This window comes from Leiobunum rupestre, chromosome 10 (assembly GCF_980474605.1).
Source record: "Leiobunum rupestre chromosome 10, qqLeiRupe1.1.hap1, whole genome shotgun sequence".
Taxonomy (NCBI): Eukaryota; Metazoa; Arthropoda; class Arachnida; order Opiliones; family Sclerosomatidae; genus Leiobunum; species Leiobunum rupestre.
In genome coordinates, this window is record NC_143393.1 from 41,478,707 (window position 1) to 41,539,654 (window position 60,948).

At 43.5% G+C, this 60,948-nt stretch overlaps 4 protein-coding genes across 8 annotated transcripts; 1 reads left to right on the forward strand and 3 right to left on the reverse strand.

Moving 5' to 3' along the window:
- Nucleotides 1-38,823: 38,823 nt before the first annotated feature.
- On the reverse strand, nucleotides 38,824-41,861 carry LOC149925895 (glycosyltransferase 8 domain-containing protein 1-like). Of its 2 annotated transcripts, none has more exons than XM_090159953.1 (7): nucleotides 41,440-41,861; nucleotides 41,252-41,359; nucleotides 40,924-41,192; nucleotides 40,677-40,865; nucleotides 40,445-40,611; nucleotides 40,284-40,384; nucleotides 38,824-39,695 (listed from the first exon to the last, which is right to left on the reverse strand). In XM_090159953.1, exons 1-7 carry the CDS (start codon nucleotides 41,483-41,485, stop codon nucleotides 39,508-39,510), a joined length of 1,068 nt encoding a protein of 355 aa, XP_090016079.1. In that variant the 5' UTR covers nucleotides 41,486-41,861; the 3' UTR covers nucleotides 38,824-39,507. The 2 variants fall into 2 exon arrangements, with proteins under 2 accessions (XP_090016079.1, XP_090016080.1); XM_090159954.1 differs by having other exon boundaries at nucleotides 41,252-41,319; nucleotides 41,396-41,861.
- A 3,434-nt stretch (nucleotides 41,862-45,295) lies between these two features.
- Nucleotides 45,296-47,520, forward strand: LOC149925896 (xyloside xylosyltransferase 1-like). The gene is made up of 2 exons (XM_090161034.1): nucleotides 45,296-46,040; nucleotides 46,109-47,520. The coding sequence occupies exons 1-2, from the start codon at nucleotides 45,591-45,593 to the stop codon at nucleotides 46,790-46,792; spliced, it is 1,134 nt and encodes a 377-aa protein (XP_090017160.1). The 5' UTR covers nucleotides 45,296-45,590; the 3' UTR covers nucleotides 46,793-47,520.
- A 5,486-nt stretch (nucleotides 47,521-53,006) lies between these two features.
- LOC149925897 (uncharacterized) lies at nucleotides 53,007-55,080 on the reverse strand. Of its 2 annotated transcripts, none has more exons than XM_090161970.1 (4): nucleotides 54,924-55,080; nucleotides 54,309-54,446; nucleotides 54,022-54,237; nucleotides 53,007-53,955 (listed from the first exon to the last, which is right to left on the reverse strand). In XM_090161970.1, the coding sequence occupies exons 1-4, from the start codon at nucleotides 54,966-54,968 to the stop codon at nucleotides 53,566-53,568; spliced, it is 789 nt and encodes a 262-aa protein (XP_090018096.1). In that variant the 5' UTR covers nucleotides 54,969-55,080; the 3' UTR covers nucleotides 53,007-53,565. The 2 variants fall into 2 exon arrangements, with proteins under 2 accessions (XP_090018096.1, XP_090018095.1); XM_090161969.1 differs by having other exon boundaries at nucleotides 53,007-53,958; nucleotides 54,924-55,079.
- A 600-nt stretch (nucleotides 55,081-55,680) lies between these two features.
- Nucleotides 55,681-60,532, reverse strand: LOC149925898 (solute carrier family 12 member 9). Of its 3 annotated transcripts, none has more exons than XM_090161968.1 (13): nucleotides 60,440-60,532; nucleotides 59,181-59,532; nucleotides 58,973-59,107; nucleotides 58,776-58,910; nucleotides 58,214-58,507; nucleotides 58,040-58,147; nucleotides 57,861-57,972; nucleotides 57,555-57,795; nucleotides 57,370-57,494; nucleotides 57,116-57,308; nucleotides 56,651-57,058; nucleotides 56,398-56,586; nucleotides 55,681-56,327 (listed from the first exon to the last, which is right to left on the reverse strand). In XM_090161968.1, exons 2-13 carry the CDS (start codon nucleotides 59,521-59,523, stop codon nucleotides 55,806-55,808), a joined length of 2,805 nt encoding a protein of 934 aa, XP_090018094.1. In that variant the 5' UTR covers nucleotides 59,524-59,532; nucleotides 60,440-60,532; the 3' UTR covers nucleotides 55,681-55,805. The 3 variants fall into 3 exon arrangements, with proteins under 3 accessions (XP_090018094.1, XP_090018092.1, XP_090018093.1); XM_090161966.1 differs by lacking the exon at nucleotides 60,440-60,532 and adding an exon at nucleotides 60,107-60,215; XM_090161967.1 differs by lacking the exon at nucleotides 60,440-60,532 and adding an exon at nucleotides 59,819-60,048.
- Between the last annotated feature and the right edge of the window lie 416 nt (nucleotides 60,533-60,948).

Genomic DNA, 60,948 nt, shown 5'->3' on the forward strand with positions numbered 1-60,948 from the left:
AAAATGGATTAAAAATTAAAAGAATAAAATGGATTAAAAATTATCAGAATAAAATGGATTAAAAATTATCAGAATAAAATGGATTAAAAATTATCAGAATAAAATGGATTAAAAATTATCAGAATAAAATGGATTAAAAATTATCAGAATAAAGTGGAATAAAAATTATCAGAATAAAATTGATTAAAAATTATCAGAATAGAATATGGTGGATTAAAAATTAAAAGAATAAAATGGATTAAAAATTAAAAGAATAAAATGGATTAAAAATTATCAGAATAAAATGGATTAAAAATTATCAGAATAAAATGGATTAAAAATTATCAGAATAAAATGGATTAAAAATTAAAAGAATAAAATGGATTAAAAATTATCAGAATAAAATGGATTAAAAATTATCAGAATAAAATGGATTAAAAATTATCAGAATAAAATGGATTAAAAATTATCAGAATAAAATGGATTAAAAATTATCAGAATAAAGTGGAATAAAAATTATCAGAATAAAATTGATTAAAAATTATCAGAATAGAATATGGTGGATTAAAAATTAAAAGAATAAAATGGATTAAAAATTAAAAGAATAAAATGGATTAAAAATTATCAGAATAAAATGGATTAAAAATTATCAGAATAAAATGGATTAAAAATTATCAGAATAAAATGGATTGAAAATTATCAGAATAAAATGGATTAAAAATTATCAGAATAAAGTGGAATAAAAATTATCAGGATAAAATTGATTAAAAATTATCAGAATAGAATATGGTGGATTAAAAATTAAAAGAATAAAATGGATTAAAAATTAAAAGAATAAAATGGATTAAAAATTATCAGAATAAAATGGATTAAAAATTATCAGAATAAAATGGATTAAAAATTATCAGAATAAAATGGATTAAAAATTATCAGAATAAAATGGATTAAAAATTATCAGAATAAAATGGATTAAAAATTATCAGAATAAAATGGATTAAAAATTATCAGAATAAAATGGATTAAAAATTATCAGAATAAAATGGATTAAAAATTATCAGAATAATATGGATTAAAAATTATCAGAATAAAATGGATTAAAAATTATCAAGCACTTCGAAACTAGTAGGACGAATCATTGTAAATAATATTGGTTTTAATTAAATATGCAAATTTAACGATTTTCTTTTTATATTTCATAACCATTAGTTGGATTATTGGGTATTATATGAATTTCCAAAAACAAGCAAATTATGTATTATTTATCAAATTTTCTATTACTGGACTTGCGCAATGAATTTAAGTAGAAATTTAAGGAATTTAAAAGGTATCCCCCATACGTTGTAAATAATTTAATTTTTTTGGGTACCCTTGGTAGGATTTAGGGTCCTTCCTTTTCAAATTTCAATGGGGTGACGCTGTGGTCAGCACTGTCGCTAGCTGATTATATATTTTTTTATATTACTTGAACCCGCGAAGGTCAGTGGTGAATTACCAACAAACAGGACCCATAAGCTTGAACTTTGTTAGGGTCCCGCTGCCTTCGCTCTAACCTCATCCCGGATCAATTGCCATTTGGAAAATGTTAGGGGCCCTTCTGCCTTCGCTCTTACCTCATCCCGGACCCCTTACCGTTTGGAAAATGTTAGGGGCCCCTCTGCCTTCGCTCTAACCTCATCCCGGACCCCTTACCGTTTGGAAAATGTTAGGGGGCCCTCTGCCTTCGCTCTAACCTCATCCCGGACCCCTTACCGTTTGGAAAATGTTAGGGGCCCTTCTTCCTTCGCTCTTACCTCATCCCGAACCCCTTACCGTTTGGAAAATGTTAGGGGCCCCTCTGCCTTCGCTCTAACCTCATCCCGGACCCCTTACCGTTTGGAAAATGTTAGGGGCCCCTCTGCCTTCGCTCTAACCTCATCCCGGACCCCTTACCGTTTGGAAAATGTTAGGGGCCCTTCTGCCTTCGCTCTTACCTCATCCCGAACCCCTTACCGTTTGGAAAATGTTAGGGGCCCCTCTGCCTTCGCTCTAACCTCATCCCGGACCCCTTACCGTTTGGAAAATGTTAGGGGCCCCTCTGCCTTCGCTCTAACCTCATCCCGGACCCCTTACCGTTTGGAAAATGTTAGGGGTCCCTCTGCCTTCGCTCTAACCTCATCCCGGACCCCTTACCGTTTGGAAAATGTTAGGGGCCCCTCTGCCTTCGCTCTAACCTCATCCCGGACCAATTACCATTTGGAAAATGTTAGGGGCCCCTCTACCTTCGCTCTAACCTCATCCCGGACCCCTTACCGTTTGGAAAATGTTAGGGGCCCCTCTGCCTTCGCTCTAACCTCATCCCGGACCCCTTACCGTTTGGAAAATGTTAGGGGTCCCTCTGCCTTCGCTCTAACCTCATCCCGGACCCCTTACCGTTTGGAAAATGTTAGGGGCCCCTCTGCCTTCGCTCTAACCTCATCCCGGACCAATTACCATTTGGAAAATGTTAGGGGCCCCTCTACCTTCGCTCTAACCTCATCCCGGACCCCTTACCGTTTGGAAAATGTTAGGGGCCCCTCTGCCTTCGCTCTAACCTCATCCCGGACCCCTTACCGTTTGGAAAATGTTAGGGGCCCCTCTGCCTTCGCTCTAACCTCATCCCGGACCCCTTACCGTTTGGAAAATGTTAGGGGTCCCTCTGCCTTCGCTCTAACCTCATCCCGGACCCCTTACCGTTTGGAAAATGTTAGGGATCCCTCTGCCTTCGCTCTAACCTCATCCCGGACCCCTTACCGTTTGGAAAATGTTAGGGGCCCCTCTGCCTTCGCTCTAACCTCATCCCGGACCAATTACCATTTGGAAAATGTTAGGGGCCCCTCTACCTTCGCTCTAACCTCATCCCGGACCCCTTACCGTTTGGAAAATGTTAGGGTCCCGCTGCCTTCGCTCTAACCTCATCCCGGATCAATTGCCATTTGGAAAATGTTAGGGGCCCTTCTGCCTTCGATCTCACCTCATCCCGGACCCCTTACCGTTTGGAAAATGTTAGGGGCCCCTCTGCCTTCGCTCTAACCTCATCCCGGACCCCTTACCGTTTGGAAAATGTTAGGGGCCCCTCTGCCTTCGCTCTAACCTCATCCCGGACCCCTTACCGTTTGGAAAATGTTAGGGGTCCCTCTGCCTTCGCTCTAACCTCATCCCGGACCCCTTACCGTTTGGAAAATGTTAGGGGTCCCTCTGCCTTCGCTCTAACCTCATCCCGGACCCCTTACCGTTTGGAAAATGTTAGGGGCCCCTCTGCCTTCGCTCTAACCTCATCCCGGACCAATTACCATTTGGAAAATGTTAGGGGCCCCTCTACCTTCGCTCTAACCTCATCCCGGACCCCTTACCGTTTGGAAAATGTTAGGGTCCCGCTGCCTTCGCTCTAACCTCATCCCGGATCAATTGCCATTTGGAAAATGTTAGGGGCCCTTCTGCCTTCGCTCTCACCTCATCCCGGACCCCTTACCGTTTGGAAAATGTTAGGGGCCCCTCTGCCTTCGCTCTAACCTCATCCCGGACCCCTTACCGTTTGGAAAATGTTAGGGGCCCCTCTGCCTTCGCTCTAACTTCATCCCGGACCCCTTACCGTTTGGAAAATGTTAGGGGCCCTTCTGCCTTCGCTCTAACCTCATCCCGGACCCCTTACCGTTTGGAAAATGTTAGGGGTCCCTCTGCCTTCGCTCTTACCTCATCCCGGACCCCTTACCGTTTGGAAAATGTTAGGGGCCCCTCTGCCTTCGCTCTAACCTCATCCCGGACCCCTTACCGTTTGGAAAATGTTAGGGGCCCCTCTGCCTTCGCTCTAACCTCATCCCGGACCCCTTACCGTTTGGAAAATGTTAGGGTCCCGCTGCCTTCGCTCTAACCTCATCCCGGATCAATTGCCATTTGGAAAATGTTAGGGGCCCTTCTGCCTTCGCTCTTACCTCATCCCGGACCCCTTACCGTTTGGAAAATGTTAGGGGCCCCTCTGCCTTCGCTTTAACCTCATCCCGGACCCCTTACCGTTTGGAAAATGTTAGGGGGCCCTCTGCCTTCGCTCTAACCTCATCCCGGACCCCTTACCGTTTGGAAAATGTTAGGGGCCCTTCTGCCTTCGCTCTTACCTCATCCCGAACCCCTTACCGTTTGGAAAATGTTAGGGGCCCCTCTGCCTTCGCTCTAACCTCATCCCGGACCCCTTACCGTTTGGAAAATGTTAGGGGCCCCTCTGCCTTCGCTCTAACCTCATCCCGGACCCCTTACCGTTTGGAAAATGTTAGGGGCCCCTCTGCCTTCGCTCTAACCTCATCCCGGACCAATTACCATTTGGAAAATGTTAGGGGCCCCTCTACCTTCGCTCTAACCTCATCCCGGACCCCTTACCGTTTGGAAAATGTTAGGGGCCCCTCTGCCTTCGCTCTAACCTCATCCCGGACCCCTTACCGTTTGGAAAATGTTAGGGGCCCCTCTGCCTTCGCTCTAACCTCATCCCGGACCCCTTACCGTTTGGAAAATGTTAGGGGTCCCTCTGCCTTCGCTCTAACCTCATCCCGGACCCCTTACCGTTTGGAAAATGTTAGGGGTCCCTCTGCCTTCGCTCTAACCTCATCCCGGACCCCTTACCGTTTGGAAAATGTTAGGGGCCCCTCTGCCTTCGCTCTAACCTCATCCCGGACCAATTACCATTTGGAAAATGTTAGGGGCCCCTCTACCTTCGCTCTAACCTCATCCCGGACCCCTTACCGTTTGGAAAATGTTAGGGTCCCGCTGCCTTCGCTCTAACCTCATCCCGGATCAATTGCCATTTGGAAAATGTTAGGGGCCCTTCTGCCTTCGATCTCACCTCATCCCGGACCCCTTACCGTTTGGAAAATGTTAGGGGCCCCTCTGCCTTCGCTCTAACCTCATCCCGGACCCCTTACCGTTTGGAAAATGTTAGGGGCCCCTCTGCCTTCGCTCTAACCTCATCCCGGACCCCTTACCGTTTGGAAAATGTTAGGGGTCCCTCTGCCTTCGCTCTAACCTCATCCCGGACCCCTTACCGTTTGGAAAATGTTAGGGGTCCCTCTGCCTTCGCTCTAACCTCATCCCGGACCCCTTACCGTTTGGAAAATGTTAGGGGCCCCTCTGCCTTCGCTCTAACCTCATCCCGGACCAATTACCATTTGGAAAATGTTAGGGGCCCCTCTACCTTCGCTCTAACCTCATCCCGGACCCCTTACCGTTTGGAAAATGTTAGGGTCCCGCTGCCTTCGCTCTAACCTCATCCCGGATCAATTGCCATTTGGAAAATGTTAGGGGCCCTTCTGCCTTCGCTCTCACCTCATCCCGGACCCCTTACCGTTTGGAAAATGTTAGGGGCCCCTCTGCCTTCGCTCTAACCTCATCCCGGACCCCTTACCGTTTGGAAAATGTTAGGGGCCCCTCTGCCTTCGCTCTAACTTCATCCCGGACCCCTTACCGTTTGGAAAATGTTAGGGGCCCTTCTGCCTTCGCTCTAACCTCATCCCGGACCCCTTACCGTTTGGAAAATGTTAGGGGTCCCTCTGCCTTCGCTCTTACCTCATCCCGGACCCCTTACCGTTTGGAAAATGTTAGGGGCCCCTCTGCCTTCGCTCTAACCTCATCCCGGACCCCTTACCGTTTGGAAAATGTTAGGGGCCCCTCTGCCTTCGCTCTAACCTCATCCCGGACCCCTTACCGTTTGGAAAATGTTAGGGGCCCCTCTGCCTTCGCTCTAACCTCATCCCGGACCCCTTACCGTTTGGAAAATGTAAGGGGTCACTCTGCCTTCGCTCTAACCTCATCCCGGATCCCTTACCGTTTGGAAAATGTTAGGGGCCCCTCTGCCTTCGCTCTAACCTCATCCCGGACCAATTACCATTTGGAAAATGTTAGGGGCCCCTCTACCTTCGCTCTAATCTCATCCCGGACCCCTTACCGTTTGGAAAATGTTAGGGGCCCCTCTGCCTTCGCTCTAACCTCATCCCGGACCCCTTACCGTTTGGAAAATGTTAGGGGCCCCTCTGCCTTCGCTCTAACCTCATCCCGGACCCCTTACCGTTTGGAAAATGTTAGGGGTCCCTCTGCCTTCGCTCTAACCTCATCCCGGACCCCTTACCGTTTGGAAAATGTTAGGGGTCCCTCTGCCTTCGCTCTAACCTCATCCCGGACCCCTTACCGTTTGGAAAATGTTAGGGGCCCCTCTGCCTTCGCTCTAACCTCATCCCGGACCAATTACCATTTGGAAAATGTTAGGGGCCCCTCTACCTTCGCTCTAACCTCATCCCGGACCCCTTACCGTTTGGAAAATGTTAGGGGCCCCTCTGCCTTCGCTCTAACCTCATCCCGGACCCCTTACCGTTTGGAAAATGTTAGGGGCCCCTCTGCCTTCGCTCTAACCTCATCCCGGACCCCTTACCGTTTGGAAAATGTTAGGGGTCCCTCTGCCTTCGCTCTAACCTCATCCCGGACCCCTTACCGTTTGGAAAATGTTAGGGGTCCCTCTGCCTTCGCTCTAACCTCATCCCGGACCCCTTACCGTTTGGAAAATGTTAGGGGCCCCTCTGCCTTCGCTCTAACCTCATCCCGGACCCCTTACCGTTTGGAAAATGTTAGGGGCCCCTCTGCCTTCGCTCTAACCTCATCCCGGACCAATTACCATTTGGAAAATGTTAGGGGCCCCTCTACCTTCGCTCTAACCTCATCCCGGACCCCTTACCGTTTGGAAAATGTTAGGGGCCCCTCTGCCTTCGCTCTAACCTCATCCCGGACCCCTTACCGTTTGGAAAAAGTTAGGGGCCCCTCTGCCTTCGCTCTAACCTCATCCCGGACCCCTTACCGTTTGGAAAATGTTAGGGTCCCGCTGCCTTCGCTCTAACCTCATCCCGGATCAATTGCCATTTGGAAAATGTTAGGGGCCCTTCTGCCTTCGCTCTTACCTCATCCCGGACCCCTTACCGTTTGGAAAATGTTAGGGGCCCCTCTGCCTTCGCTCTAACCTCATCCCGGACCCCTTACCGTTTGGAAAATGTTAGGGGTCCCTCTGCCTTCGCTCTAACCTCATCCCGGACCCCTTACCGTTTGGAAAATGTTAGGGGTCCCTCTGCCTTCGCTCTAACCTCATCCCGGACCCCTTACCGTTTGGAAAATGTTAGGGGCCCCTCTGCCTTCGCTCTAACCTCATCCCGGACCCCTTACCGTTTGGAAAATGTTAGGGGCCCCTCTGCCTTCGCTCTAACCTCATCCCGGACCAATTACCATTTGGAAAATGTTAGGGGCCCCTCTACCTTCGCTCTAACCTCATCCCGGACCCCTTACCGTTTGGAAAATGTTAGGGGCCCCTCTGCCTTCGCTCTAACCTCATCCCGGACCCCTTACCGTTTGGAAAAAGTTAGGGGCCCCTCTGCCTTCGCTCTAACCTCATCCCGGACCCCTTACCGTTTGGAAAATGTTAGGGTCCCGCTGCCTTCGCTCTAACCTCATCCCGGATCAATTGCCATTTGGAAAATGTTAGGGGCCCTTCTGCCTTCGCTCTTACCTCATCCCGGACCCCTTACCGTTTGGAAAATGTTAGGGGCCCCTCTGCCTTCGCTCTAACCTCATCCCGGACCCCTTACCGTTTGGAAAATGTTAGGGGGCCCTCTGCCTTCGCTCTAACCTCATCCCGGACCCCTTACCGTTTGGAAAATGTTAGGGGCCCTTCTGCCTTCGCTCTTACCTCATCCCGAACCCCTTACCGTTTGGAAAATGTTAGGGGCCCCTCTGCCTTCGCTCTAACCTCATCCCGGACCCCTTACCGTTTGGAAAATGTTAGGGGCCCCTCTGCCTTCGCTCTAACCTCATCCCGGACCCCTTACCGTTTGGAAAATGTTAGGGGCCCTTCTGCCTTCGCTCTTACCTCATCCCGAACCCCTTACCGTTTGGAAAATGTTAGGGGCCCCTCTGCCTTCGCTCTAACCTCATCCCGGACCCCTTACCGTTTGGAAAATGTTAGGGGGCCCTCTGCCTTCGCTCTAACCTCATCCCGGACCCCTTACCGTTTGGAAAATGTTAGGGGCCCTTCTGCCTTCGCTCTTACCTCATCCCGAACCCCTTACCGTTTGGAAAATGTTAGGGGCCCCTCTGCCTTCGCTCTAACCTCATCCCGGACCCCTTACCGTTTGGAAAATGTTAGGGGCCCCTCTGCCTTCGCTCTAACCTCATCCCGGACCCCTTACCGTTTGGAAAATGTTAGGGTCCCGCTGCCTTCGCTCTAACCTCATCCCGGATCAATTGCCATTTGGAAAATGTTAGGGGCCCTTCTGCCTTCGCTCTTACCTCATCCCGGACCCCTTACCGTTTGGAAAATGTTAGGGGCCCCTCTGCCTTCGCTCTAACCTCATCCCGGACCCCTTACCGTTTGGAAAATGTTAGGGGGCCCTCTGCCTTCGCTCTAACCTCATCCCGGACCCCTTACCGTTTGGAAAATGTTAGGGGCCCTTCTGCCTTCGCTCTTACCTCATCCCGAACCCCTTACCGTTTGGAAAATGTTAGGGGCCCCTCTGCCTTCGCTCTAACCTCATCCCGGACCCCTTACCGTTTGGGAAATGTTAGGGGCCCCTCTGCCTTCGCTCTAACCTCATCCCGGACCCCTTACCGTTTGGAAAATGTTAGGGTCCCGCTGCCTTCGCTCTAACCTCATCCCGGATCAATTGCCATTTGGAAAATGTTAGGGGCCCCTCTGCCTTCGCTCTAACCTCATCCCGGACCCCTTACCGTTTGGAAAATGTTAGGGGCCCCTCTGCCTTCGCTCTAACCTCATCCCGGACCCCTTACCGTTTGGAAAATGTTAGGGGTCCCTCTGCCTTCGCTCTAACCTCATCCCGGACCCCTTACCGTTTGGAAAATGTTAGGGGTCCCTCTGCCTTCGCTCTAACCTCATCCCGGACCCCTTACCGTTTGGAAAATGTTAGGGGCCCCTCTGCCTTCGCTCTAACCTCATCCCGGACCAATTACCATTTGGAAAATGTTAGGGGCCCCTCTACCTTCGCTCTAACCTCATCCCGGACCCCTTACCGTTTGGAAAATGTTAGGGGCCCCTCTGCCTTCGCTCTAACCTCATCCCGGACCCCTTACCGTTTGGAAAAAGTTAGGGGCCCCTCTGCCTTCGCTCTAACCTCATCCCGGACCCCTTACCGTTTGGAAAATGTTAGGGTCCCGCTGCCTTCGCTCTAACCTCATCCCGGATCAATTGCCATTTGGAAAATGTTAGGGGCCCTTCTGCCTTCGCTCTTACCTCATCCCGGACCCCTTACCGTTTGGAAAATGTTAGGGGCCCCTCTGCCTTCGCTCTAACCTCATCCCGGACCCCTTACCGTTTGGAAAATGTTAGGGGGCACTCTGCCTTCGCTCTAACCTCATCCCGGACCCCTTACCGTTTGGAAAATGTTAGGGGCCCTTCTGCCTTCGCTCTTACCTCATCCCGAACCCCTTACCGTTTGGAAAATGTTAGGGGCCCCTCTGCCTTCGCTCTAACCTCATCCCGGACCCCTTACCGTTTGGAAAATGTTAGGGGCCCCTCTGCCTTCGCTCTAACCTCATCCCGGACCCCTTACCGTTTGGAAAATGTTAGGGGCCCTTCTGCCTTCGCTCTTACCTCATCCCGAACCCCTTACCGTTTGGAAAATGTTAGGGGCCCCTCTGCCTTCGCTCTAACCTCATCCCGGACCCCTTACCGTTTGGAAAATGTTAGGGGCCCCTCTGCCTTCGCTCTAACCTCATCCCGGACCCCTTTTCGTTTGGAAAATGTTAGGGGCCCCTCTGCCTTCGCTCTAACCTCATCCCGGACCCCTTACCGTTTGGAAAATGTTAGGGGTCCCTCTGCCTTCGCTCTAACCTCATCCCGGACCCCTTACCGTTTGGAAAATGTTAGGGGCCCCTCTGCCTTCGCTCTAACCTCATCCCGGACCAATTACCATTTGGAAAATGTTAGGGGCCCCTCTACCTTCGCTCTAACCTCATCCCGGACCCCTTACCGTTTGGAAAATGTTAGGGGCCCCTCTGCCTTCGCTCTAACCTCATCCCGGACCCCTTACCGTTTGGAAAATGTTAGGGGCCCCTCTGCCTTCGCTCTAACCTCATCCCGGACCAATTACCATTTGGAAAATGTTAGGGGCCCCTCTACCTTCGCTCTAACCTCATCCCGGACCCCTTACCGTTTGGAAAATGTTAGGGGCCCCTCTGCCTTCGCTCTAACCTCATCCCGGACCCCTTACCGTTTGGAAAATGTTAGGGGCCCCTCTGCCTTCGCTCTAACCTCATCCCGGACCCCTTACCGTTTGGAAAATGTTAGGGTCCCGCTGCCTTCGCTCTAACCTCATCCCGAATCAATTGCCATTTGGAAAATGTTAGGGGCCCTTCTGCCTTCGCTCTTACCTCATCCCGGACCCCTTACCGTTTGGAAAATGTTAGGGGGCCCTCTGCCTTCGCTCTAACCTCATCCCGGACCCCTTACCGTTTGGAAAATGTTAGGGGCCCCTCTGCCTTCGCTCTAACCTCATCCCGGACCCCTTACCGTTTGGAAAATGTTAGGGGTCCCTCTGCCTTCGCTCTAACCTCATCCCGGACCCCTTACCGTTTGGAAAATGTTAGGGGCCCCTCTGCCTTCGCTCTAACCTCATCCCGGACCAATTACCATTTGGAAAATGTTAGGGGCCCCTCTACCTTCGCTCTAACCTCATCCCGGACCCCTTACCGTTTGGAAAATGTTAGGGGCCCCTCTGCCTTCGCTCTAACCTCATCCCGGACCCCTTACCGTTTGGAAAATGTTAGGGGTCCCTCTGCCTTCGCTCTAACCTCATTTCGGACCCCTTACCGTTTGGAAAATGTTAGGGGCCCCTCTGCCTTCGCTCTAACCTCATCCCGGACCAATTACCATTTGGAAAATGTTAGGGGCCCCTCTACCTTCGCTCTAACCTCATCCCGGACCCCTTACCGTTTGGAAAATGTTAGGGGCCCCTCTGCCTTCGCTCTAACCTCATCCCGGACCCCTTACCGTTTGGAAAATGTTAGGGGCCCCTCTGCCTTCGCTCTAACCTCATCCCGGACCCCTTACCGTTTGGAAAATGTTAGGGGCCCTTCTGCCTTCGCTCTTACCTCATCCCGAACCCCTTACCGTTTGGAAAATGTTAGGGGCCCCTCTGCCTTCGCTCTAACCTCATCCCGGACCCCTTACCGTTTGGAAAATGTTAGGGGCCCCTCTGCCTTCGCTCTAACCTCATCCCGGACCCCTTACCGTTTGGAAAATGTTAGGGGTCCCTCTGCCTTCGCTCTAACCTCATCCCGGACCCCTTACCGTTTGGAAAATGTTAGGGGCCCCTCTGCCTTCGCTCTAACCTCATCCCGGACCAATTACCATTTGGAAAATGTTAGGGGCCCCTCTACCTTCGCTCTAACCTCATCCCGGACCCCTTACCGTTTGGAAAATGTTAGGGGCCCCTCTGCCTTCGCTCTAACCTCATCCCGGACCCCTTACCGTTTGGAAAATGTTAGGGGTCCCTCTGCCTTCGCTCTAACCTCATCCCGGACCCCTTACCGTTTGGAAAATGTTAGGGGCCCCTCTGCCTTCGCTCTAACCTCATCCCGGACCAATTACCATTTGGAAAATGTTAGGGGCCCCTCTACCTTCGCTCTAACCTCATCCCGGACCCCTTACCGTTTGGAAAATGTTAGGGGCCCCTCTGCCTTCGCTCTAACCTCATCCCGGACCCCTTACCGTTTGGAAAATGTTAGGGGCCCCTCTGCCTTCGCTCTAACCTCATCCCGGACCCCTTACCGTTTGGAAAATGTTAGGGGTCCCTCTGCCTTCGCTCTAACCTCATCCCGGACCCCTTACCGTTTGGAAAATGTTAGGGGTCCCTCTGCCTTCGCTCTAACCTCATCCCGGACCCCTTTCCGTTTGGAAAATGTTAGGGGCCCCTCTGCCTTCGCTCTAACCTCATCCCGGACCAATTACCATTTGGAAAATGTTAGGGGCCCCTCTACCTTCGCTCTTACCTCATCCCGGACCCCTTACCGTTTGGAAAATGTTAGGGTCCCGCTGCCTTCGCTCTAACCTCATCCCGGATCAATTGCCATTTGGAAAATGTTAGGGGCCCTTCTGCCTTCGCTCTCACCTCATCCCGGACCCCTTACCGTTTGGAAAATGTTAGGGGCCCCTCTGCCTTCGCTCTAACCTCATCCCGGACCCCTTACCGTTTGGAAAATGTTAGGGGCCCCTCTGCCTTCGCTCTAACCTCATCCCGGACCCCTTACCGTTTGGAAAATGTTAGGGGTCCCTCTGCCTTCGCTCTAACCTCATCCCGGACCCCTTACCGTTTGGAAAATGTTAGGGGTCCCTCTGCCTTCGCTCTAACCTCATCCCGGACCCCTTACCGTTTGGAAAATGTTAGGGGCCCCTCTGCCTTCGCTCTAACCTCATCCCGGACCAATTACCATTTGGAAAATGTTAGGGGCCCCTCTACCTTCGCTCTAACCTCATCCCGGACCCCTTACCGTTTGGAAAATGTTAGGGTCCCGCTGCCTTCGCTCTAACCTCATCCCGGATCAATTGCCATTTGGAAAATGTTAGGGGCCCTTCTGCCTTCGCTCTCACCTCATCCCGGACCCCTTACCGTTTGGAAAATGTTAGGGGCCCCTCTGCCTTCGCTCTAACCTCATCCCGGACCCCTTACCGTTTGGAAAATGTTAGGGGCCCCTCTGCCTTCGCTCTAACCTCATCCCGGACCCCTTACCGTTTGGAAAATGTTAGGGGCCCCTCTGCCTTCGTGCTAACTTCATCCCGGACCCCTTACCGTTTGGAAAATGTTAGGGGCCCTTCTGCCTTCGCTCTAACCTCATCCCGGACCCCTTACCGTTTGGAAAATGTAAGGGGTCCCTCTGCCTTCGCTCTTACCTCATCCCGGACCCCTTACCGTTTGGAAAATGTTAGGGGCCCCTCTGCCTTCGCTCTAACCTTATCCCGGACCCCTTACCGTTTGGAAAATGTTAGGGGCCCCTCTGCCTTCGCTCTAACCTCATCCCGGACCCCTTACCGTTTGGAAAATGTTAGGGGCCCCTCTGCCTTCGCTCTAACCTCATCCCGGACCCCTTACCGTTTGGAAAATGTTAGGGGTCCCTCTGCCTTCGCTCTAACCTCATCCCGGATCCCTTACCGTTTGGAAAATGTTAGGGGCCCCTCTGCCTTCGCTCTAACCTCATCCCGGACCAATTACCATTTGGAAAATGTTAGGGGCCCCTCTACCTTCGCTCTAACCTCATCCCGGACCCCTTACCGTTTGGAAAATGTTAGGGGCCCCTCTGCCTTCGCTCTAACCTCATCCCGGACCCCTTACCGTTTGGAAAATGTTAGGGGCCCCTCTGCCTTCGCTCTAACCTCATCCCGGACCCCTTACCGTTTGGAAAATGTTAGGGGTCCCTCTGCCTTCGCTCTAACCTCATCCCGGACCCCTTACCGTTTGGAAAATGTTAGGGGTCCCTCTGCCTTCGCTCTAACCTCATCCCGGACCCCTTACCGTTTGGAAAATGTTAGGGGCCCCTCTGCCTTCGCTCTAACCTCATCCCGGACCAATTACCATTTGGAAAATGTTAGGGGCCCCTCTACCTTCGCTCTAACCTCATCCCGGACCCCTTACCGTTTGGAAAATGTTAGGGGCCCCTCTGCCTTCGCTCTAACCTCATCCCGGACCCCTTACCGTTTGGAAAATGTTAGGGGCCCCTCTGCCTTCGCTCTAACCTCATCCCGGACCCCTTACCGTTTGGAAAATGTTAGGGTCCCGCTGCCTTCGCTCTAACCTCATCCCGGATCAATTGCCATTTGGAAAATGTTAGGGGCCCCTCTGCCTTCGCTCTAACCTCATCCCGGACCCCTTACCGTTTGGAAAATGTTAGGGGCCCCTCTGCCTTCGCTCTAACCTCATCCCGGACCCCTTACCGTTTGGAAAATGTTAGGGGCCCCTCTGCCTTCGCTCTAACCTCATCCCGGACCCCTTACCGTTTGGAAAATGTTAGGGGTCCCTCTGCCTTCGCTCTAACCTCATCCCGGACCCCTTACCGTTTGGAAAATGTTAGGGGCCCCTCTGCCTTCGCTCTAACCTCATCCCGGACCAATTACCATTTGGAAAATGTTAGGGGCCCCTCTACCTTCGCTCTAACCTCATCCCGGACCCCTTACCGTTTGGAAAATGTTAGGGGCCCCTCTGCCTTCGCTCTAACCTCATCCCGGACCCCTTACCGTTTGGAAAATGTTAGGGGCCCCTCTGCCTTCGCTCTAACCTCATCCCGGACCAATTACCATTTGGAAAATGTTAGGGGCCCCTCTACCTTCGTTCTAACCTCATCCCGGACCCCTTACCGTTTGGAAAATGTTAGGGGCCCCTCTGCCTTCGCTCTAACCTCATCCCGGACCCCTTACCGTTTGGAAAATGTTAGGGGCCCCTCTGCCTTCGCTCTAACCTCATCCCGGACCCCTTACCGTTTGGAAAATGTTAGGGTCCCGCTGCCTTCGCTCTAACCTCATCCCGGATCAATTGCCATTTGGAAAATGTTAGGGGCCCTTCTGCCTTCGCTCTTACCTCATCCCGGACCCCTTACCGTTTGGAAAATGTTAGGGGCCCCTCTGCCTTCGCTCTAACCTCATCCCGGACCCCTTACCGTTTGGAAAATGTTAGGGGGCCCTCTGCCTTCGCTCTAACCTCATCCCGGACCCCTTACCGTTTGGAAAATGTTAGGGGCCCTTCTGCCTTCGCTCTTACCTCATCCCGAACCCCTTACCGTTTGGAAAATGTTAGGGGCCCCTCTGCCTTCGCTCTAACCTCATCCCGGACCCCTTACCGTTTGGAAAATGTTAGGGGCCCCTCTGCCTTCGCTCTAACCTCATCCCGGACCCCTTACCGTTTGGAAAATGTTAGGGGTCCCTCTGCCTTCGCTCTAACCTCATCCCGGACCCCTTACCGTTTGGAAAATGTTAGGGGTCCCTCTGCCTTCGCTCTAACCTCATCCCGGACCCCTTACCGTTTGGAAAATGTTAGGGGCCCCTCTGCCTTCGCTCTAACCTCATCCCGGACCAATTACCATTTGGAAAATGTTAGGGGCCCCTCTACCTTCGCTCTAACCTCATCCCGGACCCCTTACCGTTTGGAAAATGTTAGGGGCCCCTCTGCCTTCGCTCTAACCTCATCCCGGACCCCTTACCGTTTGGAAAATGTTAGGGGCCCCTCTGCCTTCGCTCTAACCTCATCCCGGACCCCTTACCGTTTGGAAAATGTTAGGGTCCCGCTGCCTTCGCTCTAACCTCATCCCGGATCAATTGCCATTTGGAAAATGTTAGGGGCCCCTCTGCCTTCGCTCTAACCTCATCCCGGACCCCTTACCGTTTGGAAAATGTTAGGGGCCCCTCTGCCTTCGCTCTAACCTCATCCCGGACCCCTTACCGTTTGGAAAATGTTAGGGGCCCCTCTGCCTTCGCTCTAACCTCATCCCGGACCCCTTACCGTTTGGAAAATGTTAGGGGTCCCTCTGCCTTCGCTCTAACCTCATCCCGGACCCCTTACCGTTTGGAAAATGTTAGGGGCCCCTCTGCCTTCGCTCTAACCTCATCCCGGACCAATTACCATTTGGAAAATGTTAGGGGCCCCTCTACCTTCGCTCTAACCTCATCCCGGACCCCTTACCGTTTGGAAAATGTTAGGGGCCCCTCTGCCTTCGCTCTAACCTCATCCCGGACCCCTTACCGTTTGGAAAATGTTAGGGGCCCCTCTGCCTTCGCTCTAACCTCATCCCGGACCAATTACCATTTGGAAAATGTTAGGGGCCCCTCTACCTTCGTTCTAACCTCATCCCGGACCCCTTACCGTTTGGAAAATGTTAGGGGCCCCTCTGCCTTCGCTCTAACCTCATCCCGGACCCCTTACCGTTTGGAAAATGTTAGGGGCCCCTCTGCCTTCGCTCTAACCTCATCCCGGACCCCTTACCGTTTGGAAAATGTTAGGGTCCCGCTGCCTTCGCTCTAACCTCATCCCGGATCAATTGCCATTTGGAAAATGTTAGGGGCCCTTCTGCCTTCGCTCTTACCTCATCCCGGACCCCTTACCGTTTGGAAAATGTTAGGGGCCCCTCTGCCTTCGCTCTAACCTCATCCCGGACCCCTTACCGTTTGGAAAATGTTAGGGGGCCCTCTGCCTTCGCTCTAACCTCATCCCGGACCCCTTACCGTTTGGAAAATGTTAGGGGCCCTTCTGCCTTCGCTCTTACCTCATCCCGAACCCCTTACCGTTTGGAAAATGTTAGGGGCCCCTCTGCCTTCGCTCTAACCTCATCCCGGACCCCTTACCGTTTGGAAAATGTTAGGGGCCCCTCTGCCTTCGCTCTAACCTCATCCCGGACCCCTTACCGTTTGGAAAATGTTAGGGGCCCTTCTGCCTTCGCTCTTACCTCATCCCGAACCCCTTACCGTTTGGAAAATGTTAGGGGCCCCTCTGCCTTCGCTCTAACCTCATCCCGGACCCCTTACCGTTTGGAAAATGTTAGGGGCCCCTCTGCCTTCGCTCTAACCTCATCCCGGACCCCTTACCGTTTGGAAAATGTTAGGGGTCCCTCTGCCTTCGCTCTAACCTCATCCCGGACCCCTTACCGTTTGGAAAATGTTAGGGGCCCCTCTGCCTTCGCTCTAACCTCATCCCGGACCAATTACCATTTGGAAAATGTTAGGGGCCCCTCTACCTTCGCTCTTACCTCATCCCGGACCCCTTACCGTTTGGAAAATGTTAGGGGCCCCTCTGCCTTCGCTCTAACCTCATCCCGGACCCCTTACCGTTTGGAAAATGTTAGGGGTCCCTCTGCCTTCGCTCTAACCTCATCCCGGACCCCTTACCGTTTGGAAAATGTTAGGGGCCCCTCTGCCTTCGCTCTAACCTCATCCCGGACCAATTACCATTTGGAAAATGTTAGGGGCCCCTCTACCTTCGCTCTAACCTCATCCCGGACCCCTTACCGTTTGGAAAATGTTAGGGGCCCCTCTGCCTTCGCTCTAACCTCATCCCGGACCCCTTACCGTTTGGAAAATGTTAGGGGCCCCTCTGCCTTCGCTCTAACCTCATCCCGGACCCCTTACCGTTTGGAAAATGTTAGGGGCCCTTCTGCCTTCGCTCTTACCTCATCCCGAACCCCTTACCGTTTGGAAAATGTTAGGGGCCCCTCTGCCTTCGCTCTAACCTCATCCCGGACCCCTTACCGTTTGGAAAATGTTAGGGGCCCCTCTGCCTTCGCTCTAACCTCATCCCGGACCCCTTACCGTTTGGAAAATGTTAGGGGTCCCTCTGCCTTCGCTCTAACCTCATCCCGGACCCCTTACCGTTTGGAAAATGTTAGGGGCCCCTCTGCCTTCGCTCTAACCTCATCCCGGACCAATTACCATTTGGAAAATGTTAGGGGCCCCTCTACCTTCGCTCTAACCTCATCCCGGACCCCTTACCGTTTGGAAAATGTTAGGGGCCCCTCTGCCTTCGCTCTAACCTCATCCCGGACCCCTTACCGTTTGGAAAATGTTAGGGGTCCCTCTGCCTTCGCTCTAACCTCATCCCGGACCCCTTACCGTTTGGAAAATGTTAGGGGCCCCTCTGCCTTCGCTCTAACCTCATCCCGGACCAATTACCATTTGGAAAATGTTAGGGGCCCCTCTACCTTCGCTCTAACCTCATCCCGGACCCCTTACCGTTTGGAAAATGTTAGGGGCCCCTCTGCCTTCGCTCTAACCTCATCCCGGACCCCTTACCGTTTGGAAAATGTTAGGGGCCCCTCTGCCTTCGCTCTAACCTCATCCCGGACCCCTTACCGTTTGGAAAATGTTAGGGGTCCCTCTGCCTTCGCTCTAACCTCATCCCGGACCCCTTACCGTTTGGAAAATGTTAGGGGTCCCTCTGCCTTCGCTCTAACCTCATCCCGGACCCCTTTCCGTTTGGAAAATGTTAGGGGCCCCTCTGCCTTCGCTCTAACCTCATCCCGGACCAATTACCATTTGGAAAATGTTAGGGGCCCCTCTACCTTCGCTCTTACCTCATCCCGGACCCCTTACCGTTTGGAAAATGTTAGGGTCCCGCTGCCTTCGCTCTAACCTCATCCCGGATCAATTGCCATTTGGAAAATGTTAGGGGCCCTTCTGCCTTCGCTCTCACCTCATCCCGGACCCCTTACCGTTTGGAAAATGTTAGGGGCCCCTCTGCCTTCGCTCTAACCTCATCCCGGACCCCTTACCGTTTGGAAAATGTTAGGGGCCCCTCTGCCTTCGCTCTAACCTCATCCCGGACCCCTTACCGTTTGGAAAATGTTAGGGGTCCCTCTGCCTTCGCTCTAACCTCATCCCGGACCCCTTACCGTTTGGAAAATGTTAGGGGTCCCTCTGCCTTCGCTCTAACCTCATCCCGGACCCCTTACCGTTTGGAAAATGTTAGGGGCCCCTCTGCCTTCGCTCTAACCTCATCCCGGACCAATTACCATTTGGAAAATGTTAGGGGCCCCTCTACCTTCGCTCTAACCTCATCCCGGACCCCTTACCGTTTGGAAAATGTTAGGGTCCCGCTGCCTTCGCTCTAACCTCATCCCGGATCAATTGCCATTTGGAAAATGTTAGGGGCCCTTCTGCCTTCGCTCTCACCTCATCCCGGACCCCTTACCGTTTGGAAAATGTTAGGGGCCCCTCTGCCTTCGCTCTAACCTCATCCCGGACCCCTTACCGTTTGGAAAATGTTAGGGGCCCCTCTGCCTTCGCTCTAACCTCATCCCGGACCCCTTACCGTTTGGAAAATGTTAGGGGCCCCTCTGCCTTCGCTCTAACTTCATCCCGGACCCCTTACCGTTTGGAAAATGTTAGGGGCCCTTCTGCCTTCGCTCTAACCTCATCCCGGACCCCTTACCGTTTGGAAAATGTAAGGGGTCCCTCTGCCTTCGCTCTTACCTCATCCCGGACCCCTTACCGTTTGGAAAATGTTAGGGGCCCCTCTGCCTTCGCTCTAACCTCATCCCGGACCCCTTACCGTTTGGAAAATGTTAGGGGCCCCTCTGCCTTCGCTCTAACCTCATCCCGGACCCCTTACCGTTTGGAAAATGTTAGGGGCCCCTCTGCCTTCGCTCTAACCTCATCCCGGACCCCTTACCGTTTGGAAAATGTTAGGGGTCCCTCTGCCTTCGCTCTAACCTCATCCCGGATCCCTTACCGTTTGGAAAATGTTAGGGGCCCCTCTGCCTTCGCTCTAACCTCATCCCGGACCAATTACCATTTGGAAAATGTTAGGGGCCCCTCTACCTTCGCTCTAACCTCATCCCGGACCCCTTACCGTTTGGAAAATGTTAGGGGCCCCTCTGCCTTCGCTCTAACCTCATCCCGGACCCCTTACCGTTTGGAAAATGTTAGGGGCCCCTCTGCCTTCGCTCTAACCTCATCCCGGACCCCTTACCGTTTGGAAAATGTTAGGGGTCCCTCTGCCTTCGCTCTAACCTCATCCCGGACCCCTTACCGTTTGGAAAATGTTAAGGGTCCCTCTGCCTTCGCTCTAACCTCATCCCGGACCCCTTACCGTTTGGAAAATGTTAGGGGCCCCTCTGCCTTCGCTCTAACCTCATCCCGGACCAATTACCATTTGGAAAATGTTAGGGGCCCCTCTACCTTCGCTCTAACCTCATCCCGGACCCCTTACCGTTTGGAAAATGTTAGGGGCCCCTCTGCCTTCGCTCTAACCTCATCCCGGACCCCTTACCGTTTGGAAAATGTTAGGGGCCCCTCTGCCTTCGCTCTAACCTCATCCCGGACCCCTTACCGTTTGGAAAATGTTAGGGTCCCGCTGCCTTCGCTCTAACCTCATCCCGGATCAATTGCCATTTGGAAAATGTTAGGGGCCCTTCTGCCTTCGCTCTTACCTCATCCCGGACCCTTTACCGTTTGGAAAATGTTAGGGGCCCCTCTGCCTTCGCTCTAACCTCATCCCGGACCCCTTACCGTTTGGAAAATGTTAGGGGCCCCTCTGCCTTCGCTCTAGCCTCATCCCGGACCCCTTACCGTTTGGAAAATGTTAGGGGCCCCTCTGCCTTCGCTCTAACCTCATCCCGGACCCCTTACCGTTTGGAAAATGTTAGGGGTCCCTCTGCCTTCGCTCTTACCTCATCCCGGACCCCTTACCGTTTGGAAAATGTTAGGGGCCCCTCTGCCTTCGCTCTAACCTCATCCCGGACCCCTTACCGTTTGGAAAATGTTAGGGGCCCCTCTGCCTTCGCTCTAACCTCATCCCGGACCAATTACCATTTGGAAAATGTTAGGGGCCCCTCTACCTTCGCTCTAACCTCATCCCGGACCCCTTACCGTTTGGAAAATGTTAGGGGCCCCTCTGCCTTCGCTCTAACCTCATCCCGGACCCCTTACCGTTTGGAAAATGTTAGGGGCCCCTCTGCCTTCGCTCTAACCTCATCCCGGACCCCTTACCGTTTGGAAAATGTTAGGGGCCCCTCTGCCTTCGCTCTAGCCTCATCCCGGACCCCTTACCGTTTGGAAAATGTTAGGGGTCCCTCTGCCTTCGCTCTAACCTCATCCCGGACCCCTTACCGTTTGGAAAATGTTAGGGGCCCCTCTGCCTTCGCTATAACCTCATCCCGGACCCCTTACCGTTTGGAAAATGTTAGGGGCCCCTCTGCCTTCGCTCTAACCTCATCCCGGACCCCTTACCGTTTGGAAAATGTTAGGGGCCCCTCTGCCTTCGCTCTAACCTCATCCCGGACCCCTTACCGTTTGGAAAATGTTAGGGTCCCGCTGCCTTCGCTCTAACCTCATCCCGGATCAATTGCCATTTGGAAAATGTTAGGGGCCCCTCTGCCTTCGCTCTAACCTCATCCCGGACCCCTTACCGTTTGGAAAATGTTAGGGGCCCCTCTGCCTTCGCTCTAACCTCATCCCGGACCCCTTACCGTTTGGAAAATGTTAGGGGTCCCTCTGCCTTCGCTCTAGCCTCATCCCGAACCCCTTACCGTTTGGAAAATGTTAGGGGCCCCTCTGCCTTCGCTCTAACCTCATCCCGGACCAATTACCATTTGGAAAATGTTAGGGGCCCCTCTACCTTCGCTCTAACCTCATCCCGGACCCCTTACCGTTTGGAAAATGTTAGGGGCCCCTCTGCCTTCGCTCTAACCTCATCCCGGACCCCTTACCGTTTGGAAAATGTTAGGGGCCCCTCTGCCTTCGCTCTAACCTCATCCCGGACCCCTTACCGTTTGGAAAATGTTAGGGGCCCCTCTGCCTTCGCTCTAGCCTCATCCCGGACCCCTTACCGTTTGGAAAATGTTAGGGGTCCCTCTGCCTTCGCTCTAACCTCATCCCGGACCCCTTACCGTTTGGAAAATGTTAGGGGCCCCTCTGCCTTCGCTCTAACCTCATCCCGGACCCCTTACCGTTTGGAAAATGTTAGGGGCCCCTCTGCCTTCGCTCTAACCTCATCCCGGACCCCTTACCGTTTGGAAAATGTTAGGGGCCCCTCTGCCTTCGCTCTAACCTCATCCCGGACCCCTTACCGTTTGGAAAATGTTAGGGGTCCCTCTGCCTTCGCTCTAACCTCATCCCGGATCCCTTACCGTTTGGAAAATGTTAGGGGCCCCTCTGCCTTCGCTCTAACCTCATCCCGGACCAATTACCATTTGGAAAATGTTAGGGGCCCCTCTACCTTCGCTCTAACCTCATCCCGGACCCCTTACCGTTTGGAAAATGTTAGGGGCCCCTCTGCCTTCGCTCTAACCTCATCCCGGACCCCTTACCGTTTGGAAAATGTTAGGGGCCCCTCTGCCTTCGCTCTAACCTCATCCCGGACCCCTTACCGTTTGGAAAATGTTAGGGGTCCCTCTGCCTTCGCTCTAACCTCATCCCGGACCCCTTACCGTTTGGAAAATGTTAGGGGTCCCTCTGCCTTCGCTCTAACCTCATCCCGGACCCCTTACCGTTTGGAAAATGTTAGGGGCCCCTCTGCCTTCGCTCTAACCTCATCCCGGACCAATTACCATTTGGAAAATGTTAGGGGCCCCTCTACCTTCGCTCTAACCTCATCCCGGACCCCTTACCGTTTGGAAAATGTTAGGGGCCCCTCTGCCTTCGCTCTAACCTCATCCCGGACCCCTTACCGTTTGGAAAATGTTAGGGGCCCCTCTGCCTTCGCTCTAACCTCATCCCGGACCCCTTACCGTTTGGAAAATGTTAGGGTCCCGCTGCCTTCGCTCTAACCTCATCCCGGATCAATTGCCATTTGGAAAATGTTAGGGGCCCTTCTGCCTTCGCTCTTACCTCATCCCGGACCCTTTACCGTTTGGAAAATGTTAGGGGCCCCTCTGCCTTCGCTCTAACCTCATCCCGGACCCCTTACCGTTTGGAAAATGTTAGGGGCCCCTCTGCCTTCGCTCTAGCCTCATCCCGGACCCCTTACCGTTTGGAAAATGTTAGGGGCCCCTCTGCCTTCGCTCTAACCTCATCCCGGACCCCTTACCGTTTGGAAAATGTTAGGGGTCCCTCTGCCTTCGCTCTTACCTCATCCCGGACCCCTTACCGTTTGGAAAATGTTAGGGGCCCCTCTGCCTTCGCTCTAACCTCATCCCGGACCCCTTACCGTTTGGAAAATGTTAGGGGCCCCTCTGCCTTCGCTCTAACCTCATCCCGGACCCCTTACCGTTTGGAAAATGTTAGGGTCCCGCTGCCTTCGCTCTAACCTCATCCCGGATCAATTGCCATTTGGAAAATGTTAGGGGCCCCTCTGCCTTCGCTCTAACCTCATCCCGGACCCCTTACCGTTTGGAAAATGTTAGGGGCCCCTCTGCCTTCGCTCTAACCTCATCCCGGACCCCTTACCGTTTGGAAAATGTTAGGGGTCCCTCTGCCTTCGCTCTAGCCTCATCCCGAACCCCTTACCGTTTGGAAAATGTTAGGGGCCCCTCTGCCTTCGCTCTAACCTCATCCCGGACCAATTACCATTTGGAAAATGTTAGGGGCCCCTCTACCTTCGCTCTAACCTCATCCCGGACCCCTTACCGTTTGGAAAATGTTAGGGGCCCCTCTGCCTTCGCTCTAACCTCATCCCGGACCCCTTACCGTTTGGAAAATGTTAGGGGCCCCTCTGCCTTCGCTCTAACCTCATCCCGGACCCCTTACCGTTTGGAAAATGTTAGGGGCCCCTCTGCCTTCGCTCTAGCCTCATCCCGGACCCCTTACCGTTTGGAAAATGTTAGGGGTCCCTCTGCCTTCGCTCTAACCTCATCCCGGACCCCTTACCGTTTGGAAAATGTTAGGGGCCCCTCTGCCTTCGCTCTAACCTCATCCCGGACCCCTTACCGTTTGGAAAATGTTAGGGGCCCCTCTGCCTTCGCTCTAACCTCATCCCGGACCCCTTACCGTTTGGAAAATGTTAGGGGCCCCTCTGCCTTCGCTCTAACCTCATCCCGGACCCCTTACCGTTTGGAAAATGTTAGGGGTCCCTCTGCCTTCGCTCTAACCTCATCCCGGATCCCTTACCGTTTGGAAAATGTTAGGGGCCCCTCTGCCTTCGCTCTAACCTCATCCCGGACCAATTACCATTTGGAAAATGTTAGGGGCCCCTCTACCTTCGCTCTAACCTCATCCCGGACCCCTTACCGTTTGGAAAATGTTAGGGGCCCCTCTGCCTTCGCTCTAACCTCATCCCGGACCCCTTACCGTTTGGAAAATGTTAGGGGCCCCTCTGCCTTCGCTCTAACCTCATCCCGGACCCCTTACCGTTTGGAAAATGTTAGGGGTCCCTCTGCCTTCGCTCTAACCTCATCCCGGACCCCTTACCGTTTGGAAAATGTTAGGGGTCCCTCTGCCTTCGCTCTGACCTCATCCCGGACCCCTTACCGTTTGGAAAATGTTAGGGGCCCCTCTGCCTTCGCTCTAACCTCATCCCGGACCAATTACCATTTGGAAAATGTTAGGGGCCCCTCTACCTTCGCTCTAACCTCATCCCGGACCCCTTACCGTTTGGAAAATGTTAGGGGCCCCTCTGCCTTCGCTCTAACCTCATCCCGGACCAATTACCATTTGGAAAATGTTAGGGGCCCCTCTACCTTCGCTCTAACCTCATCCCGGACCCCTTACCGTTTGGAAAATGTTAGGGGCCCCTCTGCCTTCGCTCTAACCTCATCCCGGACCCCTTACCGTTTGGAAAATGTTAGGGGCCCCTCTGCCTTCGCTCTAACCTCATCCCGGACCCCTTACCGTTTGGAAAATGTTAGGGTCCCGCTGCCTTCGCTCTAACCTCATCCCGGATCAATTGCCATTTGGAAAATGTTAGGGGCCCTTCTGCCTTCGCTCTTACCTCATCCCGGACCCTTTACCGTTTGGAAAATGTTAGGGGCCCCTCTGCCTTCGCTCTAACCTCATCCCGGACCCCTTACCGTTTGGAAAATGTTAGGGGCCCCTCTGCCTTCGCTCTAGCCTCATCCCGGACCCCTTACCGTTTGGAAAATGTTAGGGGCCCCTCTGCCTTCGCTCTAACCTCATCCCGGACCCCTTACCGTTTGGAAAATGTTAGGGGTCCCTCTGCCTTCGCTCTTACCTCATCCCGGACCCCTTACCGTTTGGAAAATGTTAGGGGCCCCTCTGCCTTCGCTCTAACCTCATCCCGGACCCCTTACCGTTTGGAAAATGTTAGGGGCCCCTCTGCCTTCGCTCTAACCTCATCCCGGACCCCTTACCGTTTGGAAAATGTTAGGGGCCCCTCTGCCTTCGCTCTAACCTCATCCCGGACCCCTTACCGTTTGGAAAATGTTAGGGGCCCCTCTGCCTTCGCTCTAACCTCATCCCGGACCCCTTACCGTTTGGAAAATGTTAGGGTCCCGCTGCCTTCGCTCTAACCTCATCCCGGATCAATTGCCATTTGGAAAATGTTAGGGGCCCCTCTGCCTTCGCTCTAACTTCATCCCGGACCCCTTACCGTTTGGAAAATGTTAGGGGCCCCTCTGCCTTCGCTCTAACCTCATCCCGGACCCCTTACCGTTTGGAAAATGTTAGGGGCCCCTCTGCCTTCGCTCTAACCTCATCCCGGACCCCTTACCGTTTGGAAAATGTTAGGGGTCCCTCTGCCTTCGCTCTAACCTCATCCCGGACCCCTTACCGTTTGGAAAATGTTAGGGGCCCCTCTGCCTTCGCTCTAACCTCATCCCGGACCAATTACCATTTGGAAAATGTTAGGGGCCCCTCTACCTTCGCTCTAACCTCATCCCGGACCCCTTACCGTTTGTAATATGTTAGGGGCCCCTCATAGGCTTTCTCAGTCTATAAAACTAGTCGTACACGCCTTCTCATAAGACATTATGTCTCACTGGCTTTAGCACCGTAATAAATCTCAATAAGTAAACTTTCGTAACGCAAGAATAAAGAAATCTGCGTAAAAAGTCAGTCCCAGAAATCGTGTACTTCGTTGTTGAGACACAAGCTTTTTCATTATGTCACGAGCTGTCTTATTACCTCCACGCTTGGTTTGACACTCGCTTCCAACAATGACCAACAAGTCAAGAACCGAAATTTAAGACTCGGAGCGAATCTTACAAAACCATAACACGGTAATCTTTGAAGCGCGACGCGTTAGAAAAGCCACGAATTTTCGCTGTTTCACCAGTAATTTTTTAGCGACCATTGGTCGACTGAGAAACTGACCCAGTAGCCTTCGAGTCAGTTCAGGGGCGTCAGAGCGATGCGACCTGGACAAAGCGAAGGAATGGTCAGTCTTCGGCTTGTTTGGTTCAGGAGAGATTTTCGATCTAGACAGATAAGGCTTAGCGGCTTTGGATTTAGCAGCCAGTTTGGGTACATTCGTCTAGCTCGCTCTTGGCCCGAAAGGTGTGTGAGTTTCGGATAAGGAAGGACAAACTACTTACCAGTAAGCCATGGATATAATTGCTGTTTGATATGGCTGCTTTTGTAAATCGTATCACCGAGTAAGTTCTAATTTTCATAATACCCAACCGCTGTTACGGGCTTTCAAAGATAATATTTCGTTTAAATGAAATTATACTTCATTAAATAAAACATCATCAAGGAAATCGCCAAAAAGTAATATTTTCGAGAGGCAGGACCTGAAATTTACTGTTTATTTGGTGCTTTTTGAAATAATGCAAACTTTTCTTTTGCTAAGTGGTTAAAAGAAAACACTTGTTGCATACCATGCAGATGAAAAATTTCCCTTATTTCAACAAGCACCAAATAAACACTAATTTGGAGATCCTGGCTCTCGGATATATTACTTCTTGGCGATTTCCTTGATGATGATTTATTGAAGCGTCTGTAGAAATTGTAGCTTGAAAAATCAGAAGTTCGAAAACTATTGCTTTTGAGTGATTATCTTACGGTTAATAATATTTCAATGGGTAGTAACAACAAAGGTATTCAGGTACCAAAAAAGATGGGATTATTAGCTTCAGGTACCAAAAAATATCAAATTATTAGCTTCAGGTACCAAAAAATATGGGATTATTTGCTTCAGGTACCAAAAAATATGGGATTATTAGCTTCAGGTACCAAAAAATATCAAATTATTAGCTTCAGGTACCAAAAAATATGGGATTATTTGCTTCAGGTACCAAAAAAGATGGTATTATTAGCTTCAGGTACCAAAACTTAAACATGTAACATAAGGTATTCGAACGCGTTCGTGTTCGTAACATTACCAGAAATCGAGTAGCAATAAAATATCCCCAAAGCTCAAGCCCAAAAATGAACGGTGGACATTTTCGAGAAATCAACTTAGCTTAAATTTAGCCGTTCGACTTTTCTTAGGCTGTGTCACTTCGCTCTGTGGACGGTCGTTCTGGTGGCGCTGACCAAACCATCGGGAACAGCCGAACAAGGTGAAGTCAAGGGCAATGATACGAAGGACGCGGAAATAAGCTTAAGTTTGCCGACAATGACTTCAACTACGCGAGACCTATTCGTGGAATACCCCTATTTCAATGACTTCGACGATTCGACTTTGGACAGAAAAGCCAGGGGCATCGAAGAGTACTATTACCCCATCCATCCACCACCCCCACCACCCAAAAAGGGATACTACGTACCAGTATCCGAGTACTACGTTAAACATCACAAACCAGGTAAATATACAAAACGATTGTTATCTATAACAAGAATGCATTTATTAGAGAGTTTCAACAAACCCATTTCTATGCGTCTACCAATCTCCTGAACCTTGCAGACGTACGCGTAAACGCCTAGAAATGGATTTGCTGAAACTGTCTATTTAAACTTGCGGAAATTATTAAATGTTGATAGGGGGGTAGGATTACGTCACCGGCGCATAGTTGGGCCCCAAGGACATTAAAGTTGACCAAAACTCAAAAAAAATGACCATTTAACTTTAATTTTCCTTTTAAAAATATAATTTAAGATCTCGTGCATCATATTAGGAACAGAAAAGCAGACCAGTCTAAACTCGTCGATTAAATTAATTGCAAAGTTGTTGCTGTCACCAGTATCGGATTTACTGAAGGTGGGGCCCTAGGCAGATTTGGGTGGGGGCCTATGCAAGGAAAGCGTAAAAACGCCAAACTCGCGAGTTCCAAAGCTGAGCTGATGTCACGAGAATAATGATTTTTCAAATGATAAAGCAACAAGCCTGATATGGTTTTCTCTTAAAAAAAAACAGGGGAAAATCCATTGATTTCATCAGTGGTGGGGCCCTTAGGCCTGTGCTTACTATGCCTAGTCCTTTATCCGGCACTGGCTGTCACGCATAGCACCAATCTTCACTTGTTGCTACTCGCGATTGTTGTAACTCACCGCGATTTTGGCTATATTTTCTGAAAATATATCAAACTGCCTTCAATATAAAGTATTTATCAACAGGCTAGTCAACTTTTTAGATTTTTTTAAGAAATAGTGTCTTACAGTATTAATTAAAAATAAAAGAATTGATACATTAAAATTTCCAATTAGATTATAGTTGATATAAGGGCAAACAGGTTTGTGGTTCTCACTTTAAAATCATCTTAATTACTTGTATTCGTAGAGTTCAAAAATAAAAATTGCACATATTTGCCCCTTTATTAAAAAAAACACCTTCAATGATTCTCACGTTTCCCGATAAATTAAGTGATGTTGGAAATTTCTTTAAGGCTTAAAGAGCATAAAAATTTAAAAAACCAATTAAATGATAGCGCTTCAATAAAATGCCGCTCTCTTTTACTTTCCTCCCCTACGCGCATGCGCGAGTCACTGAATAAAATAGTCACGTGTTTATGTTAGTTTTATTTGTAAGGCAGGCGCCTTTTGTTTCTTTCAGGAGGCGCGTGCGAAATTGAACGAGCCCTTCTAATATGTAAATATTAAGCAACGCATGCTTTAAAATATAAAGCTTTTACAAGTATGTCCTGGTTCTCTGTATTACTACTTCTAGGCAAATCACTGAACAGGTTTTATTTAAGTGTCTAATAAAGTTGTACGACCTATATACCGGGTGTTAAAAAACGATACAGGGCCAATAACTCAAAATGTGTTTTAGCTAGAAATTGGAAATTTTCAGAACACCAAGAAAGTGCAGGGGGTCACTTGACAACGGAAATTTCCATGACCTTGAACCATATCTTCAAGGTCATTAAAAATTTATCTCGAAAACCATTAAAGATACAAAGTTGGTCTCAATTAGAAACGTGTTCCCCGTCACATTTTAAGACTAAACAGTTTTGGGTCCACTTAATTTGGAGGGATTTTAGCCAAATAACAAAGGATTTAGAGAAATGGTTCCAATTTATAATTGTATAAATAAATTTCTTTTGTTGATTGAGATTGCTTAATAATGTGAATAATAATCAAGGTTACGACGATTGGAGCAAAAAGAAACCGGAAGTGTGGGAATACAAGGGCACCTACCATTACAAGAAGAAGAAGAAGAAGTTTTACTACCCACCCCCGCCCCCGCCCCCCTTCCTGCCCGCGGCCATGATCGCCGCCGGCCTGCCCCTCATCATGATGCCCCTGCTGGGAATGCTCATGACGGTACCCGTCCTGGTGCCGGTCAACAACGGAGGTACCACCATCGACGACGGCACGGGGTTCATCACCAACGGAGGGACTGGTTTACTCAACAACGGACTCAACAATGGACTCAACAACGGACTCAACAGTGGCTTCATCACAAATGGACGGAGGTAAATTATACCTCATTTATTCATCATGGTGGGAATTTATAATACTTCATTTAGTCATCATAGCGGTACTTTATGATATTGAATTTACTCATCATAGCGGTATTTTATAATATTGCATTTACTCATCATAGCGGAAGTTTATAATATTTCATTTACTCATCATAGAAGAAGTTTATAATATTTCCTTTATACATCATAGAGGAAGTTTATAATTCATCATTTGCACATCATAGCGGAAGTGTATAATATTGCATTTACTCATCATAGCGGTAGTTTTAATAACTCTTTACACATCATAGTGGTAGTTTATAATATTGCATTTACTCATCATAGCGGAAGTTTATAATATTTCATTTATACATCATAGAGGAAGTTTATAATTCATCATTTGCACATCATAGCGGAAGTGTATAATATTGCATTTACTCATCATAGCGGTAGTTTTAATAACTCTTTACACATCATAGTGGTAGTTTATAATATTGCATTTACTCATCATAGCGGAAGTTTATAATATTTCATTTACTCATCATAGAAGAAGTTTATAATATTTCATTTATACATCATAGAGGAAGTTTATAATTCATCATTTGCACATCATAGCGGAAGTGTATAATATTGCATTTACTCATCATAGCGGTAGTTTTAATAACTCTTTACACATCATAGTGGTAGTTTATTATATTGCATTTAATCATCATAGCGGAATTTTATAATAACTCATTTACACATCATAGCGGAAGTTTATAATATTGCATTTACTCATCGCTGCGGAAGTTTATAATATTGCATTTACTCATCATAGTGGAATTTTATAATAACTCATTTACACATCATAGCGGAAGTTTATAATATTGCATTTACTCATCGCTGCGGAAGTTTATAATATTGCATTTACTCATCATAGCGGTAGTTTACAATACGTCCTTTACACATCATAGCGGAGGTTAATAATATTTAATTTATTCATCATAGCGGAATTTTATAATAACTCATTTACACATCATAGCGGAAGTTTATAATATTGCATTTACTCATCATAGCGGTAGTTAATAATACGTCATTTACTCATCGTAGCGGAAGTTTATAATACGTTTTTTACCATAGAAGAATACATCTACGGCAACACTGCTCAAAATTTGCCACGTGTATTACTCCACCTGAGGATGTAAAATGTGAAAATTTCGCTTCGGAAAATTTCTTGTATAATAACTATATTTTTCCGGGTGGTATCATGGGTAGAAAATTAGTATATGATGATAATTTGCCCGTACTATTTTCGTCTTCCGAAAGGTCTTTTGAAAAGATATAGCATAAGGAAATTGATGCTTATCTCAAAAGAAATATATTATATACTTCTGATCAAATCTATACAATTTTAAAAACGATTTACATAACTAGGCGAAGATCGACGGGGGTAGGCCATCCTGACATTGAAAAGACCTTGAAATTCAGGGAGATGCAGCTAATAGGGGACTACTTGAGGGAAGTAAGCTACGATTCCAAGCAGCAATATCACCTCTTAGCCAATTACCTTCAGTGCCAGGGTATGTTTTCGTCTGAAGAACATTGTCTCGAGAGATTAGCTTGCGAATTCAGGCGGAAAAAACCCCAGCAACGAGAGAAACGGGAAGAGTTGGAGAAAACGGTCACCTCAATGTAAGTTTTCATTGACTACGGTTCGCTTGCCGCCATCTATCCGCGGCACGCGTAACTATAACATTATTTTATAATAAAATTTAATATTTTCTTTGCGCGATTCTGCCGCCATCTATCCCAAGCCAGCGAAACTAAATTAATATTTCCTATTACCATTTTTTTATCGAACGCTACCGCTATCTATCCGCGATAAATGTAACTATATTAACATTCTAATCACGATTTTCTTTTTAAATTAACTAGATTTTTGGGTCACGTTCTGCACAATGACTTTGTGCCCAAATCATTTAAAAGAAGACTGAAAATTGCTGCACGGTTTGGTCGGCAATCTCAAGAGTCGTGCTCGACGCGTTACTATTGCAACACAATGGATGGCGCCACTGGCAATAAAACGCATTTAATTAACGCGAAAACTAATATTGATTGGACTAAAATTAAACGAAGCCAAAATTAACACCAAGAATATTTTGAAAAGCTTAAATATTATATTTAAACGTTTTACATTTTCCTACGAACAAAATCACTCCCAATTTCATAATAATTTATTTAAACCTCATTCTAATTTAAATCATATTATTTAATTTATTTAAAAGCGGAAAATTATTTAATTATGTAAAAATAAAAAATGTACGGTAATTAAGGGTTCATTTTTATTATTGATAACTCACAAACAATATTATAAGAAAAAGGTTTTGCATACAGGGTGTTTCAAAAGGTTATGCAAAAATTTTAAGGAGTTGTAGGAGGTGAGTTGAGAAGTATGCCTGTTTTGTCCCATTTTCCTACGATGAGTGAAAAGAGCGCCAGAGAGCTTCAAAGTGTGGCCTACTAGCCCCTGAAAGTAGGCTGCAACAAGCGCAAAACCAAGCAGCAGGGACTTTAAATACTGTTTAAGTTTACTTTTTTACGCTGGTTATCTAGCCTACTTCCAGGGGACCACACTTTGAAGCTCTCTGGCGCTCTTTTAACACATCGTAAGAAAATGGGGAAAGAACAGGCATACTTCTCAACTCACCCCCTACAACTCCTTCACATTTTTGCATAACCTTGCACTCTGTATAAACAATTAAAATTGAATTTGATAAATATTTTATTTAAAAATCACTATAATATGATATGAAGTATTATTTTTACCGAACTTAGAAAAGTTTCCATTATTTCAATAAGCACTATATAAACAGTATGTTGCGGGATATTACTTCTTGGCGATTTCCTTGAAAATATTTTATTTAAGCGCCTATTGATTTGAAGCATGGTTTATCACACTTGAAATTCAAGATTATTATATGTTCTTGAGCAAATCTGGCGCTGTTCGTCGATCTGTTTCCCTTGTTAGATTAGTCTACATTGAATTGCTATATACCATCCCCAAAGAGTAGATGTAGAATATTTAAAAACAATTACGACAGAAAAGGTATAATTAAAATCCTTTTAAATTTTTAACGTGTCGTTAAGTTGAAGATAATTAAAAAGAAATTAGTCTCTTGAATAATCAAGTCTCTTAATTTTTATTGTTTTTATTTTACTACCTTTACAAAAAAAATATTTTAGGCGGAGTTTTGTCCAACTGTTATTTAGATTCAATTGTAATTCATTTACTGCTGTCATTACATGTACCTTGCTGATGATGTTCGAAGGTCCCGCTGCCACATACATCAAAATAAGAATTTTATTATTTTTTGAAAAACAAATATTTTGTTTAGGTATTAAGTTAAATTTTGATAAAAACTATTCTATTTTCCTAAAAATCACTAGCAAATATGCAACAAATATTTCGACCAAAATGTAAAACCGATTTTCGAATCACTGGGGACTTTTGCCCTTAAATCCGGAGTTTGTACCATTCGTGGAATGTGTTATGACGTAATACTCATCCACTGAAATATAATAATTATTATAAATCGATGGAATACAGCTGTTATAGTTTAATAGTGTACGATCGGACGAAAACGCGTCCGAAACTATAATCCAGTTATTTAGTCGATTTTAATAATTGTTTTGTGTACTTCCATTTAAACAATGTTGATTATGTGGCACTATTATTAAGGGCTATGTTTGCTTAAAATAGATGACTATTTAAGCTTTTCTTCTTAGTGGAGTAATGTAAAATAATGGTGGAACCACCCGTTGAGTCCTGTGATTGGTGGAAATTTTGGTCAAACTTCGCCCATCATAGCAATTTTTGAGCGGTCGCGTGTGACCAGTGTCAAAATAACGAAACCCCTCCCATCCCTGCGACCAAAGACTATATATACGCTGCGCTTACTAGACAGGCGTCTCCATACAAAAAACCTGTTAACCCTTTCGAAACACGGGAGAAGCCTTTGACCAGCCGTTAGAGGCGCCACTAGTAGCACTGCTGAAGCGCGGGGAAAATTTTGACCAGCGTCTGCTATCGTATGCAAGTTCAGCCATTGAACACGGCAGTCTATTTAGCGAAGCGTATATATAGTCTTTGCCTGCGACTGAGGGCTGACTACCTATTACCAAAAGTGACATAATTACCAAAAGTGTGTCAATATGACCTATTTCTTAATGAATGTTACGAGCGAAATACAAGTTGGTAGGGGAGAGGGGGGAAATATGCCTTGGGGAGGGAAGGAAGTTAAAACCAACAAATAATGCCTCGTAGTGAGGAATGGAGGAACTAAGTAGCACTGGTCAAAGTTAGAGTATTTTTTGATTTTTCGTCGTTCTGTGGAGATGCTATCGCCATCTACCTACGATATAATACCATAGACTAAACAAAAATCCAGAAGGGCGACAATAAATAGTTTTTTGTGTGGTCGATCTCGACTCGAGCATTCATTAAACCTTTAGCATACGAAAGTACAGGGATTGTCACACTTTTGGTAATTATGTCACTTTTGCTATTACCAAAAGTGTGTCAATGGATGCACATCGTCCACCCTAGCCTACCCTTCTATGTGGTCTATCTCGATAGCAGCATTCATAAGGTTTAGCAAAAACACGACGTTCTGTTTACAGGTGAAAAGTTTCCATTATAAGGGAAAGGTTTTCTCTTTCCGAGGGGTAAGACAGTCAAATAATCTGTACACCGAGTTCGTGCATTTAGCACTGTTAAAGGTACCTATTTTCAAGAGTTCACGAGTTCCATTGAGCACTGTCAAAGGTACGGCAGTGTACACCGAGTTCGCAGAGTGTCTTACCCCTCGTCTCTTTCATCCGCCATTGCCGTGAGGAAGATTTCAACCACCCGTTTTCTGCCCGCAATGATTTTACTATCTCCCTGAGAGATAGATTCGCCAAGGCTCGGTTGGACCTTGAAGAAAAACTCAAGGATGGTTCTGGTGATTGGGTGATTCGCAATTTCAAAGTAGTTTGCAAAGCTCCATCTACAGCCTCGGCTGTGAAGACTATTTCATCCATTCAATTTTGCCCGCCGCCCTTTCGGAAATGAACTGGTAAATGCACTCTTAATGTGCATGACCCTTCATACCGGCCCAGTTCTTCTACTTATTTGCAGTGCCTCATTATTCTACTCCCTGCAGTTGTGCTGCCCCCACGTCCCCAGTCCATGTGCACTGCCCTCACCTCTTCCACGGCTCTTCTCACTAATGCCCAAGGGTTTACTTCGGTCTATAAACATTTAGAACTTTCCCATCTGCTACAGGTGCATAATCCAGTTTTTGTGGCAATTACTGAAACTCACTGGGGCCCAGATCACTCTGATGCTGAACATAGCATTTCGGGATACTCCCTCTTTCGCCAAGATCGGGGCTCCAGCAACTATGGCGGTGTTGCTCTCTATGTAACCAATTCTCTGTGCGCGAGGACTATTTCTATTTCTGAGACTGGTTTCCTGGGCTTCACTTCTGGTGACCAGGGACTGGATATCTTGGTTGTATTAATAACTCCAATTAGTTCTCGTAAGGCCCCTTCCACCATTTTAGCCGTTGTTTATAGGTCAAACAACCCTCGTTACAATAATCACGAAATATGTACTTTTGTTAATAGTTGATTTTATAAAATGTCTTTACGCTTGCCCAACTTGTTGAAATGTTGCCCTGGAATAGTTCAGCCAATGCCTAAGAATGAGTTCATAGACTCTTTAGTGGGAGAGAAAACGGATCCACAGCTGAACCGGGGAAGCAACATTTCAACAAGATGGCCAAGGTTATTTTATAAAAAGAACTATTCGGTATATTCTTACAGTCTGAAGAACAAAATTTCCATTTTACTTTTGGGTGATTTTAATTACCCTAACATATTTTGGCCCTCTTTAACTCCCACATCATCCTGTCGGTTTACAAGTCTTTTATTGATTGTATTACTAATAATTCTCTCTCACAAATTATTGTTTCCCCCACTAGAAATGGAGGCCAATTTTGTAAGGATAATGTGCTTGATTTAGTTCTAACCTCAGATATTTCCCTTGCATTCGATGATTTTCGATCCTGAGATTGATATGTCGGTAGCTCTAGGTAAAAGTGATCATGCCTTAGTTGTTTTAATGTGCAGCTGTTTGGTCACTCTCCCGTCTTTACCCCTAGGCCTAATTTTTTTTAATAATAATAATAAAAATAATAATAATAATCAGCTAATTTTTATCTACCTTTCGCAGGTTGACTGGTCTATTGTATTTGACTCTGCCGATATATCTGACTCTTGGTCGGCTTTTCTGAATGTTTTATCTTTTGGTATTACTCATTTTGTCTCGTTGCGTAGCCCCCCCCCCCCGTGCCCCTATGCCCCTATGCCCCTATGCTTGACCCTCGCACTGTTCGTAGTATAGATTTTAAGTCTGCTGCTTTGTCCAGGCTTCTTAAATCCCCGCAAGTGTTAGATAACCTCCTTAAACAATATCGTTTGGCCCGTAATGCCTTTACCTCGCATCCGTAGGAAATTTGAGGCTGCGTTAACTTCCAATATCCACGAACAATCCGAAAGCCATCTGGTCACATTAAATTATCTTCTGGGTTGCTTGCCAGATTTGACTTGTCATCGATTTCCGAAGAGGTAAGAAACTTCTAAATAACACAAATGGCCAACCCTTTCGCTGGCGACAATGGGACACCGGCCGAAATTGGGAGGTTTCGAGACGGTACCGAGAACGCCATAGAGAGCGCTGAAAAGATAAGCTGAAACGGGTGGCTTGTTCACGTATTAAACAGTATAAAAGCGAGTCAGCGAGGAAATGTTAAACGCGGAGGCGAGGAGTTTTGATTGACAAGCGAGTCTAATCGCGGTCCGGCGAAGAAGGGGTTTCAGAGGGGAAAGGAAAAAAAGCGGTGTGAAGATCCTACACTGCTCACGGGCCTTTAACCATTTCCGCACTACCAGAACTCCCATTTCCAAGCTTAAAAATTCTGACGGTACTTTTACCACTTCCGTGATTGAGGCGGCCTCAGTTCTCAACGATTTTTTTGCCCCCACTGTTAAGTCTATTGGTGTACCTGCTTATCCATCACCCCAGCCTACTAATAACGTATCTGCTTCTGCCCTCACTCTATCGAAATTCACTCGCGAACCATCTGACATTCTTCTTTTACTTAATCAAATCAAAACCAGTAAATCAACTGCCCTTGACGGTATTCACACTTTTTTTTTCAAGCAGCTTACTGGTGTCCTTTCTTTTCCTTTATACCTTTTAATTTCTCGTTCTTTTGCCAATTGTGAACTTCCTTCTTCCTGGAAGGAGGCTAATATCACCCCCATTCACAAAAGTGGTTAAAGGGCTGACCTATCTACTTATCGCCCTATTAGTAACTTAAACCAGGTTCCTAAATTTAACGAACAACTCGCTCATGCTCAAATTACTTCCTTCCTCCGCGCCAACAACTTATTTTCTTCCTCGCAACACGGTTTTCCCAATAAGCGGTCTTGCCTCACGAACTTATTGCAGGCCAGTAACACTTGGTCTCATTGGATTGACGAAGGGTTTAGTGAGGATGTCATCTTCCTAGATTTCGCCAAGGCCTTTGATTCCATTACCCACGTGTACCTTCTTGAGGTCATAGATAAAATAGCTTCGTATACGAAGTTATTTTATCTATGCTTGAGGCCCTTTACTCTGTTGGTATTCGGGGTGATGCCTTATCTTGACTTTCCGACTACCTTTCTGGTCGTAAGCAGAGAGTTATTCCTAGGGTCAAGCCACTTCCTGGAGTGCTGTTGACTAGGGGGTCCCACAGGGTTCTGTCCTTGGTCCCTTGCCTTTTAACATCTTTATTAACTCTTTGCCTGCTGTTGTGTCGGTCGCTTTGGCATTGCTTTTCGCTGATGACACTAAGCTTTCCCATAAAATCAAGTATTCTCCGGATTGTCACGTACTCCAGAAAGACTTAGAAGCGGTGGATGACTGGGCCAATTCTCATGGTCTCTCCTTTAATGTTCAGAAGTGTGCTGTCCTCCACCTAGGCCGTAAGAACCCCAACGTATTACATTAAGGATGTCCGACTCTCTTCTTCCCTCTCTGGGAGGGATTTAGGTATTATCAAGAACGTATATATGTATAAGAACGTTGAACGATCAAATTGGCGGCTGGTGCCATGATGCAATCGGTTACAGAATAACTCCGCCCAAAAAACCGTGTGCGGCGCGCACTGCACGCGGATTTTAGGGCTGAGTTATTCTGAAACCGATTAAATCATGGCCCAAGCGATGCCTATTGTTCAACGTTCTTATACATATATACGTTCTTGGTATTATAGTGGATCCGTGCCTCAAATTGTCTACGCACACTAATAAGGTTACCAAACGTCTATCGACTATTACTGGGCTCATTCGCCGTAACTTAAACTTTCGTTCCCCACGTTTAAGCAACTTTACAATTCCCTCGCGCTCCCTATTCTTGATTATTGTTCCCCTATTTGGACCCCTCATAATAACTGCGGACCTATCTGCCCTACAAAATTCACAGCATCGCGTAACTAAACTTGTTACTAAATTGCAAAATTTGCCTGCCCCTTCTCGTTTAAAATCCCTTGGTATTCAGCCTGTTGACTCGCGTCATAATAACCTTTGTCTGTTACATTAATTCTTTTACAATAATTTGGATCTTAACTTTAATGAGTTTTTCGCCCCTGAAATCAATTCCCGTACTCGTGGCCATTCTTTAAAATTGTGTAAACCGCGCGCCGCCTTTACTACTCGACTAAATTATTTTTCTCATAGTGTCATTAGCGATTGGAATTCTTTGCCATCTAATATTGTTACACAATCTAATTATCACAAATTCCACTATTTATTATTTGAACATTTATAGCCAGGTCATGATCTCCTATTTTTTTTTAGTTTGTTCATTGTTTTCTTAATGTTGGCTTGGCTTTTTTAATTATTTGTATGGATCTCATTATTTTTTTTATTATTTTTTACATTTTTTAAATAATTTATATTCTGTTCATTTTTAATCCCGCGATTCTGTATGTCTACGGATAAGTCGGCCTTTGCGGCTTTGTCATAGAAATCTCATAGGTAACTAGAATGCTGCCGCCTACGGCCGAGCTTGACGCCAGTTCGCCTTGAACCTTCAGCAAATGAGAGGCCGTAGAGTGGTTCCACCAAGGAGGATAATAATCCTCCTTGGATCCGCTACTATAGCGGGAGATAGGTGACGTCATTCTCTCTGGTGACATTAAATTCTAGGCAGAACCACTCTTTGAGCTCTGATTGGCTGAGATCTGGCTATCGTCTGCCACGGCGTTTGGCCCATTTGCCAGTTACACGGCAGCATTCTAGTTACCTATGAGATTTCTATGGGCTTTGTAGATAACCTCTCTAAATAAAATAAAAATAAATATTTCAAAAAGCACCAAATAAACATTAACTTTCAGGTCCTGGCTCTCGGATATATTACTTCTGGGCGATTTCTTTGAAAATGTTTTATTGAAGCACCTATAAAAGCTTAAATCAAATAAATCATAAATATTGGTGGCACAATACTTTTTTAATTATTGTAATAAAGTCAAATTTATAGAAATAACTATAAGAAACCTATGCATTAAATTTCTGGAGGAAAATAATTCAATTTATTTATTCACCAACAACAATAATACTAAAACTATGAAATCCAAATTTATTTTTAAAATTGAAGGTAAATTAAATATTAAAATCACACCGGGCAAATGAAAACAATATAATAACAACAATAAAATAAACTGAAAAAATGTTATCAATTAAATTTCAAACAAATACAGATTAGAGTTAAGACTTCAGGGTAAATTAAATGTAGTAATACTGGAACAACGAAAACAACAGCAAACAGTTTAATCACCACATGTCTTTACATGTAGATTTCCACTAGGCTTTTCTACATGTTATTCTAAATGAGGTGCTTTAACTGTCTACGAATTTGATATTTTTTTTATATTAAAGAAAAACACTTAAGGCCTTTTAAATATTTAGAAATAAGGCACTTCATTTTCACTCTAAATCTACGAGGGAGGAACATTGTCAAAATTTCTTAAATATATCAATTTTCTCCGTAACATTTAAAAAACGCCAAGCACAGAGTGCCTATATGGGGGAAAACACACCACTTGAATGAAAATCCCTTACATCATCATTACCTTATGAATTTTAATTGCAATAAAATCCTTTTATATTATAACGAAAGTCCCACTTTAACTACAAAAGGATTTTATTGCATGTGTAAGGCAAATTCACCCTGCTTTATATTCAAAATTGGGAAAACATCTAATCGCGCTTATTTAGCAACACTTTTCGCGTGGGTTTAAATAGCCCAGTGGGATCGGGAATGTAATATTTATCCCACAAGTTTGTATATGGAGAGTTTCTTTTCCATGGTTTAAATTGACCATTCCAATGGAGCAGCTTGGATTTGGTGACAAATTGTTGAGTGTATCGTGATCCTGATGTTAATCCTACATAAGAGTTTTTATAATTAAAGTCAGTTCAGTTAGATGGGGCTTTCAACCTTTTTAAGTAGGCAAAAAAAAACACTTTACTTCAGCTATTTATAATAAACTAGAAATTTATCTTTGTTCTTTGGTTAGATTGAGGGCTATAGATACTAGTCAAAAAGCATTTTTGATCTCGTAATAAGTAAGTAGCTTTAGAAATGGAACTAGAATTAATATTAATTTTACATTATCATTTGATTATTTTGCTTTATTGTTAATTTTATTTAGGAAGTGTTTCAAATTTCACTTTAGTGAAAATATTATGTGTGCGAGTACCATTTAGGACTCTCAACGATTTTTCATAACTCATTACTCTAATGAGCCCAATTTTCTAGGACTCGAGACTCTATTGAGCCCGATTTTCTAGGACTCGAGATATGACCGAAAATTTTTAAAAACAGGATTTGCACACGCTTAGAAACTAAGCTGAAGTAAAATTTCCTTGTCAATACTAAGCTCTTTCGTCAGAAGCTAATTTTTGGGTTAATATAATTCAAAATGTGTGAATGGAGTTTGTGGCCCCTTAAAAGCATTTTTTAAAGTTTATACCTAAATTCCTAACGTGCCAAAGTGGATCCAGCTCCACTGTTTCGTTATAAAGATTATATATTAAAGGCGATTGCACACCTTCGGATTTAAAAAGTTTATCCCTGTTAAAAAATTTAAATTAAAAATTATAAACATAAAAAATTTTGCATCATACTACAAACCTTTTATTTGCTTCCATTAAAGCTAAAGTTTTCTCAGTAATATTATTTTCCTCCCATCTATCGATATCAACTACTGATACCCCAATATTCAAAATGCATGCGCTGGGTTTGATTTTCTTTTTCTTTAGTGATTTTTTAAATAGATACATCATTTCGCCATACTTACTCTACAGAAGAAAATAATATTAATATATAAAATAATATTGAATTCATTAATTACAACAAAGATTACCCCTTTATAATTAAACCTTCTGGAAACGGGATCACATTCGCTTGAAACTGCTGCGGTGAGATTATCCCTGATTGGATAGTGAAAAAGCTCGCTTATATCACCTTGGACTAGCATGTCATCTTCTAAAATTACAACCCTTTGCTTTAAATTTGGAAAAATTTCATTTACGAACAACCTTGAGTATTGTAACTGTAAAAAAGTACATATTAAATAAAAATATTTTTAACTACACTAAGTTTAAACTTACGAGTTTTTCTATAGAAGCTGAGACATTAGTCTTTTTCTGCAACCATTCTTGGGTTATGCCTTTAATTTCATACCCAATTTGATTTAGTTTACTCTTTTCAATCCAAGACCACAAATGTTTCATAGTGCCATTATCAGTAGCAATGAAAAAGTAGACTGGATATTTTGAATTAGAGACTACGCTGTTGATAAGCGCTATAGCACCCCCTAAATTATTTTCACCAGTGACAATCATAACTTGATTAATATCCTTGGCTTCGTGTACCACTCCTACAAATAGTTGCATTTTATATTTGAAATAATTTCATAACCAGAAATATAGGTTTTACGATGTTGCCATCCTGCTCCAAGGATACTCTTGTCATCGGTTTGTAGCAAAAGTTGAATACTATAAAAGCTGCCATAAATTGCGCAACATGTGAGTAAAATTAGACACCCTGTCAAAAAAATAAATTATATCGAACATTATTTACTATCACCAAATTGAATGTCCAGGCAACAAATTCATAATGCTTACAAGAAAAAGGTGTGCAGACTTTCTTCCCAAACAGGCACAAACCCATTTCACTACCTAACCAGTCAAATCATAATTAAATAAAGTTAATGACCAGCAAAACAAATAATTAACATTCCAAGGCAGCAGGTGCATTTGCGTTAATTCAGTACAAATTAAGAGTAATTTTTGAAGAAGCTAAGAAAACATTACAAAATTTAAATCTAGGCCTAAAGACACTAAACGCCTCCAGAAAGTCTCAGGAAGAGAACTGCGAGCTCCTAGCTGCGAGCGTAAAATAAAAATGATTTACGTTGTTTATGTGACCCGTGGCCACATCTGGTGTGAATTATCCAAGTTAACGTTCCTCTTTTCCATTCATTTCCATAAGCCCTGCCATCTAAAATTATCTCTGCTGCCATGGGCCGATAAAAGATTTCATCTGGCCCAGCGTTGCCAACCTGTACGATAATTATCGTTTTGTACGATAATTTCACCTTCCGTACGATGTACGATATCACAACGTACGATATCGGCAATTGTACGATAATTCAGTAGGATGTACGATATTACAACGTACGATATTGGCGATTGTACGATAATTCAGTAGGAATGAGTTTTTGTATTGTACGTTGTTGAAAAATACCCGTTTTGAGGCTTAGGTTTGGTATCAAAGTTTATTCTTAGAAATATGTTTACAAGTAAACTATAGTGCGCTCTCAAAAAAAAGTACCATTTATAATATTATGCAAAATTATGGTATTTGTACCATAATTATAGTACGTATGGCAACGCTGCCGGTGATTCTCTTTGCCTTGGAATATCGCGCCATCAGTGCTCTAAGAGAGAGAACAAGACGTACGACGGTCAGAATACACACAATCCTTCTAATGTGTTAAGTTTGTTTGAGTTATTCACAGCAACCTACAACGCCGGTGACATAACCATATCCACGGCCACACATATAAGCTCGAGTTGACGGGTAGTCATGTACTTGGAGACCAGGCTGCGTATCAAGCCACGGGGGATAGGGACAGCGGGTTCTGGTCCACAGAACCCAGCCATCGCACCCTCCCTGGCCAAGACGTCAGCCTTTTCATTCCCATGATACCCCTCATGTCCAGGGACCCAATAAAGTTGAACCTTATTAAGCGTCAGGAGATTAGAAAGAGATCCAAGCAGCTAAGAACCAGTCTAGAAGAAACATTAGACTGGTTTAGAGCTTTTAAAGCAGCCTGGCTATCCGAACAAATTTGTATAACTTTCCCGCGATAGTTCTTCTTAAGACAGAAGTCAACACAGAAGCAGATAGCAGAAATCTCTGCCTGAAAAACACTTGCGTAAATTCCAAGGCTTTCGTAGAAGCCGTACTTGGTCGTTAGGCAGTACATCCCTGCGCCCGCACCTAGATGGGTTTTAGACCCATCGGTGAACCAGACAACTTCCCCTCTGGTACCGAGGGTAACATTTGACCATTCCGTGCGGCTAGGGAAGTACACGCCGAAAGGCTTATTAAAACGAAGTTTAGCAGCCATGTTGTCAGAACCCATTGAGAGAACAGGTAACCGACTTTAAATATCCCTAATAAGCGTAGTGTGGCTCTTTTCCCAACTATTGGCTATCCTCCACCCATTTTGGTTTAGCCTATAGACACCAAAAGTAGCAGCTTCCTCTATAAACAAATGTAGAGGAAGAATATTCAGTAGAATTTCTAGAGAAGCAGTTGGGGCTGTTCTCATAGCTCCTGTTATGCCAACGCAAGCTAGCCTTTGATGAGTGCGCAGTTCTGACTGCACCGTTTTGAGAGTAACCCTTGGCCACCAGACCACAGCTGCATAGGACAGTATGGGTCTGATGATCATTGTGTAAAGCCAGTGAACAACTCTAGGACTCAAGCCCCAGGACTTGCTGACCCTTCTTGATAATATAGTCAAGATGTGGTTTCCATGTTACTTTGTTGTCAAGGATAACACCTAAGTACTTCACTTCAGTGCTTTCCTCCAGGTTGGTACCGAACAAGGAAATAGCATTAAACGCTCCCCTAGTCCTTTTACGGGTAAAAGGAACCAGAACCGTCTTACTGGGATTGACCGTGAGGTTCACTTCATTGCACAAGTTTTCTACTGATGCAAGAGCTCTGCTCATAACATCCTTAACTGTCGTTGGGAATTTCCTGTGGGCACCCACGGCTAGTGGAGACCATCAGGGAATCGCCAAGCAGGAGGGATGTCACCCTTCGGTTCGTCAGCATAGATTTGATCAAAGTGTGTCATTGATACCAAACCTCTTGGCAGCCTTCATCAAGACTGCACTTGAGACCTTGTCAAAGGCCCCCTCAATGTCAAGAAAAACCGCAAGAGCGATTTCTTTAAACTCAATTGCTCTCTCAAGGCAATTTCTAATGCCATGCAAGGCGGTCTCAGTAGATTTGCCCTTTTGATAGGCATACTGAGCAGTAGAGAGAGGCGTTTGGGAAATAACCTCTTCCCTAATATAACAGTCTACCAGTTTCTCCAAAATTTCCAGGAGAAAAGAAGTGAGACTAATTGGCCGAAATGCCTTAGCCTCAAGGTAGTTTGACTTACCGGGCTTGGGGATAAAAATGGCCCTAGAGAGCTTCCAGGAGCTTGGAATATGCCCTAAGGCAATACAAGCCCTGTAGATTCTGCAGAGCAGTGGGCAGAGAGTATCGCTGCCCTCCTGCAGCAAAATGGGAAAGATCCCATCCGGACCTGGGGACTTATAAGGCTTAAAGGAATTTATCGCCCACATAAGCCTGGAGTGTGTGACAATCTGTTTTGCCACAGCCCAGTCTTCCCTTTTGGTACGTTGTATCCTAAGAGGGAGACTATCAGTGCCACAACTGTCTGTGACCCTAGAGTCTGGAAAGTGCGTCTCCAACATATGTGTTAGAGTTTCCTTGCCAGATGTCGAAAAACTTCCATCCTTCAACCTAATGGTGTCGAGATGTTTAGTATTATCATGTGCCATAATTTTCATTAGTTTGGCATAGCTGGGAATATCGGATATATTCTCGCAAAAACTTCTCCATGATGTCCTCTTGGCATCACGAATTGCTTTGTGATAGGCGGTTAGGGTACTCTTGTAGGAAACCCAGTCATATTAGAACGGCCTTGGAAAATGCCAGAGAGAAATTCGCTTAAATTCTCTATAACCACACGTATTTCCAATGTTGGAGTTGATGGGGGTACTTATTCGCGGTACAAAATACCTTACTAAGAATTAAAATTAAGCAACGAAATTGCATTTCTAGGCTATATGTAAACCACGGCTATTCAAAAATATAACTTTCATGAAAGTCGGACTTAAATTAAGGAACGTTATGTCGACTTTCAGGCGGAAATATAAAACCACGAACATTGGGATCCGGTTAATAACCCCGAAAACTATACTTAAATTTAATATTTACTGATATAACCGAAGTTGTAGTTCAACTGAATCCTAACCTATCCAATAATATTTTTTTTAACGTTATCGGACTTAATTTTAAAGAAAATATCTAATTGGGTAAATGCCCAACTTCTTGGGCTCCAATTTGAAAACTTTATGAATGGTAATGTATGTACATTCGAACGAGATATCATTGACTCTTCTAGCCCTAAACGTTGAAGGGATATGCGCGACACGGCGGCATCGGCGGCAACGGCTACACTGTACGTGAGACTAATACACACAAATCCTTAGGATTGTGTGTAAAAACCGTTCCCCTTTTTAATTTCGCCCCCCTTTTCTACTCGCTAGTCAGACCTCTAGATATTTTTGAAGCCTACGAACGGTACGATAAATAGGACTGAAATACGATAATTTTCAGGTGTTGGTACGATAATTCTATTGGATCAGGTTGGCAACGCTGATCTGGCCCAGCTAAGTCGCGGGCTGCGGGTGGGTATTGGCGAAGGATCGAGTTTACCCGTAACGCCGAAAAAGTGTAAACAATGTATTTTTTTAAGTAATAACGATAATGAATAATACTCAAAATCAGAGGACACCATGGATTATGTTATGGACGAACCAAATGCATTGTGGACGTTAATATGGAAAAAACTGTGAAAGAAATTCGGTGTTGTATGCGTTTTAAATTAATATAATATGTGCTCTATGCCTTGGTCTCAAGCAACACTTTAGTTTTCTTCATCTATGAGTTTCTTTTTCTGATGGCCTTATTTGGCCAACACCGCCTCACTTTTCTTAAAATCTCCATAATTTTGAGCATTTTTGGAACTTGTCTTTTAATATTACGCATGGAGGAAAGTTCGCTAACTAAAACGAATGCACACAAACAATATCCAAGGCGATATAACACATTCACTGGCAAGCACTCGTACATACTCGAATCTTATGTGTTAAGGAAAGAAGGATTTGAACTTCCAAGTTTAGTGACTGGTAGCTATGACAATGAGACCTTGCTGGATTTGCTATTCATCTTTACGCGGGCCCATGAAGTAAAATTCTTAGAGCAAAAATTTTCACGATGCCTATCTTCATTGTTTAAGAAAACTAACAGTCCACTGCATTTGCACATAATCACTGATTTGGGAAGCCTCCCTTTAGCAAAACAAATACTACGATTTACAGCTTTTAAAAGGGCCAGTTCTAAAATAGAGGTATGTATAAAATAAAATCCAGATTGAAAAAATCCACCTTTACTTATTTAATTATGCTGTTCTTCCAGGTTGATTTCTACAATGTAGAACGTATAGTTGAACCTCTTCGTGATACAGTTACTTTTCTGCAACCACATTTTAGTTACAAACCCGGAGCTTATTACAGTGATGCGTTATTTTTCCTATCAGTGGCCATTCACAAAGTGTTTCCTCAACGTAAAATGATTATGATTGATATTGACACTAATATTTTGGGAAATATTTTGGATTTATATTATCATTTTGAACTATTTGGGAAAGACGCTGTAATGGGCCTTGCTCATGAGCAACAACCAGTGTACTTTCATTTGCTCCGCGATTATCGTCTAAAAAGACCTCGAGCAACTGTTGGTGGGCATAAAGCTGAAAATGGCAACCCAGGTTTTAATAGTGGCGTCTTACTTCTTAATTTAGACCGCATGAGAAACTCAAGCCTATACAACTCTTTCCTAAATGCAACAAAAGTTGATGAAATCGCTCAACAATATCAGTTCAAAGGTCACCTAGGTGACCAAGACTTTTTCACGCTGCTAAGTTTCAATCACCCCGAGCTATTTCACATTTTGCCATGCACGTGGAATAGGCAGCTCTGCCAGTGGTGGAAATTTCACGGCTACAGTGACGTATTTGACAAATACTATGAATGCAAAGGACCCATTAAGTTATACCATGGCAATTGTAACACGCCAATGCCTGATGAGATTATAGGATAATATTTGAAAATAGGTCCCCAATAGTTTTAATATATATGCCACTATATTTGCTTACCAATTCTCATACCTAAATTGTTTATATTCTACATAGATGAAACCTTAAAGTAGTTTTAACTTTTACGCTGACCTAGTCTTAATGTTAGAAGGGTGTTTACTGACATTTTTATACAAGCATTTATAATGTTCCTGAAGTATATTTTTAAATAACAGCTTGAGTGACCTTTTTGCAGGGCTGCCGCATTGCTAATTAAAAATCTCCAATGTTTAAAAACTAAAATTTATAAGTTTCTTAAGTGTGGCAACCCTGTTTAAACTATTTTGTTTGTACCTCAAATGTGCATTTAGTGATAATATAGTTTATAACAAACAAGTACCTTATGTATTTTTTTTAATTGTGGCATATTACCTTTGTTAATTTTATAAGTTAAAATTTAAGTGCAAAACCTTATCATTTTTTAAAATAATCACAGCAACGATAGAGTTTAACGTAATTAAATTATCCAAGCACTAGTTCGTATGATTTTTCACTAAAAATATTCTATCTATACAGCCCCAAATGTAATATTTTGCGTGCCAAAAAGAAAAAAAAAACACTTGTTAAGTTGAATTTACATTCATGCCATGAACATTTCATTTTCGTCACAAAACGTAAAAATTTTAATATTTTTTCAAAATAAAAATTCTAAGCATAATGTATTTTTTAGAGAGCCATATTATATTTTTTCAACGCTAAGAAAAAGTGTAGAATAATATAATTTGTATATATTAAGAAAAAAATAAAGCCTTTATATTTTTCTCTTTTTAAAAAAAAACGGATTATTTTCAAAGTATGAAGACTAGATTTTCTGGAAATAAGGAGTGCCTTAAAAAACTTAGTTCAATGAGGGTTGCTCTTTCAATGTTGTCCAAAAATGTAAACTTATTTCTCTTATTTTTCAAGGTCTTCTATGAAGTGTACATTCGCCCTCAACTTTTTATATCTACATGAATTGTATAATGTATTAGGCGAAAAGGGCGTCTTTCTCAAAAAAGCGTGAGTAGGCGGAGAAGATATTAAGCGAAAACAATATGGTCCAAGGTAACTATACGTTTCACGCCCACACCTCTGATAACTACTTCGGAGTTGATGGCTTTCAAAATTATAGTTGATTTCATAAAATAAGATGTGGGCTTCCCCAGCTTGTTAAAATGTTGCTCTTACTTCACAAGACACAGCTTTATTAGTAAATTGCTCGCGCGCTAGAAAAACATATTTTTCTGGCGACTGTAGCGCGCTCGTAGCCTTGTAAAAGTAAGAGACTGTGACGTAAGAGCAACATTGAAACAATAAGGCCACGTTACTTTATAAAAACTAGGAGCAACAAACGCAAGTAATTTGCTTTGATCTCTAAAAGGTGTACTGGCTAATCTCATTTTCTAAATTATGTCTCTTTTTTTTCCCGATCCTGTTGCGACGGAACGTGGGAATGGCCGATTACTCTAGTGTTGTCATTTGTAACCTTTATTGTTACGGTTATTTTGGGGATTGTCGTTGGGAACTGATTACCACCCCCGTCACCACGCACCGACTTGGTTCCGTCACCCAAGCGCCCTTTGCCGTAAAAGTCGCGGACCTTACAAATTTCGTCGAGTTCAACACAGATTCAATTTCCCAAATAAGCTGTTAATTATAACCCGAATTTAAAGCCCTGCCACTATAACTATTGCTTTAAAGGGGAAGCTTAAGTACTCGGACGGTTAGACAAATTGGAAACCCCACGCAAAAGGAGTGGCTCACGGGATTCCACCAATAGACGCTAGAATCTAGGAGCAACAAACGCAAGGAGAACGCAACTAGCCTTTATACACGCTAACGCAGTGTTGTGTACAAATTTCATTGGACGAGCCTTTACGCTGAACGTTTTACGGGCGGGGGGGGGGAAGACAATTTCCGAATTTTCCTCTTCGGACAGCAGCAGGCGCTAAAGCGTCTAACCAATGAAAACTGTACACAAGAAAATGCACGACTTTTGACGGGTTGCGTTCTCCTTGTGTGGGGTGCTATGTTTGTTGCACCTAGATAAAAAGAACTATTAATTTTGAACAGGAAAATTCCTCGCCGCGTAAAATCATTAAAAAAAGGTAAAATTAAGATAAACCAGGATTTTTGTCAGACATGTATGTGCAATGTCGCGCTGAAACGCCATTTAAAAATCGGCCAATCGTAGCAGTGGCGTAGCAAGGAATTCGTCAAGGGGGGGGGACGAAGTATGCGAATGTTAAGAGGGGGTCGAGAAGGGGGTGGGAATTTAGTACAGTCAAAGGGGGTCTGGACCCGGAAACCCCCCCCTGTCTACGCCACTGAATCGTAGCGTCCGTCAGCTCTTTTCTAACGGAATAACTACAATTTTTGATTGTAGATAACTTTTAAGCACGTTATAATAGGCGTTTCCAAACAATAAAACGAAAAAATAAAAGTATAAAATGTATTTCTCTGTCACGAGCTTAAGCTTTTTAGTACTTCATTGGCACGTGGACTTCAAATTCCAAAACCTTTATCGACTCGAGCGCGTGCTCTCTATCGTCAATACATGTTCAATAACAGGATTTCATACCTCTACTTGGAATGCTTATAGCGGCAGATTTTCGCCTCGATGTGGCTTGACGGTTTTTTGACGTCACAATAGCCGCGTTCACACTACACACTTTGGAAACGTTTTGAAACGGTTTCGAAACGTAAAATTCAACAATTTCGGAGTCAACTGTATTAATACCGTTAGCCATACGATAAATACATTCGACACCAAAATTTTAAAATTTGATATTTCGAAACCGTTTTAAAACGTTTCTTAAGTGTTTAGTGTGAACGCGGCTTATGTAAATTAACAACTCGTAGGCGGGGCCAAAGCCGTCAGTGATCTTACCATACGCGATACGGCAGGATAAGCATTCCAAGTAGAGGAAGGGCCGGCGTTAGGGCAAGGCGAGCTAGGACCCCACGCATCACAGTGCTTTTTGGGGCTCATCTCTTGCTACCTAGGGCCCCGCACACCGTAACACCGGGCCTGGGTAGAGGTATTGATTCCTGTCAATAACTATAGCTAGTGACGTAGAAAAAACATTTACACGTGACTTCCCGCATTTTATAGAAACACCTATTAGGAGGTTTCTTTTCGCTTGTTCCAGGATTTCGGAGTAGGGTAAGAAAAGTAACTCTATGATGTCATTTTACTCCGATTCTGTGGTGGCGAAGTTTGAGTCGAAGACTCGAAGTAAAAACGTTTTTCCAAAATGGCTGCCTGTGGTCTTTTTAGCAGATAAATTCTGGCTAGCAGACGACAAAATCCGATATACTCTCTTTACACCTCCTTTTCAGGAGTAAAATGAGTGGCCCTAATACTCCGGAACAAGATAATAGTTTATGGGGCGGAGTAATTATCATCCCTGGAACAGGCGAATAAAACTTTTCAGATTAAAAACACTACAGTTTTAGTCCGAGAACAGGCGAAAAGAAAGCAATTAATTATCATTTTATAGCAAAAATTAAATTTTCAGCCTAGATTTGGGCGCAAAAACAGTACTTATCCACTAAAGTTGCTCCATTTGATTACGCTTCCGTCACACGTTATTGCTACATACAGCGTTTACAAACGTAACACACCAAAACATAAGTTTCAGCCAAAATTAGGTAGCGAGGGTACCATAAAAAGCTCAATAGAAAATTGCGCGTCTAAAAACTTGGACTGGGTGTCCCCTGCTATAAAGTACCCCCTACACCTTAAAATTTGTATGGGGTACCTATTTCCCCGGGTCTTCGAGGTCATAAAGGGTCATGTAATAGCGAATAGGACGTATACCTTTACAGTAACAGGTGGTAAATGTTTGATTACACCGCGTTGTTTTAAAAACACATCCGCAAGCTGCAAAACTTGGGGGTAAATAATGATAATGATAAATCTATGGACATTCATTTATTAAAATACACAGTCATGACAAAACAGTTATAATAGTGACTTATGAACAATGAGTAAAGGGTGTATGATAGCCATGGAAAAGTAGATAATAACGGGCTTGAAGCTTTTTCATCTACTTCATGGCGCAATGTTGCCAATTTTACATATCAAAACAGCTATATTGATTCAATATATATATATAATCTTTTTTTTTTGTTTATCCTTGGAAGATTTTGCGAAGGACTCAGTGGCAACATTTTATCTTTCTTTTATATATATAAATTCATTTCCCTATTTATTTAAACCCTTTTTAATTTTCTTAACCGTTGTTAATCAACATTTCTTCCCAAAAATATTTGCTAAAACACTGTTTCTTCCGAAAACAGTGAACATTTGTAATGATAAGATGATGAAAATGTGATGATTTTATTCTACACTTTATGCATATTCAAAATGCTATTACTTCAATAATGGGCAGAAAAACTTCTATGGAAAATGTCACTTCTTTTCTCAATTTCTTTCAAAACTTTTAAGTCCAAGGGTTATAACCGGGTGGCGGGAAAATATTAATGAAATTTGCTTGCGAAAACAGGTAAATATAGTTAAAAAAAACTAATCTAACTCATATAGGGATTAAACCGCTTCTCTTTTTTCATGAAAGTTAACAAATTTTTAACTTTCAGTAAACTACTTTAGTGCGCCACAATCCCTTTTGAAAAAAATGGGAAGCAATTTTATTGCAGAAATTATTTCAATCTTTGTACTGTACTGCAAGAAAAAAAACCTAATTTTCTTTGAAAAGTCTTAAGAAAACTCCATTTATCTAAATATTACTGTATTTTTATATTACACTTTTTCTTCAATTGAACAAGAAAATGCTCTTATTCAATAACACAGTTTTTTTTACGTTAATGAAGGTTATTTTGATAAAGAAAAGGTGGCCGGATTTTTATCAGATGGTAAATTAACACAGAATCTTTGGGTTTTTGCAAGTTCGATAGAAAATTACTATTTGAAACCCAATTAAAGCGGTTCTACTAATTTCAATGCTCAAATCTATTTGCAGAAACACGTCAGAGTGACGACAAAGTTACAAATTTACATTCATTGTGCGTCTGGTAGACGTCAAGTCAAATAAGCCAGTCCACAAATTAACCAGAAAGAAGGTGAATATATTATATTTCACGTAACCTTCGACGTGACAAATTGTAGCAGCGTGGCTTAAAAATTCGTCAAGTTAAGGCGGTAGATTAGCAACATCAGTACACAGAGTCTCTTTGCTCTGGCTACGTAAAATACAATCCAAAGTAAATAATGAAGAGTAAAATAAGGTGTTTATAACTACACACTTTTTGTAGATATGCACACTTTGAATATTGTTCATTATTTAATCTGTTCTAGGTCACCTTTATTTTTTAACAGAGTTAAAAACTGTGGAAAGTAGTAATAGCTAAGCGATATTTAGGCAAAAAGATGGGTAGACCCTTCTCAAAAGTTGTTTTAGAACGCTATTATGTATAAAATTATATGAAACATTAAAAAATCTACTGTATTTTTTTTCATTGTACAATAAACTTTTAATAAAAACACCTTAAATTTATAACATAAAAGGAAAAATTAAAAGCGCCACCCATCTGACAAAATTGTAAAGTTACTTTCAAACACAGATAACCAGGAAAATTTTAATATTTAAAAAATAACAGCGTTAAAAAACTAAATTGGAAAAGGGCACGATAAAAAATTGCTCTTTCAAATGATGTGTAGAAGTCTAAGTACACGTAGGTTATCCAAGGTCCAACTGAGAAAACCAACCCTTAACAGTGAAAAACTTTATTTACAAAAACAAAAAGTCATTAATTGGAGATCAACCAAGTACCCTTTTAGCGTCACATAGCTCTCTCTTCGAATTAAAAAAAACAAGAAAAAAAACAAGTGATTGAATGCCAATGCCAGTGAAGTTATGGTAATTTATAATGCCAATATGGTGAACACTTCCAAACATTTTGAGCTTAACTCAGTTGGACTTTGTACCCTAGTATTTTAGTGAGATTAGCTAATATATTAGCGTATCTCTATCTAAAAACTATTGCCATAAAACATAGACAAGTAAATTGCATGTTTATCTTTTTTTAGAAGTTTTTGATCAACAGTTTTTCTTCTTTCCCGGGAAAAAATTGTCCTTTCAAAACAGATATGACACGAAACACTCTCTCAGATGATTTTTTATTCGCGTGAAATCATATGGCAAACGTGAAGTAAAGAAATTTAACGACAGGAATATTTTTGTTTCTCAAGACATTAGAAAAATTAGCATAATTTTTAATCTCTAAAATAATAACTAATAGTGTTTATCAAAATAAGGAAAATTTTGTTTTTTTTAAATTACCAAAACAAAATTTTAATAATTTGATTTTGCCTGTTTTTTATAGTTAATATTTGGTAAAATAAATTATGTGGCTTTACATTAGTTTATTTTTTACAATTTAATATTTTTCAAATATGATTATAAAAGTGGTATTTAAGTTAAGTGATGAAAGGGGTAAAAAATTACTATGTAATAAAATACATATTTTTTGGTTTATTTATTTCTTTAAAAGTTGCGTTAAAACTGATTCCTTATTTTTATAAAACTTTTTTTCATTTATGGGAAAAAGCCTGAGCACTTTACGATTTCCTGTCGCATTTCTTTCACAAATAAAATTTACAAAGAATGAATCTTGCTCCAAATCCATGAGAGCCTTTTTTTTATCTTTTTTTCAAGTGTCGCATAAGAGGATGTTTAATAATGAAATAAACGTCTTCTTACCTGGTAAGGAAAACTAGAAACCAAATGATCAAGTCTTAAGGAGCATCACTACCATCACTACCACCACTACCGACAGACTCCGACGTTGCCTCTGTCGTTTTACTCGTGGGTGTGGGAGTTGATATTTCTGTATCGGGTTTAGCATCGCCTTTATCAACCTTTTCTTCATCCTTGCTGTTTGAAATTTCTTCTTTCTTTTCCACCGCCTCTTCTTCGTCTTGACTTTTTTCCTCTTGGGAATCATCCATTTCTTCCTCTTTGTTATTGACTTCTTTTTCCTGATCCTTCGATTCGTTATCTGATTTTGCCGATTCATCCGCCATTTCTACATCTTTTTCTTCATCATCGGACTTCTCGGCTTTCTTGGGACGTCCTCTACGACCACGCTTACCAGATGCTGGTGTTTTTTCCTTAGGCGTTGCTTTCTGCTATATGGATAAATACAAATTAATTTTTGGCTATATTAAATCTAAAACTGATCAGAAACATACCGCTTTTCTACTTGGTGTTTTTGCAGCTGGAGTGCCTTTAGTTTGAGAGCGTGTTCGACGTCTGTTACTTTCTGGTTCTTCGTCTGTATGGCCCATTTCTTTTAGCAAAGCTTCTCCCTCTATGGCAGTTTTCGCCATCATGCTCATCCTCTTTGAAGCTTTATCGGCAGCAGCCCTTGATGCTTTTGTTTCCTTTATAGGAGAATCTTTAACATCCTGAAAGAGCACAATACAAAGTAAGTAAGTTAGTAACTCCTTCAATGTTAAAAATTTCACCTATATCTTACTTTCATCGTATCATTTTTGAGTTTTTTGGTGGATGGCTCATCTGAACTTCCACCATCTTCCCCATTTTCAGTATCATTGATAGTTTCCGTTTCCATTTTATCTCTTTTCAAGCTATCCGTTTTATTATCAACATCATTCTGCGCAAATATAAAATAATTATTTGCCACCTGAACAGATAAAACGCATCCGATTTCAAAAATGGCGGGCAAGCTTGTCGATGGCCTTGAAAATGTAGCTGTAAAACACACTGCACTGCAAAACGCTAGTCAAGTAAAATACCGCCATGTTTCCTTACACAAAAACCTATTATACATTGATGAATTCTAATTTACCAGGCATTCTATGAAGCGTATGAATATTGAGAACAACAAAACGGCAGGGAAATAATAAAAATTGAACCAATTTATCCTGGGGAAACGTTGTTAATAATAAAATATCCGCGAATGAAATCAACACCCTAGCCCTTCTAAGTTAAGAGATGCTTTTATGATGGCGAAGTTGGAGGATGGACAATGACGCGCACTTTCGGAAGAAACACCCAATAAATATAACAACTCAGTAGTACGCTGCATATTTTGACTATTAATGATTATTTACTTAAAACCTTTACTCACGTTTGTCGCTACAACAGTCTCTGAATCTTTTTTATTTTCGGACATTGTCGCGGCTGTTGCTAAGCCTTGCTTTTCTTCCTAAACTGAAAATTATCGTTGAAGATTTTCAAAATGGCGAGGCAGCCAATAGGAAAGCGTTATTCAGCTCAGTTCAGTTCCATTGTAGCAAAAAAGCATTCGGCACGCCACCTAAGTTTCTTTAACTCCAAACAATTAGATTTAATTAAGATTAATTTATTAGATTCATCATTCGTATAACAATAAAATTATTTACCTGGCACACTAAAAACAACTAGCGCGTTAAATTGGAACATATTAATAAAAAAAGCAGAACTAGAAATTAAATTAAATACTTAAAATTTCATATTAAAAATTATCATTAAACAGCAACTGATACATTTTGCTTCATATATATATGTATATAAATACTGTAAAACTAAAAATAAATTACGTGCATTATGAATAATATTAAAAAGAGGGCCAAATCATACATTTCAATTGTTTCCAACTTCTGGTACAAAATACACACGCCATATCAAATACACAATTACAACATCCAAATCTTTGGTTTTTTTATCACGATTACCAAAAGACTGATCTTACACAAAAATTCCCAGCTAAATAGTTTCTCAAACCTTCATATTGCATTAGCCCTTATAAGTCTTGTAAACTCACTTTCTATGTAAAATCTCTAACGAATAATAAAAAGGGAAAGCTTAAAAAATAATTGAAATTTCTCTATTCATTCGACCAAGTCTCAATAGAATACAATTTATTAATTACAAGTTTTCATAGAAAAATTTTAAAGATATATCACCAAAATCACTATGGTCTTAAATGAGACATGGTTTAGTTACATCCGGTTTTCAATTATTTTTCTCTCTATAGCGTTGTTGATGTAACCGGAGAAATTCCATGGACTAACAATGTAGGTGATAAGTTGCTAGTTAAAATATCCAACTTTTCCAAATAGGTTAGGTTTTCCGTTTTATCTGATGGTGGAGGTGGAAGATATATAAAGGTAACGGCTGTATTATTACTGTGCTGTTGAATCATGCCATTTACAGCCTTCAAGTAATCGAGACCCGGGTACCACTGGCCATCTACTTCGGTATCCATATTAAGTGGATTAACCAACGCTGTTATATGGTCCCATAATACAACGCTGATACTTGCGTTGATTCTCAACATTCGGAGCATATTTTCCCATTGCAATTGACGTCTACTTTGGCTGTCCACATGACCATCCACACACATAAATACTCGCAACTGGGTCTTTTTCTTCCAACCATCAACCATCTTCAATATGCAGGCTAGCTGCATAATGAAAAGCCAGCAATTGTCAATTGTTGTAGCTGTATTTGGATCAAAGAAATTTGCTGGCCAGACATCAACGTAAATAGTCTACGAAATTACAAAGCAAATTATAGAATCAAATTGAATAGTCAAGTAAACATCTAGTGAAAAACTTTACTTGTCTGGATTTAGCAATCATTTTGCGGTCAAAATTGTGGAAGTGGCGTGCTAAGCATACATTTTTCTGTAGTCTGAAGACGCAATCATGAATCATAGTAATATATTCATTGGCTGATAAAGAACGACCATCCAGCGCTGGTCTAACATCGAGGAAGACTTGATCACGTAAACGGTAATGTTGCAGATCCTAGTTAAAATTTGACAAAATCAATACGATTTACACAAAGAGAAAATATTTGCAAATATAAAACCTGAAATTCCATATCTTTATCAAAAAAATCTTTCGGTTCGTGAGAATCGTAAAAACCAAACAGAATTGTATTTGGCTTCATGGCACCAAGTCCGGAAATTCTGATTAAATGATGTAGACCATCTCGAACTGTCGCAGCCATTGTTATTTCAGCAAAAGCTTTCACTTTCAATTTATCCAAGAGAGCCAACCAAAGAGGGTACTCTTCACCAATCGGATCAGTCTCGTAGTCATCGAGACTTCCTATCTTGACGTAGCCCAGCATATATAGACCACTCTTCTTTAAATCGTTAGCGAAGCGAATCAAAGGAAGACTCGTTCGAGGGTTGGCAACCATCAATAGAAATTGAGGACGCCAAAATTTTACGTGATCTTTTCGACTATCAAGCATCAATAAATATTTTCGTACCTGTTATAGAATGAAATTAGTTTCACGAGTTTAATAATTACGGAACAATGTATTAACTTGATGGAAGATTAGTGCTTGACTGATGCTTCCCCATCTGACAGGTGGTGAACGGATGTGAAGAACAATGATGAGGAGAAGGCACATGATCACTGTTATGGAGGCATAAAGCGGGCTAATCACGAACATCATCGTGGCGCATCCGATTAAACCAACCAAACCAGTATGCCAAGAAAAGAATTTGAATGATGGCCTAAAAGCATCAAACAACATGAAAAAAAACCCTGTTTTTAAATGTTGTTAATCTGTTATACCTAAAATTAGGAGCCGACGCAAGTTCCAGAGCAAAACAGGCCAAATTTGTTGAAAAATAAGACAGTAAAAAGAATATGGATGTAATTTGAGCAATCATATTTAACGATCCAATCAAGAGGATGAACTACAATCAAAAAATGCAATTAAAAATGGGCTTTCTAAGTTCTGATAAGTAACTCCGTACTTGAACTAAAATCCAAGCCATGAAAACAGCGGCAAAAGGATTTCCATTTCTCGTAAATCGGACAACCGGTTTCAATAAAATTCCAAAGAGTTCATCTTTAGCTAGTGCTTCCAGCACACGAGAGGAGCCAATTAAATTGCTCAGAGAAGCCGACAAAGTGGCGCAAAAAATTCCAATGGCAACAAAGGGCGGCCACAAGTTGATGTATTGCATGTATAAGTTATTGTTCGTCAGAAGATCACTGTAATGAAAAGTTACAATTCAGCTTATTTCAAAAGAAAAAGGAACACTACTGTTAAAACATACTTTGAGCAAGTTGCGGCTGTAAAAAATACTAAAAACATATAAACTACAAAAGTAAAGGCTGAAGCTGATAACGTTCCTCTAGGAATAGATTTAGCGGGTTCTTTCAGTTCTCCTATTATTCAAAACCAACAACTTAAGAAACATAACCAACTACCTATGAATATTTTTCAAATACTTGCCTGACATATTTGCCCCAGCCATTATGCCAGTTACACCACTGAAAAATACTGCGAAAACTACAGCAAAGGAAGTAACTTTTTCGGTGGTATAATCAATTCCATAGTTATCTATGAATTATTAAAATATCTTTAACAATTTGTTTAAATTAATGAAAGGTTTGGCATTTTCATTACCCCAAATATTAGTTAGGAATGTATCCCATACAAATCCTGTGTACGATGCATTAGTAATATTACTATTGTAGGCATAATGATTTTCGGCGGGTATTTCAACATCAAAGGGACTCTGGGCCAAGAAACTTATAAAAACAGAGAGGGTGCTGATCAGGACAATGATAAAGATGAACAATGACATCTTAGCAAACATTGCAGACCCGACCAGGCAGACCAGTAAATTAAAGAAATTAAGGGCAGTCCCATAAAGAAACGGATACCAGCCATCTGCTGGCAATATACTGGCTAGACTTCCTAAAAATTAAAAAGTTAACATTATATAAACCAGTTTCAATGCACGTGTAACACAAGTTGACATAACAAGGCTAAGGCCTAAATGCTAGTTTAGCACTCAACTACACTATAAAAAAAAGATTTTTAATTGATTGGGTTATGAAATATCTTCATCATTATCCCATTTTTATTCTGCATTGTTAGCCTTATCTTGGAATGGGGTTCAATAGGGGTTACAAAATAATGATAAGCCTATCTGGCACGTGGGTTAAGGCAATAGATACAATACCTGATGGTCCAAAGTTATCCACAATGCCTTCCACACAGCCTGATATGTAAAGGGCACTTGAAAATATATTTGCAACAAAAAATAAGGTGCCGATACTTCCTCCAAACTCTGGTCCTAACGCTCTACTAATCATAACTAATGTCCAGAATTAAGCAAGTTTTCTTATTAAAGACTTTTAATAATAATAAGAAGGATACAATAAGCTCCCCCTCCTTCAACAGCTCCATTAGTTGAAATGGCGCAAATGGAAAGCACAGTTGAAACAAGAATTGAATAAGAAAGAATCATTTGAGCTAATGTTTCCAGCACACCAGCATGGCCTACTACAAAACCTACAGACACAACAATTTAAGGATATGTCTACCTTGTCTTTCTCAATACTTAGGTGACATTTGAAAAACTTACCAACTCGCAAAAACAACACAGCACTGAACATGGATAGACTCACAGGTGTAAAAACACCAGAAAACGTTGTTAGACGACGTATTGTCGCTGGAGCGCATCCTGCAACTTCAACTGTTGAGCTACTTGCGCCTACGCCACTTAAGCTTCTGAATAATCGAGCATGTCTCAATACCGGTCCCCGATCAACAGAGTTTTGACTTCCACCAATAAGGCCGTAATTGGGAGTTGTAAGGTTATTGTTTGAGTAAATTTGATTGCCTGTAGGTCCAGGGTCGGATAATACCACCCGTGAATTTGACAATATTGGTTTCCTGTCATTGTGGTCTATTTCAACTTCTGACATGTTGAAATACTATTAAATAATTAAATTTGTATTACGAGAGAATTAAAAAGTTTAAAATATTAAACATTGCGTAAAATTTGCTTTAGTTTAGAGAACAATTAAAAATACTGCGGAAAATCAGGTTACCAATAACACCTCTAAAACATTTGACAATCATAAGCAGATAAGCCTAATAAGCGAAAAATATTTTGAAAGGCCTAGGCTAGCCTACATTACAAAACAAAACCACCCCTTTAAATTTTATACAATTAACGCTACTTTAAACATAATTATGTCCTTAAGATTACAAACTTACCCTTAAATATTAAAATAAATATTTTAAAAATTTACTTTCATAAACATTTTAGAGAAAAAGATTATATATTCCCATAAACAATATTCATCAGCTTTAATGGGCGATCTCCTGAGAGTCACGAACTCACGACTTCCCTTGTCAATCTTGAATCACGTAATAAACAGAAATCTCGAATGGGGATTCCGTCGGTAGATGTCGAAAGTGGGCCGTTTTATGTAATTTTTTCCGCGCTTCTTTCACGTTATCATGCGAAAAAATTCTTACACTAATGCAATATATATGATTTACCATTATGGCCGTTGATAAATATTAATATTTTATCTAATTTTCTTTAATCATAAAGATAAGTTTGCATAACCGACTATTTCTTAAAATTCTCCAAGCTGGTTCCTCCAAAAGATGGAGACATCGTACCAACAAATACGTTATCTAAGTGCTTTCTATGGTAACGACAGAGAGAATTTAGATCTCTGGTAACGACGCGACGGTGAGTATCTAATTCACGAGCCTAATTTTTGCTTAAAACCAAGGCGTAAGGAAATTTAAAACACTTTCATAATGAAAACTGACGTTTCTTCGACGAAATCATGACAAGTTATTGATTAGGCAAATAAAGTTTACTTTTATAATCTACTCGCTTCGTTTCTCAAGATACTTATTTTGAAATTTGAGATGAAAACGCGTTTTTACTTGTACTTATTACCATCAACGTAACCTGGTAGTCATTCTGCCAACAAAGAGAGATAAATTAGGTCTTAAGTAGCTGTTTTGTCTATGTAGACGAGGTTTATTGATTATTTTAAGAGAATATTCGCGACTGAGATTTAAGATTTAAGATTTATTTATTGACAACTCTTTTGGAACATTTATTTATTGACAACCCTTTTGGAACAGGGCGGCTCACTCACAAACGAGGAGCACAGTAAAAAAAAAAATACATACACAAAACCAGCATCGAATAAAATCCAGAATTTTACAGCAGAAATAAAACCCGCCAAAAACCCAATTCAAAATAAGCATATAAATAAAAAAGTACATATAAGAGCGAAGGAAACCGATTAATTATTATTCAAACGACGCCAAGCGTCCTTGGCCTTCTTCCACAACCCAAGAATCCATTTGACCTGATG

Coding starts and splice junctions, on each gene's coding strand:
- LOC149925895 (XM_090159953.1), bottom strand. CDS start 41,485: ATGGGTTTGTGCCTGTTTGGGAAGAAAGTCTGCACACCTTTTTCTT. Junction 41,360..41,439: donor AGTCTGCACACCTTTTTCTT/GTAAGCATTATG, acceptor TTTTTTTGACAG/GGTGTCTAATTTTACTCACA. Junction 40,385..40,444: donor TTAATGGAAGCAAATAAAAG/GTTTGTAGTATG, acceptor ATTTTTTAACAG/GGATAAACTTTTTAAATCCG.
- LOC149925896 (XM_090161034.1), top strand. CDS start 45,591: ATGGCCTTATTTGGCCAACACCGCCTCACTTTTCTTAAAATCTCCATA. Junction 46,041..46,108: donor GGGCCAGTTCTAAAATAGAG/GTATGTATAAAA, acceptor CTGTTCTTCCAG/GTTGATTTCTACAATGTAGA.
- LOC149925897 (XM_090161969.1), bottom strand. CDS start 54,968: ATGTCCGAAAATAAAAAAGATTCAGAGACTGTTGTAGCGACAAAC. Junction 54,447..54,923: donor AGACTGTTGTAGCGACAAAC/GTGAGTAAAGGT, acceptor ATATTTGCGCAG/AATGATGTTGATAATAAAAC. Junction 53,959..54,021: donor AAACACCAAGTAGAAAAGCG/GTATGTTTCTGA, acceptor TTATCCATATAG/CAGAAAGCAACGCCTAAGGA.
- LOC149925898 (XM_090161966.1), bottom strand. Junction 57,309..57,369: donor GCGTCGGCTCCTAATTTTAG/GTATAACAGATT, acceptor TGATGCTTTTAG/GCCATCATTCAAATTCTTTT. Junction 56,587..56,650: donor ATAAAGATATGGAATTTCAG/GTTTTATATTTG, acceptor AATTTTAACTAG/GATCTGCAACATTACCGTTT.